Genomic DNA, 72,089 nt, shown 5'->3' on the forward strand with positions numbered 1-72,089 from the left:
CAGTCCCAACTCATTGAGGGCTGTCCAGAGAGGTTGTGCCACGGGAGGACGAGGCGTCAATGCTGCGGGAGGCCCTGCACCGGTCACTTGAGGTGCTCCTCAACGCCCGCGACAAAGGAGGAAGCCTCATCAGCCAGCGCAGCCCAACAGGTACTGCCCGCATTGCAGGAGCGAGTCATCGGCAAAGAACTGTATGGCGCGACTGAACGCCTTCCACTCGCCATACCGACCTCTTAGGAGCAACTCTCCGGCAGACTGCCTGCACCTGCCTGGCCACCAGCGGATCTCTGCAGTAAGTGCTGCCACGCCCTCCTCCAGAGGCAACGCAAGAAAAGCGGCCACTGTGCGAGGGTGTGAGCCATCCACTGGCCACAAGTTTACCACACCAATAGCACTGCACCAATCACTACTTTTCCCCGCCAGTGCTCCTAGCTTCAAAAGCATGAAGGGACCTGCCTTACCTTCCCTCGTATGGCTCACACTGTCGGCTGTGTCCCTACACCTGCCTCCACGATGTCCCGAGAAAACTAAGGCCAGCAGCATGTGAGGAGCGCGAGTCTCAAGTCGATGTGGAAACCTGCAGCCCCCCAGAAAAGATTGCTAAACCCCAGACACGGAAGCCTGCACTGACACCCGGCAGCCACAGGTGGTACTGCAGTCACTCCGACCAAGCCACAAGGATTCAATAGATGGCAAGGCGAAAATGAACAGACTAACAAAGTTAGCACAGCAGGAAGGTCCAGGCCCATGCACCCACAAGGCTGCTGCAACCAGTAGACCACAGCCGTGGAACAGGGCTGAACAAGGCTAAGCTGTAAGGAATGCCTCAGACCCCACATGAGGGTAGGGTGAAGATCACTCCACCCTAGCACCAAGTGCATCACTCAGTGTTCTCAGCTCCCGCACCATGCCCGCAGACAGTCACTGCACAAGCTTCCTCAGCACCCACAACCTACAGTGATCAGGGCATACTACTGCGACGACCGCTGCGCCACCTGGTAGCACCCCAGACAACGCGCTGAAGGACAGACGTACTGCATGGCCAGAGCAGTCAGCCAGCGTTGCCCCGCAATCATCAGCCCAAGCAACACCATGGACCGGAGGAGAGACCCTGACACCCCACTACCCTGCCAGAAGTGACAAGATCAGCAAAGGGAGAGTTCAATGTGATCCTAGCAGGAGAATCCACACCAGCGCATTCACAGAGTGGGCGAGCACGCTAACTGCCCACCGCGACCGACGGCTGCAGACCTTCGACCACCGAAGCGGCACTGCACCCCATGGGCCAGCTGCACCAGGGTACTACACAGCATCCCACTAACTGATCGGCAACAGCAGCTAGCAGATCTCAGAGTGTGCACTGCCATTCACCAGGAAGACTGCCTGCTCACGCCCAGTAACAGAGACGGACACAACAAAACGTGCCCTCTGAGAAGAAGGCCCATCGAGTGCCCCCCTTGCACCCTGCAAGTGTGAACAGCCAAGATGCCTGTGGAGATAGCGAAGTCTCCATTGAGGTGAGAGCACCGCCTGCCACCTCTGCAAAGTACGCGGAGAGGCAGACAAACCCACGCATGGAACTGCAAGAAACTCAAGCTGCCACACCCAAGGCAACCCCACTAGCAAGTGTGGAAGACCAGCCAGACAGCAATGTCTCAAGGTACCGGGACCACTACAAGCACAAGAAAGACTGAGGCGGAGCACGCACACACACATGGCTGCCCAAAGCCACCACCAGTGAAGAAGTTGCATCACCCACCCCCACTGGTGAACAGGCACAACTGCCAACCACCCCGCAGGAACCCCAAGTACCAGAAGAAAGCATCCAAGAACGAGACCGAGCGTGCAAAGCCAGAAGCGCACAGAAAGCAACGCCAGTGAACCTGACTGCACAGTCAGCACCCAGGAGACCTCTCCACAAAGAAGCACTGCTGAACGCAGGGAGGAGAGCACCCACGTCTCCACCCCCCCCAGCGAAGCCCTACAGTAGGCCGAAGACCAACCACGTGTAGCGATTGCCTGCAGACAGAGGAAACGCATTGCAGCAGTTCCCTTTTTCTCCCTAAGGAAAGGGTGGAGAAACTACTACTACCAGAAGGCCATGGGGCGCATGGGAGCAAGATGTAGGGTGGTTCCTATATTAGCACCTCCCCCGCATGGGAAAGGTGCTTGACAATCCTCATTCTTAATCAGGAATGGCGGATGGTGTGTCCCCGCCGGATCTCAGCAGGAAGAGGTACAACGCCGATCAAGAGCCTGCGTGATCAGTTCCTTCCCGCTGCAAGCCTCTCCGCCGATCAAGAGCCTGCGTGTTCAGTGTTGCCTTTCAGTCCAGAGAACTGCCTAGATATTTCACAGGTATAGGAAAAGGAGTGCCTTACTTTTCCTTCTTTTTACTGTTTGTTCAGTAGAAACCTCGGAGCGCGATTGCGCTTTTACTTTTGTTTCATGTTCAAACATTTCTGGCACGGAAAACTGTGAGCGCTGGATTCAGGAATGCATTTGCTGTTCTGCGCGGTGATTTCAAGGCTGGATTCCATGAGTCTGACAATGCTGTAATTGTAGGAAAACGCGTGTCTGAAAGGAACACATTTGTTTTGGGGTACAGACTTCCTGAATACGTATCTTATGTGGGTCTTGGGTGCTGTGACATTAACAGTACCAGGATTTCTCGGATCCACTCGGTGAGTGAATACCAGTAACTTTCCGTGGGATATTACCTGAGCCTACCCAGTACTGGTGATATTATTTATTGATCCTTTGAGAAACTACTCCTGGACCAGAATCGTTTCTCGACTGTTGTTTCTGCACTACGCTGTTGAGAACCATGGTGAGTGAGTGGGGGGGTAGGTGGATAAGCGCAAAGAGAGTAGACAGGGATAGAGAGCGGTATCTAATGCTCGTCTCTTTGTCTCCCTGTTCTGCAGTACCCACCTCCTCACGACGACCTTGCTACACCCCAGACCAGACCTTGAAGGGAGTACAGGAATTACAGCCAGTTTATTGCTTTATCCACTTCCCTTTTCCCTTGGGTACAATTTCAAGCAGTGAGTCTTCTTTCACTGCAGGGAGTTGTGTCAGGGGGAGTTGGGGGGATAATCGTCTGCCATCGTCTCCGCTGGTCACCAGAAACAGGTTAGTGGCGTACATACTTTCTTTCGCTGCTGACGATCACGACACCACGGTGTCCTCCCTCACACTGCCTCAAGACGGAGTCGGCCGCGACCCAAGAACGACAAGAGAGGAGCCGCACACCCCACATGGCAGGCCGCCACAGCACCAGGCGCTCCAACAAACGACACAAGACTGGACGTCACGTCGACCAGCAAGCAAGGAGCACGTCACCAAGTGATTAGTCCAGACAAGCATGCCAGAGCAAAGGCAGAAGCCGGCGCCATGACAGCGCAACCTCAAGGTACAAACGCAACGCCCTCGAAGAAAAGAAGAAGAGTGACAGCCCTGTCCCCCCGAAGACCGGATGAGCACAGGTGGGCTGAACAAGACAAAAAAGGGAGAAGACCGACGACTCACAGCCAGCCAAGAGCACACCCTGACACACCAGACAGCCCCCAAGGCGGACGGACGTCCCTGGATACAGCCTCATGGATGAACCGAACGTAAGCCGCAGCCAGCCCCAACCGCGTCTCATCCTAACGCTTCCCCAGGCCCGTCCCCGAGCGTAGGCAGTCTAAATGAAGCGCATCCCTGCTCCTGTCCGCAGATGCCACGGGTGAAGATCAGCACTGAGTGCCCGCCTTCACACCGCCTCAAGATGAAGTCTGCAGTGACCCCACATCAGGCAAGAGAGGATCCCCACACTCTACGTGTCAAGCCGCCACAGACACTCCACATCAGCAAGGCGGAGGCACATGGCTGCCAAGTCCCTCCGGACATCCAACACTCCCAGCAAGTCACCAACACCTGGCATCCCGAGTCTCTACACGGGTGGCAACCACCATCACCTCAGCCATCAGCACCTGCTTCAAACAACACCACTCCCAGAAGATTGGCGGACTGGAGTCCTGCACTGTCGCCACACCAGCCGACAACAGAAACCAGAGGCCACCTGTGAACCTGGTCTACACCGAAACCGGGGCAGCGAAGGCAAGTCTTGGCCAAGACTCATCCATCCGTGAGAATTATGCGTAAGACTCAGTAACGGCTCCTCAGAGTTCCTGCAGCTGCCCCAAGACGGCACACAAGCAGCTCTCAGCGCAGCCCTCCTACAGTCCCGCAGCAACCCCGACAACGGGCTTCCCCAGGCGGGAGAGCGAGGAGAGACTTTGCCCCACCGACAGGTTACCGGTCACAGCCAAGCAGTTCAACAAAGAAAGTCGGCCCAGCAACACCTCTGTGAACTCTCACTTGGGACTCCATCCATGTTCACGACGCAACCCACTACAAGAAACTATTAGAACCCACCACAGACCATCACCGACGTCAGCAAAGTGGAATCCAGGCAAGGCAGCAAGACATGTCATCATCAGCGAACTGATGGTATGCAGCGGACGTCTCCAAGCCAGCAGTCGTGACCTGAGCCTCTCAGGTTAAACTACAGGTGCCCGCGGAGAAGTTTTGCAGTAAGCCAAGTCACCAGCCCAGGTCTGCTGTCGTCCGGCCACCTGACTCTAGAGACTGATGGACCCTGTGGTAACTAGTTAACTGTTTGTTTTATCCCCACAGGTTGGACTAGCATTTTGTTTGTTCCTCAATAAAGTTGGGGAGGAATGTAGTATCCTGCGAGACACGTTCTAGTGTCCCGCAGGAAGTTGGTATTCCAGCCACTCCCTCAGGGGCTGGGCACACTGCACCCCCACACCCATCCATCACGGGTACCACGAGTGACGTGGCCCCGTCAATAAAAAGGGCCCGGGTGCACGTGCTCGGGCCAGGTATCTCACTGTACTGCGAGGTGTACGTGTCTATTATTCCACGCCATGCGGGCCGTAGGCCCAACACTACACTTGGCTCTTACATCACCACCTCCCCCCAAAATCCTTTGACATCTTGCAAGTTAAGCTGAGTGGGGTGAATGAAGTCTCACGTGAAGTAATTACAAAACAAACAAACGTTGGCTTTTCCACTTGAAAAGGGTTTATTTAGGTGGGCCAGAGGTTTCTCTTGGGGGTAACTGGTCCACCCTTTAGAACCGGGCCTGTATCCAATTGGGGGCGAGTGAATCTATTTATAAGACGCCTTCAACAAGTCGTGCAAATTATTCATGCTTTCATTAATACTGCTAAATTGCTTGTCAATGTGCACGCACTATTTACCATGAAGACACCCAGAAATCCATCGAGGGAAACCTGCCAATTTGGTATTTTCAGCTCTACATTTTTTTTTATTCAGCCCAGTTCTGTGTTGGTAAAGTATTCTGTGCACACACTACTATTTTATGATTTCCATCAACGCCCGGAATCTCCTGTGAAGGGGGTTCGAATCCAGTGAGAATATGACTATTTTTTTAATATAAAAAGTATACAGGTCTTAGTATTGCCATCTTTTTCACAAAAAAATACCGGCCCATTTATACAGATTGGTTAGGTCCGATATCGATATTGTAATAGCAGTTTGTGTACAATTCTGCTCCACATCGTGATTGATCAAGGGGCGGGAATAGCAAGCTACACACCAATCGCCGCACGGTCACGGTGAGAATAGCTTCAGCCTATGACGCAAGGATCTCTTTCAATCACGTGACATTCACGTCTAATGAAGCTGCTTCGGCCATTTTGGTGACTGGAGAAGGGCGTCTGTTTCCCTTAACTCAATAAATAAAGACGCAATCAGATGGTAGCGAAAAACTAGTTATTAGTTAAAACAAAAAGGCACATATCGATGTTGTTCGTCCGCTCTTAAAAAGGCGCAGCAGTCGTAGTGCTCGGCGTGAAGATGGTGCAGTCCTGCTCAGCTTACGGTTGCAGGAACAGGTACGACAAGGAGAAGCCCATCTCTTTCCACAAGTAAGAAAAGTTTCTTGCTCTCGCGCTTTGACCGGGGCACGTTCGTGCGTGTAAAACCGTTACAGATAGGGGTAACAATGTTCGGCAGAGTCAAGATTTTGCCAGACATGGTTCTGAGTTGAGCAAAGCGTTTACAGTGATGCTTCTCGCGCATGCTTAGGAGGGAAAGGGGGCGGGTACAGCATAGAGACGAAGACATTTATTTAAATATTTTCCAACGCGGCCTAAGAGCTTGGCACTGTCTTCGATTTGTTGTTAAGGGTCGAACCTGCGTGAGCAGCATGGCGCTAGTATGACACTATTGCTTACAATAAGGCGCTTGCAGCCCGCCCATTGTTTACCATTAGTTGGTTTAAGTCGCACACTTCTTTGTAGTCTCCTAGTTGTGCTTTGGGGTCATTTCCAGTTCTGTGGAGCATGCACGAAACTCAGATTTATTGACCTTAATTAGTAGTTCTCTGCTGGTCGCGCTGTAATTCAGGCACTCATTTAATTCTCCGTTATACTTTATTCCCGCCATCATAACACCTTTCCCATAACTTTTAGGCTTGTTACATGTGTAAAAACACTGGGCTAGTGGTGCATTATATCGTCTGACGATACGTCTCCCAAGAGAGTTACCTCGACATGTATATCCAATTTCGTTTCACACTGGAAATGCTCACAGTTACTTCCTTCGAAATATTGTCATAAGTAACGTATTGTCTCTAAAGCTCACAACAGTGACATGCCCATAAGAATTATAATTCCCGATCAAATGTGCTGTAGAATGTCTCCCGTTTGTAGCCAACTAAGGCTCGCTAAGAAGATTTGTCATCTACTTAAATTCTACTGAAAACACTCAAATAAAATGTCAAGACTCTGGCGCCCCAAAACATGGGCGGTGAAACAACAAAAAAGAAGAGCGAGTTTTGGGAAAGCAAGGCCTAGCTAGGCTCGCCACATATCACGGAAAATTATCGGATTGGGCTGTGACATTAATGGTGAGCTCAACGTTTTTATGTGTTTTTCCACAACATAACTAGTTTTTGGCACCGTGATAATGCATGCTACTGACATCCATAATGAGTTGATTGGACTTTACCATCAAACTCATCCATCCACTCTTTTCACTCCACCTTAATAGTGCTTCACTCGTAACCTTTAGCTCTGTTGCATGGATGAAAGTTATGAAAAATAGTGCTGTGCTGCATTATTGCAAAGTGAAAAGAAAGCTGTGTCACGCCCTGCACTCGCCTCATTATACCACTTTTTAGGTCTCGGCTAAAAGACGCGCGTAAGCGCGTCTCCGCCGAGATCTTATGTCAGGGACGATGCTTCCCAGGAGACAGGGTCTGTCGCGCGCTTTGCCTCTCTGGAGGCGATTTCCGCTGGCCACGCGCTCGCGAACGCGCTCAGCTGCTGTCTCCTGGGAAGCAGATACACCACACGCGCATGCGCAGAAACAGCGACAGACACACACGAGCGCTCATGCACGCACGCACCCACACATACAGCGAACCCAGCGTCGCATGCATACACACACACACGTGCACCGAGCATCCCCCCCCACCCCTCCGTCGTCGCACCCCTCCCCTCCGCCGTCGCACCCCGCCCCCCACCCCTCCGCCGTCGCGCACACACACACGCAGACATACAGGCATTCTCTCCCCCCCCCCCCCGCTCCGCTCACCGGTCAAAGGCCCTCCGGACACGCAGACATACAGGCATTCTCTCCCCCCCCCCCCCCCCGCCGCTCCGCTCACCGGTCAAAGGCCCTCCGACCGCGGGGCTCTCCCTCGGTGCTCCTCCAGGCACTCCGTGGGCGCGGGCTTCACAAAACGGAAGTCCCGCCCCACGATAGGTTTCGTTTTCTCAGTCCCGCCCCACGTTAGGCAAATGAAACAAGTGCATGCTCTCTCCCTGCAAATCAAAGAAGTGCAGGCTCGCTCACTGCGAATGAAAGAAGTGCACATACTCAGTGCCTGACAGTGCCTCAGAGTTTAAAGCGCTGATTGTACACCACTGAGCACGTGCACAGGAAAGCTGTCTTCTTCCACAACAAGGAGTACATGCATCACACCTCGTCCTTTATCAATAATAAATTCACCGCCGTGCAGCTGCGCACTGCATGTTTCCAGGATCGGCTTGCAGTGTAGTGCAGTGCGGCCTCGTGTGCACCAGTATGAGCTCAGGCCACTATTAAGCCAATAATTCAACACCTCGCGTTCCACATTGCCATAACCCACGCGCCACTGCAGTTAACCAGCGCCAGCACAGAGACCAGTGCAGCGGGCGATGTGAAACCACACAGCTGGACCGCCAGGCCGCACACTCAGTACTCACTGCCAGCACCCTCCTCACTTCCGCCCGTGCCCCCTCCGCCGCCCTGCTCCAGGGCACCCCAGTACTTCTCAGCGCGGAATACCCTGGTGAATGCACGCCACTGCCGCCAGTATTGCGCGGCTCAGTGACGTAGCGAGGATTCCACGGACCCCGGTGCTACCGCGCCTGCTGCGCCATTCCCAGCAGCGCCCCTGCTCTCACATAGAACTCAGTGTCTGGAAGCGATCACGAGCAGTGGGATGGACAGGCTCGCCCAGGCTGGCAGTGTCCATACCCGTGGTGCCCAGCTCCAGAATGCAGTGTCTGGAAGCCCTCACACGCCGTGACAGGCGGGCACTCTCTGCCAGTATCCCCTTGCCAACTGTCTGCTGAGCCCGATTAGCACTCTTTAATTAATCTGCGAGGCTGCAGGGAGGCGCTGACCTGTTCACACTCACAGTGACCCTGCCCCACCCGCGTCCTGCCCTCCCTCTCCAGGAATGGGGACTCCCTCTGGGGAAGCCCGCTCTGTGCCAGGCCCAGCCGCCAGACACACGGAGGTGGAGAACGGCTGCTGCCCAGACACGCAGGGAGTGACCACGGACACGGCTGCCAGCACCACACTGCGCACAGCGCGCCCTCCAATCACGCGGCGGCCGGTCAGGATGCGACCCTGCGGGCACCGGAGGGCACCCCGCGGCGCAGTCTGTGGGAGTCCCGCTCGGGCACTCCCTGCTACCAGCGCCCCCTGCCAGCTTCGAGCGGATCTTTAATGGTATTTAGAACTACATGCATACACCATCTTCAATAAAGTCATTGCACATTTTCAGTAACACCTAAAAATGCATTTAACATAGTGAAAAGAGGCACTGGGCGTCCACACAGAAAGCCAACACTCCCCACAGGGCTTTCATGAACTGCTGCCCCCTCCCGCCAGCAGCCCAACTCAGATTGAATCATTCCCGCCGGCAGGTTTACTCCGTCGGAGGCTCACGCTGTGTGCTCACTCACTGCCATGCTCACTCACCACTGGGCTCACTCCATATCAAGCTCTCTGATTGGACTCGCTCACCAACAGCCTCACTCCGCGCTGTCTTCAGTCACTGCAGAGTAGTGAGTGCAGAGTAGTGAGTGCAGAGTGCAGAGTAGTGAGTGCAGAGTGCAGAGTAGTGAGTGCAGAGTAGTGAGTGCAGAGTAGTGAGTGCAGAGTAGTGAGTGCAGAGTAGTGAGTGCAGAGTAGTGAGTGCAGAGTAGTGAGTGCAGAGTAGTGAGTGCAGAGTAGTGAGTGCAGAGTAGTGAGTGCAGAGTAGTGAGTGCAGAGTGCAGAGTAGTGAGTGCAGAGTAGTGAGTAGTGAGTGCAGAGTAGTGAGTAGTGAGTGCAGAGTGCAGAGTAGTGAGTGCAGAGTAGTGAGTGCAGAGTAGTGAGTGTGCAGAGTAGTGTGTGCAGAGTAGTGAGTGTGCAGAGTAGTGAGTGTGCAGAGTAGTGAGTGTGCAGAGCAGTGAGTGCAGGTGCAGAGTGGTGTGTATTGGCAATGTAAATGACAATGCCATTTATTTATGATTTAAAAAAAAAAAAGAAATGTCATGAGCAATGCCAATTGCTCTACCTTTAATGATGCCGAGACCATTGCATTGCAAATGCTTGTTTTTTCTTATAGCCACGCTACTGTACTGCATGGACATTTGCAAAGCTTATAGCTCTCACATCAGCGAGACCCATTGCCTTTGCTAATACTTGTTTCTTCTGCTGATACAGACTGAAGTATAACTGCTCTCAAGGTGTTAACTAAAATGTGAACTGTTGCCATCTACATCCAATTGGCTTTTTCCAAATGCTATTTAAGAGAACAAATTCCCACACCAAATCTGCTTGTGGTAAATATAAAACCAGACCTTTTCAATAAGGATTGCAAAGTTCAAATTTGAAATTCTGTCCCTTTCTCTCTGTCACACTGGGCTATAGGGCAATCATGTAGTACCCAAAGAGCTTGTCTGACAGATCGACGACTGGACTGTTTTTGTTGTTGTTGTTGTTGTTTGTGAGCTGATTAATAGTCTGATGACCATTTTTTTTTACTATTGATGTCAATGATATTACAACAAACATTGCTGGCAGTAAGCACAAATCCATACAGTCTCCCAAACTTTGCTGAACACCTAAACTGCTTCTCTTTGCAACTTTAAATGAAAACTACTTTAATCACTCGCCACGTTCTCACCATTTTTGACAGTCGTTCTGCCTCTATCACTACCTATTAATCAGGTCACTCAACACAGTCTCACCATCCCTACCCATCTCACCTGTATATCTCTTGCAGTCTCATCTTTGCTACCATCTCTCTCACCATTACTTGAAGGTTTGTGAGCCTACAAATTAACAGGGACAGCCTAGCTAGAGCCAAGACCAGGATCTTGCTCTTTGGAGCCTGTGAATGAGCCAAGCCCTCAAAAGGTTTGCTATGTAAATCATACAACAAACTTTCTTTAGAATATGACAGTCTTTTTAAAATTCAAAAAAGTGTATAGACATGCAGAAGCTTTACCAATAATAAGTGTGTCCCATTGGCTAGAGTGGACGACCTGGATGCAGGGGAACTGGTTTTGAGTCTCGGCAGGGACTCTCAACATCCTGTGATTCTGGGCAAATCACTTAATCTCCCCGTGCCTAACAAAAAAATTATTGGGTCCACCTGTAATTCAACTAGTGCTCATGTAAAGTGCCCTACCTTATCACTGAAACCTTCAGGTCTAGTTCACGCTATATAAAACTAAAAAAGAAAGTCACATTATAGCACTGCACTGAGAAGACATATTAAGGGATAGTTTTTAAACATGCAGCATTAGTAAATGAGGGGGAAAACAGTTCTCCTGTAAACCATGTATGTGGCCCAGATTATTATACAGCAACATTATAGTCTATTAAATAAAACATAATAGGTTTCTTACAACTGGGATCCTTTCTTAAACGATGATGGAGAAAAAGGAGTTCTGGTGAAATAAAATATTTGCCTAAGATCACGCAATTTGAGCAGGTGAGCCGTGCTTTATCCAGGTGTTTTGGTTTCACTTTTATCAAGTCATCCACTAAATGGGTAGCCATTGGTCTTTCCTTTTTTATGTTAAAGCCTTGTTTTTACCTTTGTGCATTTTCTGCAGTTTTTTTGTAGAGTGATCTCGACCTAAAGGAATTGGACTGCTTTACATGAGTATCAGTTACATTACAAAAGGTCACATTCATTTTTTTAGGCACAAATAGATTGAGTGATTTGCCCAGAATCTCAGGATGTTAAGCTGACACCGAGACTCGAACCTGGTTTCTCAGTTCCAAAGTCAGCAGCTGGAGCATAACATTCTGGGTAGAGGAAGGGTAGCAGTCTGAATTCTATGTCAGGACAGGAGGCTCTGATTATGCTTTTCTCATTTCTTTAATGAAATGCTCAGCAGCCAATAAATGAACAAAAAACTACATCTCTCATGAACCCCAGGGAGTAACCATAGAGTACAGCGTATAAAAGGTCCACACACTAGTCTGTCTTCCTCTTTCTTTGCTGCTCCGCAGCCAGTTAAGTGCATTATCTTTCTTACTCTACTGTTTATGTGACATTGCTTGGCATTCTACTGTTTATGTAATATTGTGCCTTGTTGCTTACTGTCGCTTTGTGCTTTGCCATTGCGCAGTGTGTCGCGCGTCTGGGGCTTGGGCTCCGTTGTTGTTTCTTCGCGCTTATTCGCCGCTTCAGCGTGCAGTTTGTATTGTTACCGGAGCGTGTGTCTCACCTCCGTTTTGGTCGCCGAGCGCTTCCTAGCTGCTCGCGCGCTTCTTGTGGAGCGGGAGCAGGGGTTCCGTTTGTTTTGGGAGCGCGAGCGCTCTTCGGCGGTTCTCACTGGCAGGCGACAGTCGTGCATGCGCGCTGTCCCATTTCCGGTTGTTTTCTCTTCAGCTGGTTCAGTGACGGCGTTTGTTGACGTCTTGCCCACGGCCTGTCAGTGCAGTTAACCCCGTCCGACGCCGAGGTCTTTTAGGACTTTGGTAGTGTATTTCTTGGCATAGGCTCTGCCTAGAGTGTTGTTTGGTGCAGGCTTTGGCTCCCTCCACGTTCTAATTGCTAACAAGTCAGGTTTCTTCCTGCTTTTAAGCCTGCTTTGGGGTTATACACTCCCCCTTGACTGGTGTTTCCAACACTCCATATTTCTAGTCGTCTTGTGGGCTTTTTACCTCTACCTTGGTGTAGAATGGCTGAATATTTTGATGACGTAGAAGACGACTACTACTATGCTGATGAGGAGGAAGGCTCCTTGGAACAGGACTTAGTTGAACAATTAGACAAGGGTGTTCAACAGTCCGTTAACAAAGCACTAGTACGTGCTATTAACCCTTTGAAGCGTCATCTCAATCTCTATGCTCAACAGCAGGGCTGGTTGCCTGCTTCCAAGAAGACGGCGAAGTCGCCTGTTAACCCTCACAAGACTGACTTTCAGCGTCTGGCCAAAAGTTTAGCAGCTGCGCCATCCTCAACTGCTGGTCTTCACGAGGCTGATTCAGACAATGTGCTATCTTCAGCATCTTCAGACCATGTTTCTCCTCCACCTAAAAAACGGGTCTGTAAAGAACATTTTGTAGACGCTCCCGAGCGTCCTTCGGTGCTCAATTTCGAGCCTGCAGACATAATCCATCCAAACTCTTCCTAATGGGTGCCTTCTCCAGCTGTAGCAGCCTACATTGAGGCGCATATCCGCCAACCTTTTGAGGCTTCAGTTCGTGCCCGGTTGCGCTCAGAGTGCCCGAGGCCTGATTTGTCTGCCCACTTGGCTGAGACACCAGACGTTGACCCCATGATGGTCACGTATTTGAAAAAATATGCCAAGGACCCGAAGAAGGGCCTTGATAGATCTTGGCGGTCTTGTCAAGATAAAATGTTAGACCTGCTTGGGCCTCTCACTAAGATTTTGGACCTTGGTTTCAGAGCACAAGAAGCTTCTGCCCTTGTGAACCCAAAGGAGATGATCGAATGGGCGCAACGGGCGATTTGCCAATTGGGTAATGCAAATTGTGCAATGTCTGCGGAACGTCGCAGGTCCATCTTGTTAAAGCTTGACCCTAGACTCTCTGAATTGGCCACTTCTGAGTCGGGCCCTGAGGCGGACGGCCTCCTGTTTGGTCAGCCATTCCTTAAGGAACTTACGCGCTTTGTATCCACCTTCAGTGGCATCAACAAGGCGCAGGCCTCCTTGCGGCGAGCCATGCGTCCGGTTTTTGGAAAGGCCGGACGAGGTAGGGGACGCTCGTTCGGCCGTGGCTCTGCCAATCAGTCCCAGAGAGGCAATTCCTCTCAACACAGAGTCTCCTACGACGCAGGTTATTCATCGAGAGCCAACTTTTATCCTTCCAGAAAAGGAAAAGGCCAGTACGGCAAAGGACGTTCCGGTGGTCATCAGGGACAATACCAAGATTCCCACTCTACAGGTGAGCCTGATTCATGCATGCGATGTGATGTTGGGGGGTCGCATTCAGTTTTTCCTGCAGAATTGGCGCATGCTCTCCGGCGATGCTTGGGTGCTACAAACTGTTCAGGGGTTCAGAATAGAATTCTATCACCCGATGCATCAGACTTGTCCCCCTCCTTGTCTGCGTTTTTCTCTTCAGGATCAGGTTTGTCTCTCCGAGGAGATAGACTCTCTTCTCAAAAAGGGGGCGGTGATTCCAACCACCCGTCATCCAAAGGGGTTTGCCAGTTCTGTCTTTCTGGTCGAGAAAAAAGGGGGCGGTGCTCGTCTTGTTCTCAACCTGAAAGACTTCAACGGCGGAGTCGTCTATCGACATTTCAAGATGGAGGGCATCCATCTGTTGAGGGATCTCCTTCGAGAAGGGGATTGGATGGTCAGGCTGGACCTCAAAGATGCATATCTCTCGGTTCCGATTTACAAACCTCATCGCCGTTTTCTCCAGTTTCTCTGGCAGGGAGTCTGGTACGAGTATCAGGTTCTCCCGTTCGGTCTTTCGTCAGCACCATGGTGCTTCACGAAGCTGTTGAGACCAGTTGTGGAACATCTTCGGTCGCTGGGTGTCAGGTTGATTATTTATCTGGACGATATTCTCCTTATGGCGGATTGTCCTCTCAAACTTCTTCAACATCTGGAATTGTCCATCACTCTTTTACAGTCTCTGGGGTTTCTAATCAATGTCCAGAAATCGGTTTTGGTTCCAGCCCAGCGTATCGATTTCCTGGGCTTCCAGATCGACTCGGTTACTTGTCAACTTCTCTTGCCCAACCAAAAGATGCGTTATATCAAGAGAGAGTTGACGTCTGTTATTTCCAGACCGACTGTGTCGTTGAGGTCGTTGGCACGTGTAGTCGGTCTGCTGGCGTCATCCATTCAGGCGATTTTCCGGGTCCCCTGCATTACAGGGCAATGCAGCGCCTGAAAATTCTTCATCTCCGGAAAGGCCTCGGATATTCCGATCAGATTCCTCTTACGGAGGAGGTCCGGTGGGAGATGCAGTGGTGGTTGGACCACATGGAGGCCTGGAACGGCCGAGCCCTCTTCGGTGTGTCTCCGGATCTGGTGATAGAATCCGATGCCAGTCGGTGGGGCTGGGGAGCCCGTTGCGGCTCGGTCTCGACCAGGGGTCGTTGGTCCCCTCACGAATTGAAGCTTCATATCAACTGTCTGGAACTCCTAGCGGGTTCCTTTGCGATCAAATGTTTTTCCCCCCTGCAGACCAGTTGTTGTGTCCTTCTCCGGATGGACAATATCTCGGCAGTCCGCTATGTAAACAAACTGGGCGGGACCAGGTCCAGAATCCTGGCGGAGATCGCCAAAGATTTTTGGCACTTCTGTCTGCAGAAGAAGATCACTGTTATTGCGGAGTACCTTCCGGGATGCCACAATCAGATAGCGGACTGGCACTCCAGGCATCTCCGGGATTACAGCGATTGGAGGCTGCATCCCCGGGTCTTCCGTGCTCTCCATCGGCGTTGGGGTCCTTGCCAACTAGATCTCTTTGCCTCACGCCTCAATGCGCAACTTCCGCATTTTTACAGTTGGAGGCCGGACCCTCAGGCTCTGGCCACGGATGCCTTTCTCCAGCAGTGGCCATCGACCCTCTGCTATGCCTTCCCTCCATTTCTAATGATTCCCAGGGTATTGGCCTACTCCAAACGATTTCAGACGGATCTGATTCTGATTGCCCCTCTCTGGAGGGCTCAAGCGTGGTTTCCGGTCCTTCTAGAAATGTGTTCGGCCTCACCGTTTCTCCTTCCCCCATTGTGGAATCTCCTGTTGGACCCTCTCGGAGGTCCTCATCCCCTGATCCTCTCAGGCTCCCTCCCTCTTCTCGCGTGGAGGATCTCGGGGATCGCTGGTCGCTCCCAGGCCTTTCAAGCGACGCTTCCAAGCTCCTTAGTGAAGCATGGGCTCCCAATACTCACAAACGGTATAAGGGGTCTTGGAAGCGTTGGTGTGATTGGTGTTCACAACAACAAGTTGATCCCGTTTCAGCAGATATCAGCATGATTGTTAATTTCTTGGCCTCCTTAGCCACCTCTGGTCTGGCTTATTCGACTATCAACGGTTTCCGGTCTGCTATCTCGGCGGGTCATGCCCACATAGATGGGAAACCCGCGGGTGAACATCCTTTTGTTTCCAGGTTGCTTAAAGGAGTTCGTTTTGCAAAACCTCCCACCCCTAAGTATGTTACCTTGTGGGATGTTTCAGTTGTCCTCAGATTTTTGGAGGCCTGGCCTTCCAATACTTCCTTATCTCGCAAGCAGCTATCTGCAAAACTGACTATGTTGCTATGTTTGGTCTCATGTAAGCGCGTGTCGGATGTACACGCTTTGGATCTGGCGGGTCGCAGCTTCACTCCTGAAGGGGTTTCCTTTCGTCTCTCCAGACGTACCAAATCTAATACGCCTTCTATTTCTTATCCTTCTTTTCCTTCTCACCCCAACCTATGTGTGGTTCAATGCCTGAAGGATTATGAGGTGAGTACCGCTTCTTTGCGCTCAGACATGCAGGGTCAGCTTCTGATTGCGTTACAAAAGCCTTTTCGCCCTGTCTCTCCAGCCACCTTGGCGCGCTGGGTGCGGGGGCTTATGTCTGAAGCTGGAATTGATGTTTCTGTGTTTGGCGCACACTCTGCACGTGGAGCGATGGCGTCCAAAGCCTATTTCATGGGTGTTACTCTGTTTGATATCATGAAGGCTGCAGATTGGTCATCTGCTTCTGTGTTTAAGACTTTTTATTTCAAGCCTATCGATAGTGTTGCTTCTGTGGTGGTGGATCAGCTTTAAAAAAGCATAATCAGAGCCTCCTGTCCTGACATAGAATTAAAAATTTGCAAACATTCGTGACAAGAATTTTCAATTCTATTAAGGACTAGGAGGCGAGGATTATCCCACCCGTGTTTCATATTTGTATGCTAATGTATTATGACTGTATATACGCAGTTACAAATACTTCATTCCTTGTTCTCCCTCCCTGATTTGTTGTTCAGTAATATTACTTTGGATATTATGGCTTCGTATCTTCTTTCCAGGTTCAGACCAGAAGTGATGATGTTTGTTCCTCGGCGGAATCAGTTGCTCCTCCTGGTTTCTGGACCCATGGTTCTTCGGCTGCCTTTTTCAGGATCCTCTGGATGACAGCGGCCTGTTTGGAATTGTTGTTCCTGTTGTATTTAGGATTTTACTTTAACTTGGACATTTTCCCACAAAGAAAGAGGAAGACAGACTAGTGTGTGGACCTTTTATACGCTGTACTCTATGGTTACTCCCTGGGGTTCATGGGAGATGTAGTTTTTTGTTCATTTATTGGCTGCTGAGCATTTCATTAAAGAAATGAGAAAAGCATAATCCTCGCCTCCTAGTCCTTAATAGAATTGAAAATTCTTGTCACGAATGTTTGCAAATTTTTAAGTCACTTGAAAGATCTGCTCAATATGGGCTCGAGGTTCCAACAGGTCCTTGAGCCAAACATTAGGGTCATGAGCTTTCAGTGGCTCTCCCACATTCTACCATCACTGCCCATCAAACTCCAACAGTTTCATTCTCACATCAGTCATCATAGTCTCATCATCACTACTATCACACTTTCCCCTGCAGCCTGTCGCATCACTCTCCAGAGTCGCACCGCTGCTATCAATCAGTCTTAAGTGACTCGTCAACTGCTTATCGCTGCCCATTACACCTTCACCCATCATGTTCTCACCAACGCTACCAAACACACTGTGTCACTTGCCTCAAGCTCACCACTGCCCATCACACTCACATCAGTCACGCACTAATATCACCATTGTGTCTTAACACAATCTCATCATTGCTAGAATCACATTAACATTATTATTATTATGTTTCTTATATAGCGCCAGAATCGACCCCCGAAGGGGTATCTCCGCGCTTGCCTTGGGAACCCGTCCTGGCTTTTCCCTGTGAGATAGCCCCTACAGGGCATCCCCAAGGTGAAAGCCAGGCATCCCGCCGCGGGGGGCCGTTGTGGAGATTAAGCAAGCTTAATGCCCAGAGTTGCAGAGTGTGAACCCATGATTAGGTCAGGCACCGAAGCGAGAATTATCGAGTCCATGGACATTTGAGCTCAAGACCCTGCCGCGTCGGGAATTGAACCCTGGTCCTGGGTCTGACCTCTGCTTCAGGGTCTGCCTGCTCTAACCAGTGAGCAGTGCTTCATATTCCTGACAAGGCACCAGTGCAAATGGGTAGTATGCTATTTCGTTGGAGCGCTGTGGGTGGAAGAGTGTCTGTCATGGGGTCTGTATTCATAAAGTTTTGAGACTGTGCATGAGACCAAAGTTGAGCGCTTATCGTAGTTTGACTCTGTTCTTGTGCAGGAATTTGAATAAAAATGGAGCGAGTAATAGGACACTTTATCAGTAGATGCCAGTATTGTATTGTAACATTTATATAGTGCGTACAACCCCTATGTGGGGCACTGAAGCACTTGCCTACATGGCTGGCATTCTACTTTATGTAGGGTGTGTAGGGTCCTGCCAGCCTAGGCCCTCTCCAATAAGTATGTCACACATAGAGAATAATTTTACATGTCTTCATTCCGCTGCGTGTAAGTCAGAACTCAACATTCTAAGACTACCTTTAACTCATCCCTCTAACGCTTGCGTCACACGCCTATGGTATACAGCAGGAACCAAAAGAGTTCCAGTGTTCTTTATCACAAGACACTACATCTCCCAATGTATTAAATAAAAAGTCACAACTTAAAAAAATGATAAATAAATATACGAATAGATACACAAGGAATAACAATTCTTCAATTGAGCTTTGTGGTGCCTGAATCACACTGCCTGATCGGGTCACTGGAAACTTGCAACTGGCAATCGAAATGTCAGTGATCTGCACTTTTGCTGCATCAGGTTTAATAACCCCGTCCGAAAAGATGTGGGCAAAAAAATTCAAGCTAGTTTTGTGGAATCAGTGGCGGCTCCTCCGCTAAGGTGGTGGAGTGTCGCCCCACTGCTATGCCAGCATGAAAAAGAAAATGGTAATAACAGGACGTTATTATCATTTTCTTTTTCTATGCAGGAGTTGTGGCGGGGGTTGGCTCCGACGCCAGAGCAGGGAAGGAGTGCTTTGCACTCCTCTAAGTGCACATGGCAGTTGGGGGCGGCCAAACCGATCATACGCACTTGGCATGCCCGCCATTGGGCTATGTTGCACAGCCCTGTAAAGAATATGCCCAGCCTCCCCAGGCACTGCCTGAGCGTCCAAACAGGATGCTCAGACCAATCACGACTCTGCTCCTGCAGCATCGTGAGTGCTTCCGGCGCTGTAGCAGACCTGAAAAGGACAAAGGGAGGCGGCTGCATGGCGTAGAAGGTATGTTTATTAATTTTTTATTTGTTTAATCCACCCCCCACCCCCATTACCCCACCACCCCCATTCCAAACGAGCTGCCACTGTGTGAAATTCGCATTTGTTGGAAATTAGAGTTAAGCCTGCATTAGCCAACAAACGACATACCTACATGAGAGCTTTGTCATGTTCTTTCTTTGTGGCTCTGAAAACTAATACGTACTCACTATAGTTAAATACATTTACTAAAGACTGTTGGATACATCGAATGACGTCTTGGAAAATTTCTGCAATAGAGTATACGCCAAAACTCAATCTCTTATAGCGAAACGGACCAATATGCGTAGAAAATGTTGTAATGTACCTGTACCTGGATTTATCTTCAAGCTCCAATTGGTGATATCCTTTATTTAAGCTGAGTCGAGACAAGAACTTTGCACCGTTCAGTTGAGCTGTCATATTAACAATGTGTGGACAAGGATCTCTTTCTCTCTCTTTCTCTCTCTTTCTCTCTCTTTCCTCTCTCTTTCCTCTCTCTCTCTCTCTCTCTTTCCTCTCTCTCTCCTTTTCTCTCCCCCCCCTTGTTGGCCTGACGCATGTCACCACAAATACCTACAGCTCCTTCATTGTCTCTTTTGGGCACTTCTACAATGGGAGAAACCCATGACGTTGGGCCAGTAGAGCGTTCAATTGTGTCCTGTTTAATTAACAAATTAAGTTCCTTTTCAACAGCGTCCTATTAGTGAAACCCAATTCATCTGTATCTTTGAGCAACAGGACGAACATCCTTATTTATCGTCAACTTTTACTTTTTTGTTTTGAGTTTTCCTAGCCCAAGAAATAATAAAGGAAATGGACTTACAATTTTATGATGAGCATTCATATTGTAGTTCTTTGATATCAGCCAGAGTATTAAAACTCCGCAAACAGGCACTTGAATCTGTTCCTTGAAGTACATGAATAGGTGCTGGTACCACATTTTTCTTCTAGTTCATCGTAGCTACAAAGGGTCCTTTACGCTTTAAGGGCGTCGAAGCAGCTCGTGTGTATACTTTTGTTTTTGATTTAGTAAGTTGTGGTAACAGACAGTTCTTGGTACTTCCCCTTAGGCATGATATTTATCGACACACCAGTGTCGAATGGTATTGAACACCCATTTATTTGTAGTTATCTTCAGACAATGGTTGAATGTGTTTGGTGCTTTTTCATGTCTATCTTTGTTCACTTTTAATTTTTTCTCTCACTTGACCAGACACATGTGCATGCCTTTTGAGGTAAACATCAACATTGCTCAATTGTCATTGTACCTTTCACTGGAAACTGATGCTGAGGATCTCTTTGTCAATGATTTATATGACGGTCAACTTCGTTTGGTGTTGATTTGCCTCAGTTGATGTGATCACTTGGCTTTGTGGGAGCGCGTAGAACACTGCCTAGGTAGCTTTTGGTCAGCCATTTTATTTTCACGCTGTGACGCACATACTTTTCTCCTTACTCATCAAGTTGTCACAAAATGGTTCACTTGACCACAGCCAAATCATGTCTGTCTAACGGTGAGACATTTACCTTTGTGTGCAAATGACAATCCACAGCCTTAACCCATTCTCTTTTTCTGTGGAGACATCGCCTTGTGTTCAACAGCCTTGTACTGCTGCTTACTTTTCAAGATCATGACTGACACACTTTGGAAGCCTCCGACCTCAATGTCAGTTGCTTGACGATTAGCACGCTTTTCAGGGCACTCAGCCTTGAGGACTAGTTCTAAGATCAGTTTCCTTCAACATTCTTCTTCGAAAATAATCTGACAGATATCCGTCAATTACTGTGAGCTGGGTAGCTTCCTCCTCATTAACTTCATTGAATTTACAGTACAACACCAGAATATCCATTCTCTCCACAAACTAATCACTGGTCTCACCTGATCTCTGGCGCTCCTGACTGAACATGTATCAATTGGAATCCACAATTAGCACTGGATTAGACTTGACATTCAAGGCTGTTTGATTTGTTTGTACGTCACAACATCTTCTTGTGGTATCTTTTTCATCGCTTCTTTCACTCCTTCACCAGCCATGTTCCTGAGATAATTTTTATCATCTTTTTCATCTATTGCATCTATGAAGTCTTCTTCAAAAGTCTCTATCCATGCCATCTATCTATTGCCAATATGGTGTTCTGCAGTTACTTAATATGCAGTTTCAAAAAGACAGCGTAAAAGACTCAGGAAAACTCACAACAAAAAGGTTTCAATCTATGTCCAGAGGATCCATACCTCGGACAACTCGGGCATGTCTTCCCTATTTTTTTTTTTTTTTAGCAAAGGCAACAAAGTCAGTTGCCATTCTAGACAAAAAAACAAGAAAAGCTGTCGAGGAGCCAAGCATTGACGATAAGGGGGTTAACTTGGTTATCACTCAAGCCAAAGCATATACCATGAGGAAGGTAAAAAATCCCCTGCAACTATCGACCAGAATCTGCAGCAGCCAGCCCTCCCCCGGCTGGTTAAGAAGGGGCCAGCTACAGAGGAGTAAGTCAGGGATGTGTTCTAGCTCCAACCCTCTTTTCCCTATATGTGAACGGAGTAGTGGACTTCCTTTTGGAGGAGCCGGCTGACTCACCTGTTCGGGGGGGGGGGAGATACCAACCTTGCTGTTCGCAGACGACACATTGTTAATATCCAAGACCCCAGCTGGGCTACAGCGTCTTACTGACAGATTCCATCTTTTCTGTGAGAATCGGGGTTTGATTATAAATGCCAACAAAACAAAATTTATGGCTTTCAATCCCCATAGGACATGCAGGAATGGCCCTCTCCTAGATGGAACTCCCCTTGAAAAGGTCGTCACCTTTGATTACCTGGGTGTAAGATACTCTGAAAAAATTTAATGGAAACCCCACCTAGGCAAGATGTTGATGGCCCATAAGCGTACAGCAGGTGCAATAGCAAAAGAACATCGCCTTTATCATACCAGGACCGTAGCTCCAGCCCTCGAGATATGACACCAAGGCTGTTAGCGCTTCCCTCTATGGAGCAGAAGTCTGGGGATTCGATAATCTTGACGAGCTCCAGAGATCAGAATATAAATTCCTAAGAGATCTAATAAAAATACCAAAATACACCCCCTCACGCCACTACTTATGGATATGGGCAGGCGATCAATAGTGATGTAGCCTGGTTGTGTCCCCTGATCTTTTGGGCCCGTATTTGGAGGACCCCTGAGCTTTCTCCCTGCGCAAAGGACCTCACTGAGGTTATAAGCCTCGACACTGGGGGGGAAACAGTCTGGATACGTGACATTTAGAAAATGTTAACTACAATCTGGCTTTGCGGCTGTGGACTAGTCAAGAGCTCCCAAGGAGAGAAGTTCTTAAACGCCTGTACTGGGAATGGGTGGGCCAGCGAGAGATCAGTAGACCCAATATGGGCAAGATGACAACTGAGTTCTATTCCCATAAACTAAGCAGATACTACGAGCCTTACCTCGATTTAATCAAAGTACATAGAGACAGAATGCTCTACATGCATTTCAGGTATGGCTCCATTCCAGTGGGTGAAGTGATAGCAAAATGGTCCGTAAGTAACGGAAAACACTGCCCCAGTTGCAAAACCCCAGTGGAAAGTATTGCCCACTTACTGTTCGACTGCCCGGCGTACGAAACATCACGGAAAAAATGACTGAGCCTGATTTGTAGGCAACTTGGTACTCGAGAGCACCATGTTGCACTCTGTATTCTCAAGTCAGATTCTAGACCTTTTTTATCCTGCTGTGTAGCAAAGTACCTGGGGCAAGCTTGACTGATGTGGTGGAAAGCACTTGCGAGAAAGATATAGCTTCCACTGCTCAGGCAAAGCTAAGACCTCTAAGCTTCAACAGCATTCCTGCTAATATCACCATGCACAAGCACTTAACTTTTAATTCTTGATAACTAGCGCAAGTAAATGAAATGAAAAGTCTCCCCATGTATTGCACTGTGTTTAAACAAAATGATGAAATACTGTCTACTTTTTAACTATATTTTAGGATAATCAAGTTTATATTATTGGATCTATTTTTACCTATACTTATTTTTTTGACTATGTTATCTTTGCTCTATGTTGCTTTTATGACTTTTTATGTCGAAATAAAGCTTGTGATGAGGATGATGATAAAACGGCGCATACTGGGCTTCTTTAACTCCTTTTCTTCCCTAACTACTCACTTCTGTCTACAAAAGGCTTCAATGATCCAAACCAGGTCCTTGTTGTTTCTCGATTCTGGATTAAATTAAAGATCTGCTCTCCACATTCTCACAAACCAATTCTTATGTATTCGAGCCATGGGATATGGAAGGCATGGTCAAGGGCCATATAATCCTTTAAGATCACTTTGTTTAATGAGGTATCCTCGCCAAGCCACATTTTTTACCATAATAGGAGAGGGCGGAAGGCCAACAGATCAGTGAGATAGGGCATACCAAGCTCTTCATGGACAATAAAGGTGGTGGAACCCTGAGAATCCCCTGAAAGATGTCTGAAAAAGATGTTTTTAGAGATTTGAAGATCATCAAGAACAGCATGGCCCCAGATTTCACTGCCGTATATTACACTTTACCAAGACACTTGGCAAATAGATCTGTAATATTCCCTCAACCGGTCTTTTACCTAATCTAGAGGTGAACTTAAAAATAGCCATGTTTGCCCGAAAAAAATCACTTTTGTTGCGAGTTTTTAAAGGCCCCCAATTCATCTTGGCATTCAGCAGAAACCCCAGATAGGAAAAGATACTGGTCCTAGGAACCAGAGAAGACCTGACCTTAAAAATATAGGACTTGCTCGCCTGGGACCCCACTTGCATCACATAGGATTTAGTTATTAACCATCAAGTCCTGCTCTTCCATAAATTGGACAAAGTGGGAGTTGAGCAACGTTTTGGAGCCCCTTCTCAGTTCTGGCCATCAAGACAGCGTAATTTACATACACAAGGACAGGAAGGCTGCGCCGTCCCACCTGAAGATAATCCACCTTAGCTTCAAAGGTGGATTATCAAAAAAGTCCAAAAGATCCTCAAAGAGGTGACATATAGCCAATCTTTGCTGGCCTTGTGCAGAGGAGCTTAGTGCGTCACAGTTTGAAAAGTGTTCCAAGGGCCATGGTTGCATAGACTAGTTGTGCAACACAGCATTGGGAGACACTGCACGAAGGATGAAATCACCATGCACAAACTGCATTATATACTCAAAATGTCACAAAAAGGCAGACAGCCTTGTCGCAGTTAATCTCCGCAATCACGTTTGTGTTGCTGCCTCTCTGGCTCTATCTGAGCCCTAAAATGCAAGTTTCACACTCATCTGTGTGTTTCCCCAGACATAGCTTATGTTTCTGCTTCCCTTCCATATTGTTCGGTCCGGTGAACCTGCGTTTGAAATGCTCCACTCGGGAGGGACTGGGAGAGCTCACATGAGAAGGGCTGGACTGCTAAAGTGGTGGGGGACAGTATTGAGTGGTTTCTGAGAAAGGAGCCAATTAGACAGCTGAGCTGTCCTAGTGGAGACAGGCGCACCTCTCCTCAGACTCTCCATTACTACATGTCTTTTTCATCACTCACCTCAGTCTCACCATTGCTACCCAGTGCATTCTCAGAGCACTCACTTATCACACTTACCATCGCTGCTCATCGTACTCAGCTGGCATAAGCAATGCTAGGCTTTTCGTTCATAGGTATTGCTTCATGCCTGTCTGGGTAAGAAGGAACATGGTTTGGTCTCTGATCTTGTTCATGAAGAGGGAATATGCAACTCCTCCACACCTTAGCCTATGCATGGACAAGAACACCAGGCGTCAAGCCATTTCTCTGAGGACTGTGGTATCAGGTGTGCTCAAAGTATTTTACATGGTTTGGAAATGAGGTCATGTATTAAGAAAACATGAGAGGAGCGATTATTGCGCCTGTGGGACAACTGGTTGAGAAGTGAATGGCTATGAGCAAATCGGTTGACTGGACCATTGGGATATTGTTAAGTTAGGATTTCGCAATTATATCTACATCTTTATATCAGCTGTGGGTGGTCTGCTCTCGAATACTAATGATACCTTGGCTGCGTGCTGCTTGGTCACGTCCTTGGCTATGGGTTTGAAGTAAAATACTTTGTAGTCGCACAGGAACTTTTGAATTGATCTGGATGAATTGATCAGCACTTGGGCTCGCATGGCATCAAAGTTTTCTTGAAGAATGTTTTCATATTAATTGAGAATGCAAGGTTCTGTGATGAACCCTTTTAAGTTTATTGGTTTGCTTAGGTCGTTGGTTTGTTTTATAGTTGGCAGTTTAAAGGAGTGAAGTTGTGGAGGTAGTATGATTTTGCGAGGTTTCCAGTTTGGGAATGGTACTGCCTGCTTTTAAGAGGAAGGAGGATTTAAGATAAGCCTCTTTTTGTATCAAAGGGAGCTGCCAAGGAGCTATAGAGCGCGTCAGTAGCTATGCAATGATTTTGGAATGCAGAGAATATTTTGAAGAGCTATTTAGCATGTGCAAGTAGCCTCTGAATTGTGATTAGAGTAGTGGTATCTCTTGGCTTGGCACGTGAATGAGTGGGTATTGACAAACACCGCTCCAAACGTAAATGCCATGGGAATGCACAGAGATGTGCAACTGTCAATTGCAGAAGTAATCTCTTGTAGGGGGGTGCATAGTGGAATAGAACACCCCCAGAGTTCATGGTTATGTATGGAAAATGGTTTCTCTGTGGAATAACAGCCCCCCCCCTCCAGATCAGTGTTATGTTTTACAAAATTGCTGCCAGTTCAGTTGGCCTAACTGTACACCAAGTATAACTATGAAAGTGTAAATGCTGCAGTTGGTTATTCAGAATTTCACAACACCTTTCCTGGAGCACAACTTGAAATCTACCACAGACGCAGCTTTCCAAGTTCAACCTTGAACATGTTTGTGAACACCAGCAAGTTTTGAATCTGTACCAAGGCAAATCATAACACTTCTTTATGGATCAAGATTACGTCCCAGCAATGTTTATTATTGTAGTAAAAATAAGACTTTAATTACAATAAAGGAAATAAGCCTAGCCTCTTTGCAGCTATGGAACGTCCAGCTCCAGTGCTGAACGTTCCATTGCGCAGGTGAGGTTCGAACGTCCAACGGCCGATGGCAGCACTCCTGAGGTGGTGGTGCCGTCGGCCGTTGGAATAGGCGCAGCACCTAAGAGGCTAGGCATGTCAGAAAGTCTTCTCACTGAGCATCTCCTGCCTCGACACGAACACATTTGTCATGGTTGGGGGATTTATTTTATTAATCCCCTGACTGGTCTGAGTTATAGAAACTGCTGGTAGTTTATTGGGCTAAAGGTCGAGGCCCAGTACTAAGGTCAGTCAGTAAATAACATCCCTGGTCCTCCGTATCTAATATTAATTTGAAGCCTTTTTTGGGTGCTGTGTGGTAATGGGAAGAGAAGATCAGAGAATGGGAAACGAAACAGAAAGAGTTTTGTGCATGCATTGTGCAGGGTTCATTGGTTCTGTGGCTCGGGTAGTGCAGACAACCACACTTAGTTATGCATGGTACACGCCCCTCCACAAAATGATGCATTGTTGTTCAGAATGCCCAACTAAGCCATGCAGGTCAAAAATATTACTAAGCCACACACAACAGATACGTCTCCAATCGGCAACGTATGGGCAAATTAACCACTCCGGCATTCTCGCTAGATACTACTTTTATAGTCCCCACCCAGTACAGCACAGCTTTCCAAACTTTTCATGTTGGTGACACACCTTTTGTGAAATTTTTTTCAGGGACACGGTAACGCGAGCGAGCACAGCGAGCTAGCCCAACCCACACACAACCCCCCACACACACACAACCCCCCCCCACACACACAACCCCCCCCACACACACACACAACCCCACACACACACAACCCCACACACACACCACACACACACACAACCCCCCCCACACACACACACACACAACCCCACACACACACATACAACCCCACACACACACACATGCAACCCCACACACACATACAACCCCCCACACACACACACATACAACCCCACACACACACATACAACCCCCCACACACACATACAACCCCACACACACAACTCCACCTCCACATCCCCCCACACACACACATGAGATCGCCTTTGGCTACATTCAATTGACAGCAAGTCTCACTGTCACCACGACGCAGGGCAGCTTCACGTGACGGGCTGGAACAGATTGGCAGGGCGGCACTGAACAACCTACATGAGTTCTTATTAAGTTATAAGAAATCACCCCGGAGTAGTAGGCCTGCACTTAATGAATAATCTGGAGGCAGTGCAGTGGTTGATGTGCGTGACTGGCCCCCCTGCAGTTTATCATGCCTAGCCCCAGGAAGGCATCCGGGCTGCTTAAGGCGGGCCCGCGTGGCGCCAGGAAACAACTTTAGGCAGGGTCTTTGAATGACTGAATACTACCGCGGTATAGCTGCCAAGGTTTTGGATTGCTCATGTGTGACATTTTCATAATTTCAGTGCAATTATGAATGACATTCAACGATTATGAGTGACACTTTCGTGCAAGCAAAATCAAGCTCTGAAGACGAGGGAAATATAAATATCAGAAATTACACCCATTGAAGCAATGAGAAACTCTAAGAAGATCTTAAAACTGCTATAAAGCACCAGAAATGGAAGGGTGCTAACCTAGTGCCTTTACAAAGGGATGCTGCATGGAGGCAGTGCGTTGCTGCAGCCAGGCTCCAGAGTCGGTGTTTGTGGAAAGCAGGAGGTGTGCAATAGCTCCCTACATGGGGTTGCTACCTGGAGACTGTGTGTCACTGCAGCCAGGTCTCAGTTTCAGGGGATTTGAGAGAAGTAGAGGGGTGTGAGAGAGCCTCGCACACATAGCTGCCAAGTTTGCAGATTGTGTGACATTACCATGGTTTCAGTGCACTTGTGAGTGGCACTCAACTGCCAAATGTGTGACATTGTCCTGCGAGTAAAACGAAGCAATGAAGTGCATGTAAATAATTAAATATTACAAATTACACCCTTTTGTCACTGAAAAGCCTTCTAAAATATCTTTGAACTGCTTCGAAACCCTGAAATGGAAGGTTAAAATACTTGTACAAAACTTTGTGTGTACCAAGAAGATAAATCTCCTACACCCCAATGTCATTACACCTAATTGCATCCTAATAAATAATACGGTTAAGTATGTGCTGCAGAGATCAAATAAATGTTAATGTTCAAGCCAGTACAAGAATAAGCAAAAGGACAGCTGGTACATATTTTTACCGTTTATCTGTATACTTCACACATATAAATAGAAGGCAGTTAGTTTAAATGTGTTCTATCCATGACTAATACAAACAAACACAGAAATTGCATGTTACGAATGACTACATTTATTTTAAAATACGATATTGTCTCCAGTTAATATGTCATGGACAAGATCCAGGCCTTTGCAGACTCTTGAAATAACAAGGAATGGCCTGTAATTTTCTCGTGGAAAGCCAAAGGTGTGAACTCGAAGCAGCATGCATGAATCACCCGAGTGCTGCCAGGTCTGCAGTTAGAGTGGTGTCCGAGCACATGGCCAGCCACAGTCAGGCAGCTCTCCTCAAGAGTTTCAAGCCGCAGTGTCCCCTTCAGCCTGAGATGAGGATTAGAACATTTTCCCCCAAATGGGTTTTTTAAGCTTCTTCTGTTTGTCCTGTCCAGGGCTCAAACAAGATAGATCGCCAGTGTTGCCGCAGACAGCGCCCCCACCCTCTCGGCCAAGTGAAATGCTTGTTCCCGAGATTACAGTAATTACAACCGCAGTCTGAGCTCCAAACACGCGCTAAATGAAACATCAGCACGTCAATGGGCAGATAAACAGCGCATTCTTAAACCCCTTGGGCAGCCCTAACAAGCGCGACACACCTACGCATGGGGCGCGACACAGTAACTTGTCGCGCCACACAGTTTGGAAAGCTGTGCAGTACAGAGTGGCTTTGTTGTTCATGCAACAGATTGCAGTCCTTGTACATGGGGCAGATAAACCAGGACAGGCAATTTGCAGTGCAAATTTTCGCTTTTTAAATAGGCTGTAAGCGTACTGCAGTGAAGCATGATCACCCTACTTGGGCTAAGAAATGGATGAAATGTTTAGCCCTCTTTTATTTCCTTGACTAGTAAGCATAGCGTCCTCTCTTGGGAGTGTGCAAATGAACACTGTGCAAACACACAGAGCTATGGATTGTACATCTTTATTCCACAGCATACATACGCGCTCTGCTCTCTGACTACGTCCTAACCATTAATAACCATCCCTACACTCCTCCCAGCAAGTTACGTACTACCTCTATTTAGTCCGCCCAGAACCGCAAGGGTCCTAGCACAGATAGTCTCACGACACTATAGTAAGTACTACGAGTGCTCCTAATCCTCTTCTGGTTATACCCAGCAGTTCAGAGGAGAGACATGTTCGGGCCATTCATGGTGTTCTGTATCTTTTTAGAATGATATCCAATCTTATTTGCATACACTTGCTTTATGTCTTTAATAGCATGGTCAATCCACATATAACGATTGGAATGCTTATTGTGGTTAAACTCTAGGTTTAACGAATGAGAAAATCATATCAGTGGTTCGGATAGATTGAAACATTTCCCCGTCAGTCTGGATGGGTGGAAAAGTCTCAGGTGTATTTACATAAGTGGTAAACTGTTCATATTACAGTGCTGGTCTCCTCTAAAGTGTAGTACAATATTGTCCTTCTGATTACACAGGGACAATGCTACAGGTCAAATTGTGCATAGACTCTATTACAATATTTTGTAGGCATATAATAACCCTTTCTAGCATGTGTCCTTGGTTTAGCGAGTTAGACCTGTGCTAGCTTTGATCCATTTCGGATAGCTATGCTCCTGCATTTGGCTGACAATATGTCAACCTGCACACCTTGTGTTTGATCATTTGAATCACCAACTTATAAATTGTAATAGTCTTTGACCTATGCATGCTAATGTGATTAAGGGTTTAGCCTAATACCCGGTGTACTATGCAACAATGATTCAAGGACACGGAGAATCTCCGCACCCCTTCACAGAGCACTGCTGGTTGTCTCGAAGGTTTCAATCCAAGTGTTATTGTAATCTCCAACAAATTTCCAGAATTTAACTTGAGTACAATTGTCCTTTTTACAGGCTTGACCTTCTAAGATAATCCTCTGGTAAGATCAATATCTTTGGGTTCACAAGGGGGGATACTCTGGTAAGCGTGCCTTATCGTGCTCTTGAGCGGACCCGCCGCCATTTACATTTGCTTTTCAGTTGTGGGACATCGCAGGTATTTACCTTCGGTAATGTCCATTTAAAAAAAACCTGACAGGCACGTTTTGTTTATCTTTCACATATCCCTTGCTTTTTAGACAGTACGTTATTTTCAGTTTTACTCGTACACATCTTTTCTTGCCGTTTCACAAACGCCTGATGTTCAGGGAAGACTCACGCGTCACTCATGAAACAGTGGCACTTTCCTATCTATTTTTAATCACTGAGTTATGTTTTCGTTCGTACACTCTGCGTGGGTGACACATGTGGAAGTGGCACCCTGAATTTCACAGTGGATGCAAAAGCAGATTTCTTGATCTTGTAACAATGTAGTTATTACATATTTTTGATACCCATTTAATGTTTGTTCCGGCTGGAGGCAAATGAAGACCGTGTGATTGAATGCTATTGAATGTTAAATATTTTCCCTGACAAAGGGTTTCTTTACCCGAAATGCATAGGGTTTTGTTGCGATATTGTATTCAAACCATTTGGGCAACATGTGACTTTATGTTTTAAATGTACAATGATTGTCCCATCAGACCTAACGGAGGTCTCATTTACTTTGTGCACATTTAATTTGTTTCTCGTGTAATTCATAATTCTTGTAAATACCAAATCAGCAAGAAACTTTCTGAAAAAGCATTGGTTGTAAATGTGTAATTTTTTATTGAAATTTGTTGGAGATTACCATAACACTTTGATTGAAACCTTCGGGATAACCAGCAGTGCTCTGTAAACGGGTGCGGAGATTCCCAGTGTCCTTGAATCATTGTTGACCTATAACAGTGCCATTGCGATGTGCTATATATTGTGTAGATAACGAGTATACAGATGACCACACTAGTAGGGGGATTCTAATACCTTCCAAAAAGTCTTTACTGATCCAAAATTTGTAGCTTCTCCACCTTCAGCATCCTTGGAAGTTTCTTCATTGAGCAAGAACAAGATGTGAAGTAGTGTGGCTCACTGGTTAGAGGCGGCAGACCCGAGAGCAGAGGACGGCCCGGGACCAGGGTTCGATTCCCGGCGCGGCAGGTTTCTGGACCAGGGTCAGCGGACTCGACAATTCTCTCGCCTCGGTGCCCACTCTGATCAGCGATCACACTCGGCAACTCTGGGCATTAGCTTGCCTCATCTTCACTAACGGCCCCACCAGACCGCCGGGGATGCCTGGTCTCACCCTGGAGATACCCATTAAGGGACCATCTCTCAGGGAAGCCAGGAAGGGTTTCGCAGCGGTCGAAGCGCCTTGGGACCCTACGGGTAAGTAGTGCGCTATATAAATGCCAATACATTTACATTTGCATTAACAAGATGCTCACTCTTCTCCTCTGACCTTAAGGACAAGTGTTCGACTTCGAGCAAGATGATGTCGGCCTTTCTCCTTCTGAAGCTGCTTCACTAATTAGCATTAAATTAGGTAATTGTGAGACCTATTATTTGTAGCATTTGGACATGGCAAGAGCTGCAGCATGACGTGCTACTTAAAAACCGGCCTTTAATATATTATGATACACAGTAAAACAGTAAGCAGGACTTTTCTAATAAAAACACTCTAACAGGGAACTAATGAGAGGGTAAAGGATGCAAACGTTTTCTGAACAAGTTCAGCGTCTCCACAGTATATCTTAACCAAAAACCGGAGCATTCAGGAATCCTTTAAAGTGCAAGAAAAAGTGTCTCTTGCGTTCCTACTGGGAAAAATGTTGTTCCTAATGCCAATGAAAGTAGCTATGATGTAGGCCATGATGATTGTGAAGGATTACAAAGTTTTTCTTAATTCCTAATGGTGCCACTGATACCAGTGACAGCTCAAAAGAGCATACAAACCTAGTCGTTATTGTCAAATCATCTTAACAGATATTCAGCATGTGATGAATGTTGTAAATCAATGTCTTTTTCACAAAACTAAAGCTGTTTTTTTGCACAGGTTCCCTCTTACCCGACCAGAGATTTGCGAGAAATGGGAAGCTGCAGTAAGGAGAAACAACTTTAAACCAACCAAGTACAGTAGCATTTGTTCAGAGCATTTCACACCCGACTGTTTTAAAAGAGAGTGTAACAACAAGCTGCTGAATGACAATGCTGTCCCTACAATATTCTCTTTTTCTGCGAACAAAAACAAGGTAATAGTTACCATTTTAATATATTTATCGTTCTGTTTGGAAACAACTAGAGAATCATTTTCTACAATAAGAAATCGCCTCTTTGTCAGACGATATGCAAGCGGATACTTTTTATGTTGTTATAGAGTTTGGGGTCATTAATCTTAACGGTCCTAATACCCTTATGAAGGTTTTTGTTGCATCTTTTTTTAAATGGTTGCGATGAAGAAAGTGGAAAACTGTGAACAGCGCAGTCCTATATTGCTTAAACAGTCATGGGCTTCAGATATGTAAACCTCCAAGACTGAATTGCAGCAGTTAAGTAACTTCTAGTCTGTGGCCAATGCATCCCTCAATCATATTGTTGTAACTGGTTCGAAACCACATGAAGTTGGGCTACTAGGTTCCAATTTTGACAATTGGAATAGTTTGCCTCTGCTGCCTTTGGGCCTGGCCTACTATAAGATTGATAACTGATTACCAAGTCCTCCAGTTAAGCACTTAACTCTCAGGATAGAGAAGCCGAGTAGCCCAAGGTTTATTCAGGGAGGTGGAGTGGGGCTACAGAATCAGAATGCAGCAGAATATAAAAAAAACTTATACTATGCCAATGTCCAGCTAATACGTCGTCTTCTAAAAAAGAAAAGTTCTCTAGTCTGCTGCACAGTGCAATACTAACCATATAATCACACAGATTTATGTATGGACAATCGCTTGGCAGTCATCTAGGAGTCGTAGTAATAGGAGCTATCTTCTGTTTCTGCAAGCAAACTTTTCCCCAGTAATTTTATGTTTAATTATAAACTGCTGTACGGCACCTTTGGGCTGGTAGTCCTCTAACACTCCCTTTGAGATGGGGTCCTCATCCACCATGGTTAACTATTCTGCAGAGTTCACTGCTCATCTTCCTTTCCACTTACGCATTCTTAATCTGCTTTAGTGTTTATGCAGTTTGTTTTTAAGATCTCACTCTCCCTTGGTGGGCATCTCACTTCGACAGGTGCAAACACAGATGTTCAGGTACATCTGGAGTGTTGTGCAGTGAGAGACCAGAGCTGTATTGCGGGTTATGGCAGAATGCTAGTGCAGGTTCTCTTGCTACCCACGGCCCATTTGGGGAAGTCCTCTGTGCGCAGCCTCCATAAGAGGTTGTGCTTTTCCAACATAACCGGTCACCTAAAATGGACTGAAGAGCTCACCCAAAAGTCTGGTCTACACAGTCAAGATGACATAGAGAGCGTTGAAAGACTATATTTGGCACCTGATACCAGCACCAAGATCCCCATGTCACAGTGATGTTCACCCCCCCCCCCCCCCCAGGGGGCAGGGGAGAGGTTAACTCTCATTATGTAAACCTTCTAGACCAGCTGACTCCATTGGACAAAACTACCTAGGTATCATCAATAATGTATGAAAATGAGAAACTATCTATTTCAATTGAACTGTGTTGCCCAGAGCCATTAATACACTGTACAGAAATATACAACCCTATAACAAATTAGGCTAGCATCTCTGTAAGAAAGTGAATTATTAATAGGGGTGGATGGTAGTACACCATGAGCAATTAAGCCACTAACGTATTGGGTCCAGGCAAAGGTCACAATAATTTAAACTTGAGCTCAACCCATGAGAGCTACAGCACATAGACAGGTTTAACTGAGAAAAAATGTGTAAAGCATTTAGAAGTTAAGAATAGTTAAAGTCAAAAACACATCACAATACATTTCTCCAATTTATAAAAAATAGGATAAAATGTAATAAACAAAATGACACCAAAAAGACAAAAATCAATTAGGGTAACCATACACAAGAAGTTTTAAAGATTAAAAGGAACAAGCATTGGCATAGCCAATAGGTCTCGCTTTTGGGACCTTATAAGTATTTAGTAATGCACCACAATATCCTTGGTGTAACAACATCAAATGTTGCATGGCTTAGCACTCATAAGGACCCAAAGGCGAGACCTATTGGCTATGTCAATGCTTGTTTGTTAGGCATTTAAAAAAATGTAACCAAGTGTCCATAAGTTAATATTTAGAAGCAACGAAAAACACATTGTTTTAAAGCTACATTAGGTAACTGAGGAGATGAAAATACGTGGAAAATCTGGCCTATTCCCAGACCACTGAAATTAGTTCCTTACGCTGCGATACTTTGATGTTCGAGTAAAATCTACTGGATATATTTCCTCAATTAAAGCTATGCTATGTTGGAAGAAATTCCAGGCACTGGTTTTGGCTTTAATTGAGCTTATTTTCAATAATACACTGGATGTTATATGCCAGCATAACTCGAATGTGTTGCTGCTCAAAGCTGTAGGCCACACTACTCCTGTGCCATGAGGCATAAAAGGAGAAAATGCATTCTATTTTTTTTGTGAAAAACTTTATTGTGCAAAAAATATCATTACACGTATGGGCCTACAACCACAAGGGCCGGGCTGGCTCAGGCAAGACCTAAAAAGCGCCAAGAAAAAGTAAAGCGCTAATAGGAGATACTGATGGCATGTGACCAGGATCTAGGTGCTATTTCAGACCGATCACAATGGAGCACACAGCAAGCATGTTCATCCTTGTAACCTTATGACTTAGTTCCTAAAATTGAAGTCGAGATCTTCCAGCAAGGGCAATGTTGCAGGCTATATCCAAGAAAGTCCTTTCAAAGCCGGATTGCCATTGGACGAGGACACCTGCAGCTGTTGGTTACAGCAGGAAAAGCTCGGCACAGCAAAAGTTCATATTTTACATCCAGAGAAATCCTCGTGTCAGTCGGATACTTCTGCTCCTTTGCCCGGTCAAGATTTCTACTATTGGACTTAGTCTGTTTTTTGGAGCTTGGATTCCTATCGTCCGGCAAGGCAGCAGGCTGTATCTGGAACAATGGCACCGAAGTCTGATAGTCTTGCAGTGAGGGTCAGCTGAACTGTAAATTCAGGCAGCAAAAACCTTCATGCAGGACCAACTTGGTTGTCTTGCCCAGTGAGGTTGCACATTGGGCAGATTGGCATGGGTGGTTGGTCCCAGTCCTCCGGAGGTCTGGAAGTCCAAAATGTTTTAAAGTCCCACCTTTCCAGAGGGTGCTGGAGAAGGCCTTCTGGACACTGCCAAGGGTCCCAGAATCTCAGGGACAGTACTTAAGGGTCAGAACTAACTCTCAGCGAGGGCACTAGCAGGGTCCAACCAAGGTCAAGTAACCACAGCTCAGGTGGGCACTTAAAGACAAAGGACTCTTGCAGCTTGTTGTGTCCCTGTAGCCATGCAGGAGTTGAGCCACTTGACCCCTGGTAACCTTCTTTGTCCTGGTTACAAGGGGAGCAGGTCCAGCCCTTCAGGTCTCATCACAAGTCTCAACTATCAGGTGTAGTCCTTCTCGTCTGCTATAGGTCCAGAGAGTGTTCTCAGGGTCTGGTGATGATGCGCATTTTAGTACAGTTCAATGGCTGGTCAGTGGGGGTCACTCCTGAACACTCTCTAACAAATTTGGAAAAAGTTCCTAAGGGCAACCCTACCCACTTTTGCATCACATCCTGTGTGTTTTCCTGCGAACTGGCATGAATGCACTATTATAGGTGGAATCCAAGATGGCACAGGCTTTCTACCCTTGGAGGTAGCTGTGTGCCAGCGATGGGTATGCTTAGGGAAATGAGGAAACGAGTAGTCCCCTCCTTCTAAGCTATGCAAAACTGTTCTGGAACGAGCTCCCCATCCCATGTCTGGAACAGGAACGATGAGCTGTTTGAAAAAGGGCAGTCATTGAGAAAATCTGTTATCAGGAACTTAGGGTTAGCAATAAAGTTTCAATGAGATTCTTATTTTGAGAGGAGCTGTCACTTTAGGTTGTGTTTAAATGGGCTACCGCTAACCACTTTTCCCATCACAGCCCTTCTTGAAACAGTTAATTATTCCTGTTCCGGACATATGACAATGTGGAGTCACATCCTAAGTTACTTTTTTTTTTTTTTAAAAGCAACTTATTTTCTATTGCATTTAGCCTGAAGTGGATCGACAACTCTAAATAATCAACCAGAATTTCAGAACTGGTAGGCTGACAAAGAACCTTTTCACTGTGAAATAAATAGTCTAGGTTTGCCCTATGAATTGTAAACATGCATATTGTTGCATACCAGTCGGGTCTTCACATCGTAAAGTTCTCTGTTTAGCAGACCGTCGTGGGAAGACAATCTGCTCTAGTGAGTCTCCCAGATGTTACCAATTTTTCTTTGAATTTTTTAGCACAAAGGTTCTCAGCTTTTTTGAAGATAGAGCAAATACTATATAGAACACAATAGGCTACTATATGTTTAACTTCCTTGTCCAGCCGGGCAAGGAATTTATTTATCAACAAATAAAAGGTAAATGATTATAATACATTTCTACAGCAGTAACAAGACACAATCCTGTGCTGTACTGGGAAGGAAGGAGGAAATAGGAAAGGGTGAAAGGGGTGTTTTCAGGCAAAAGAAAAGAGCAGGCAGGGTACTGTTATAGGTAAGGAATATTGACAGTATCGCCTGGAGTCGTACATACAACAACAAATATAAATTATTTTCATGTATGACCACTCATGGGTGTCGACGTTTCGATCCCTCGCTCAGTTAATAAAGGGCATCATCTTCAGGACTTATGTAATTAGATTTGCCTGAATTAGGAGCGCCTCTTAACACGAGGTAACGGATGGTGAGCTTGGCTTAGGCAAAGTGGTCCTAACGATTCCTTAAGCAGAGTACTGATGGCGACGCCGGGGCTTGTGGCAGTGGGGCAACCAGGTACTTATTCCTTAGATCGCAAGGCTGAATCCCTGATTATTTATTGAGAAGTAAAAGAGATTTGCGGCTTCCTTGTTGTGCCGATTACGGCATGGAGCCGAGCGTTCAATGTTGCTGCAATTTCCAATTAAGGAAGAATATGGACGGGATGCTCAATGGCCGTCGCCGCCGTTCGAACAATGTCGGTGATGGGCCGCGGGTCAGAGTCGAGCTCGCGGGGCACCGTCGGAGTGCTTGGTCCTACTGCCGGTTTTCTTTGAGCCTGAGTCACACGATATGTCACTTCATTTTGCTAAATTTGCAGACCCCAAAGGCTTGACTCCTCATTTTGTAATCTGTGAGTTTCCTCACACCTTTCTCATAAAACAAGTATATATTTTTTTAGGTTTGTTTTGATTTAGTCCAATCGTTTATAGTATATATGTGATTGCAGTGCCACCTGTTATTTTCCTTCATGAATACCGATCTGGTTTCAGAGCACACTGCAGCTCAGAGACCACCACCTTACACGTCATAGATAATACCCTCTTGACCACAGACGATGACCCCTGTCTCCTGAAATTGCTGGGTGTCACAGCTGCATTGGAAACACTCAACTAACCACTCACATATGCACCATTGAGGCGCCAATGGGATTCACCAGCAGTGTTCTGTACTGTTTTTCCTCCTACCTTTACAACTGACACCAGTTTGTTCACATGGGTACCTCTAGGTCACAAAATATCTTTAGTGTGTAGTATCTCCCAGGGTTTCATGCTGTCTCCCGTCATCTTCAACCTTTACAAGGAATCGCTTGGTACTCTACTCGCAGACGAAAGCTTCATCATGCACCAATATGCATTATATTGTGGATAATCCAAGGACAATGGCCCTGTGCATTCACCTACAATGCCAGTTATCCTACTGACCCACAAGTTACAAAATAAACCGATGGGAATGTGGGAGTATAGATAATTTATAGTAATTCGAAAATCATCACTGAACAAAGTCATCACCATAATTGTTTAGAAACCATCAAAATTTGCATGTAGATCCAGAGAATAATATTTCAAATTACATTCATATTTTTTAGACAGGAGATCTGCCAATTGCTAGTAGTAATATGGGAAACATCGTTTACACCGCTGGTAATACCACGAGGATAGGTTCCAACGCGGACGTTACATCGTCCGCGTTGTTGCCACCCATGGCATTTCAACGACTTGCGATAGATGGTGCGCAACACCAGGCAATGTGTTGGATTTTGAATCCAACACATTCCCTGCTGTTGCGCTAACTGGAGTAGGAATAGTAATTTATACTATTGCTAAGTCCAGCGCGCAATCTAGTGCAAGTAGTAGAAACGACTTGCGTGGTAACAACGCAGACGATGTAACGTCCGCGTTGTAACCTACCGCGTGGTAATAGCACTCGTAGAAATGTCATACATTCTAGTAATATACATGGGAAGTCAATCCTGCAATGGTCAAAACGTGTTTCGCAGTCGTACTGCTGCTTCTTCAGGGCATCAGGAAATATAATCATGTGTTTTTCTTTTATCACTTGATAATACTGTATCACTGCAACATTAATGTATGTTTTAAAACATTTTGGTGATGCCTTTGTTCAGTAATGATTTTTGAATTAATATAATGATGTATACCACAACAAGTTTCAAGTGTAGAATGATTCTTTAAGACTGTTGAGAATACAAGATAATGCAACAGAACATATTTGATGGTGTTTGTGTTTTTTTGTTCTGATTGTGGTTCTTTATACCCCCATTTCCCATTGGTTTATATGATTCACTACTGTTTTGATGATACACAACTCTAATTGAAAGTCTCCATTGAGTCAGACCTCCAATGCCTCAAATACTGCTAGCATATAAACCAACCTTGGATGTCCAGTGCCTACCTGAAGCTCAACCGAACCAAGATCAAATTCAGATTATTTACCAAGAACAACAAACAAGATACAGTACAAACCTGGCGCAATGACATAACCATTGAGGGCATCAAACCTCAACTTTTGTTAAATCTAAATCGCCCTGGACATCATCCTCTCAAAGAACACTTTGCCAACACAAAACATTGAAGCAGCTTTCGCTTCTAAAGAAATTCAAACTGTTTCTTCAAAAAATTGACTTCAGAACGGCTGTTCAAGCCCTTGTACTTTTGCATCTGGGTGATGGTAATGGCCCTATTACCTATGAAAGCAAGTAGGCTTCTTAATATTAGTTAAGGCTCTATATATTCCTGTTAGAAATCAGCCATTGTATTGTACCTATGCGCTCTACCCCTTTATAGTCTTGTCTACTTAATTATGATGAAGTATTATCAAACACTGCACTTTGTATTGTGACTCTGAGTCCAAGTTTATATAACTATTGCTTTTTAAGGTAGAGATGTATTTCATACTCTTTTAGCCTGAGTATTATTATGCATTGAAATGTTTTAATAGGTGTACATTATCATTTTCTATATATTACTGTGACTAATAATGGATTAGTAATAAGTACAGAAAACCATAAATGGAATATTATTATGTATTGAATTGTTTTGAAAATTACAGTGACTAATAATGAAGCTTTTTTATTATTAGAATGCTTTTATGGTTGTATATTATATACCAAATAAAGCTTGATTGAATGTAATTGCCCTATTCCATGGCCTGCCAGACTCCACATTGGTACTCCTTAGGATTATCCGACACGCTGGAGCACTTTTCATCTAGGGCCTGATGAAATATGATCGCAATTCCCCCTTCCTGATGGAAATCCATTGGCTCCCCTTGCAAATCTGCACCCTCCTCACAAGCTGCTACATCATTTATGAAGCCATCATGACCAGCACCCATGCCTATCTTGCAGACAAGCTTACCATCTCTGGTGGTTCAGGGCACACAGCAGCTAGGACACCATCAGACTGCAGCCGAAGAAGTGTAAAAAAGAAAAAATGAGACAACAGACCCTTTTCATCAAAGGACCCAAGATCCGGAACAACATCCCTGTATCAATCTGGACCACATCAACGGTGCTCCAGTTTAGGAAAGAGTTGATGACTCAAGTCTTAAAAGAATACTAAAAGATGATGCATTCATCCTCCACAACTCTGCTTCCTGTTTTACTGACTGTTTGCCTTTATCCTTGTACAGTGCTCGGCTGCCTTTTGACTAGGTTCAAGCTATAGAACTAACATAAGCATACGTGCATACATACATACATGCAGTGTTATGTTGTTTCACAGGTTGGCAGAATACATTATAGTGAATTCAGTTACCCAGCTTTTACAATTCTGCTCTTCTGAATAAGCACATTTAGTCCTAATGTGTTAAGCAATTCCTTACCTTCCACAGGGCTTTTTTAATACACCATCTTAATATTGCTTTGTCATCCTACTTAGGCACATTTTAAGGTGTTCCTGTACTGGAGAGTGATGAGCCAATTTTGTCTGACTGGGATTGGTCATTTGATACCAGGATAATTTCGTTTTCAGTAGGAGTTAAGGAAAGCAAGACGCTCTATGTAAGGGTAGTGCATTGAAGTCTGTGCAAATCTTCATATACTGATAAAAACGGCCAACTGCAGGCAAATCCCAAATAATTACTAAGAGATTCAGTTTAAAAAATGTTGTGGGTCTGAAGAAACTGTTAAACCCTACCATATTACAAGGAAGCTGGGCCATAATAGGCCACTGAATAAAATAGCACTACCATATCTGAACTTCTTGCTCTTTCCACACAGCTGGTACATAAAGAAGACATTCACAATAACAAAGACCCAACACCTTTGGCTCTGATAAAATAGCACAATGCTGCAGAGGATCCCTGTTATAGGCCAGAGGATGATGAAGAACCGATTTGGAAAGAGTACCAAACTGATTTGTGATCTGGGGCTGACTCCTGTCTTTTACTCCCACCAACACTTTTTAACAGTGGTTTCTGGAACAACATTATTTTTGACACAGCTTTATGCTGAGCTGCTTAAAGAGAAGCAAGAGGATTCTTGTTTTTAAAGACTTGTTAGACCTGGTATTTTAAGCTGTTTTATCCCCAGGCGTTCTTGCTTTTTGACCTCCAATTTTTGACACATTTTTCGTTGCTTTTAGTGGTGTGGACACTCTACCGCTGCTAATCAGTGCTAAAGTGCAGACGCTGTAATTGTGTCCCTAGTAATGATTACAGGTGTGCCCAGGATCTACAAATCAACTGCTACTAGTAGGCCTGCTGCACTGGTTGTTCCAACCACACAATTGCTTTTCAGAGGTGTCTCAGACCTGCCTCTGCAGTGCCTGCACGCATCTTTAACTGCCATGTTGACCTGGCAAAGGCACCCACTTGCCGGACCCTAATCTTCCCTTGTCCTACAAGTAAGTCACCCCTAACGTAGGCCCAAGTTTGCTCCATGGGCAGGGTGCAGTGGATGTGAAAGGTAGGACATGCAGTAATGTGTTTTACATGTCCTGATAGTGAATTGCTCTGTATTTCGTTCACTATTGAAAGCCTGTCTTTCTCATAGGTGATCATTGGAGCTACCTTGTAACATTTTACAAGTGTAACTTCTAATGGGGAAAAGATAGAGGGATGTACTTTAAGCTCCATGAGCTCAGAATTTAATACCACTTCTTTTAGTAATGGTGATTTTTAAATTGCGTGTTTAAAAATGCCATTTTTAGAAAGTGGGCATTTTCTCGTTTAACCATCCTGTATGCCTCTGCCTGTTTGTTTATTCACTGTCTGATTTTGGAGTGACAGGAGCTGGGGATGTGCATTCACTTTAGACAGCCACAAAGGGGGGTGGGGGGTGATTTGAGGTGTTTCCTGCCTTTCCTGGGTGACTCGTAGCCTGGCTGGATAGAACTTTCTGCATTTAGAGGGCTGGTAGGAGTTTTCACTAGCACCTTGATAGGTTGTGTCTGTGGTCTCTAACTCCTGTATTGCAGCTGGCCCAGGGAGGACAGAACAGCCTTTTTTACTGAGATTAGTGAATTTTGCTGCTTAAAACTAACTTCAAATGGAAAAGTAGTTGAAATATTGGGCCCCCTGACCCCAGAACATTTGAACTATTTTGCACTAAGGACCTGCCAAGAAGAAGAGCTGGAAGAGTTGCCAGGAGGAGTACTGCCCCTTTGCTGTGTTTTGCTTTGTTCGGTTCGCCTGCAGTTGCTGCTTCTGTCTTGGGCAGTGAAAGGACTGAACTGAACTTTCTGCAGCTTTCGCCTGAGTTTCCCCAAGGGCTTGAGGTATAGCTTGACCCCTGTTCAAGAAGTCTCAGAAACTCAAAGAATTCTGGTTCATCTACCAACAGCACTGAGAACTGTGTGTTTTGTGCTGCAACAGAATAAAAAAACACCATGATGCTGTCAAGGACACCGCTGCCAGCTTTGTGACGTAAAGGCAACACCAAAAGCCACACTCCGTATCTGAAAGAGACACGTAAGTGATAGATTCCTTACCTTAGAATATCCCCAGGCGTCATACTGGATCCGGAAAGTTTTTCGTCAGCAGTACCCCTACTCGTTGGTAGGTGGTGTTGTGCGGCTCCGCGTCCGTCGCTGGCATCGTAAGTGCTGAGATGACGTCACAGAGACTACTTAGGCGCCACCTATGCACGCTGAAGTCAGTTCTTTCTTTTTCCGTGCCAGCAAGCACAGATCTGGTTAGAGCACGTACCCTAGACACTTTTTGACTAACTTTTTTGAGACTTTTGTCTCTACTTCTTTTGAATCCTTGACTTCTGGTGCCACGTAGGGGTGCCTGGGTTTAAATCCTGTGGGGCCTGTTGCCGTACGATATAGGCGGCCGACCCCCATGGCGTCTGTCTCTACTGTTGGGAGCACGGCCATGACTCCCGGTCATGCTCCGACTGTCTGGCAATGGCTCTGAAGGCTTTGCGGGAGCGGTCCCGAAAGCTACTGGAAGCCAGGCAGTCATCTCCGCGCCGTTCGAGGTCCATGGGTCGCTCGAGGGACCGTCCACGGACCTATCAACATCGCTCCTCGGGTCTAAGTCTTCACCCTTGGAATCGGGTAAGGGACGTCACAAGAAAAAGTCGAAGAAGCGTGTTCACTCTCCGACATCCCCCCGTCGGTTTTCGGATGAGGGGGCCAGGGGTTTACCCCCGCGGCTCAGTTAGACCCTAGGAGTCCCGCGGCCTACCCACCTTATCCGGGTCAGTCTGCGACTCCGGCCCAGGTGCAAGAGTTTCTTGCCTCCATGGACCGCCTTTTCAGGCCTAGGGCTCCCGACGGCGCACCTTCGAGCCACGTTGTACCTTATGAGGGCCCTTGCTTGCCACCGGCTACGGCGCTGCTTTCGCCGCCAGCCCCGGCGTCGCAAGGTCCACTGCCAGTGGCTGCGGCCTCAGGGTCCTCAACTGGTGGCTCCGTTCCCGATGCAGTCATGGGTTCCGTTCGTTCCACCTCCGCCCTTGCCCGAATTTCCAGGCAATTTTGCTCCGGCTTTGGGCCCTAATTACTACATGGAGGCGGACCGCGCCGTTCCCGGTGCCGTTGGAGCACTTCTTTTCCCCTGGGCCTCCCCCGCCGCCTGTACCACAGGCTGTGGGGGAGAGGGATGACTGGGAGGTGTCGGAAGACCCTCTTGCACGGCAGTGCAAGTTTGAAAATGAGTGGGTGCCACATATACTATGGTGCTCCGTAGAGCAGCTGAGGCCCTTGACCTTGATCTGCTTACTGTCACTCACAAGACCAACCTCCTTACTGAGGTGCTTCAGCCGGCAGCAAGTTCTATGGAACCTTAGCTCCCGTTTAATGGGGTCTTGACAGATGTTTTGATGGGTACCTCGTCTAGGCCAGCCACAGGGGTTCCTGTGGATAAGATCTTGGCCAGGCTTCATCGCCCGGCACCTCGTGACCCGGCCTTTCTGACAAATCATCCGACTTCGGAGAGCCTGGTCATTTAGGCTTCCACTTCCCAAAGTGCATTCCCTACCGCCCCTCCGGATAAGGAATCGAAAAAGCTGGAGCAGTTTGGCAAGAGGTTATTTTCCTCTGCCAGCTTGGGACTGCGGTGAGCCAACACCCCATGCCTTTTAGGCCTCTACTCTCATGCTGTGTGGGGCACTGTGGCGCAGACCCTGCCCCAGTGTCCGGAAGAGGTTTGGGCTGTATTTTCCCAGGCTGTTGCGAAGGGAAAGGATGCCGCGAAGTTCGCCATTCGGTGTGGCCTGGACTCTGCGGACTCTTTAGGGAGAGCGATCTCCACAACAGTGGCCCTGCGTCGCCATGCCTGGCTACGGTCCACTGGGTTTTTGGGGGATGTCCAGAGTTCCCTCATGCACATGCCTTTTGATGGTACTCACCTGTTTGGCGATAAGGCAGACAGTGCACTGGAATGTTTCAAGGACTCTCGGGCTACGGCCAAGTCCTTGGGTCTCTCCACCACAACCCCGGCCACGTCTTCCTGCCCGCTCGTTCAGTCAGAAGCCTGCGCAGAACCGAACTCAGCGCAGCCGTGGGCGTGGTGCCACTGTGGCGGCACAGGGGGCCAGCGTGCGGGTCATTCCACCTCCGCTCCTGCAGCAACCGTCTCAAAGCCTTCCTAGTCCGAGCTTTGGGGTGCACCCCACACCAGTGGGCGGCAGGATTCAACATCACCTCCCCCACTGGTAGCTATCACCTCTGCCAGAAGATTGGGTGAGCTCCAGGCTCTTTCTTCCAAACCTCCTTTCCTTTCTGTTCATCCGGACTAGGTGGTTTTAAGGACCCGTCCTTCTTTATTGCCAAAGGTTGTCACGCACTTCCACATCAGGCAGACCATCAATTTGCCCGCCTTCTTTCCGCCTCAGCATCCTTCAAAAGAGGAAGAGCGGCTCCACCATCTGGACCCAAAACGTGCACTCTCGTTCTATCTGAAGCGCACACAACAGTTCCGGATGGATGACCAACTCTTTGTTGGCTACGTGAGCGCCAAAAAAGGTCGGGCCGTGCACAAACGAACCATCTCTCGGTGGGTCGTCCTGTGCATAAAGGCATGTTACTCGTTGGCCAAGAAGGAGCCTCCTGTGGGGCTGCATGCCCATTCTACCCGGGTAACAGCAGCTACTACTGCCTTGGGACACGGCGTTCCCTTGCAGGACATTTGTCAGGCAGCTGCATGGGCTTCGCTGCACATTACTGCCTTGACAGTCAAGTCCGGAGAGACGGCTTCTTTGGCTGTTCTGTTCTCCATGACTTTCTGATGTAATCCTATTCGCAGACCCACCACCGGGGGTCGGTATTGCTAGGATGTCTATTCTAAGGTAAGGAATCTATCACTAACGTGTCTCTTTCAGATGCGCAAGTTACTACTTGTGTAACGATATATCTGTACGAGACATTACTTAGTGATAGATTCCTTACCGCCTCACCCATCCTCCCCGTTCTGTGAACTGATTTCTAGGGTTAAGGTCATTCCTTTCAGGGCCCTAGTTTCATGGCACCATTGGTCCATTTCTTGCATGGCTCTGCGTTCCTGGCGCGGAAAGTTGTGCACAGAACTGACGTCAGCGTGCATGGGAGGCTCCTAAGTAGTCTCCGTGACGTCATCTCCGCGCTTACGATGCCAGCGACGGACGCGGATCCGCACAACGCCACCTTCCAACGTGCAGGGGTACTGCTGACGAAAAACTTTCCGTACCCAGTCTAACGCCCGGGGATATTCTAAGGTAAGGAATCTATCACTAACTAATGTCTCTTACAGAAATATCGTTACACAAGTAGTTACTTGTGCTTCACACTACAACCCCGCTCTCACTCCATCTAATGACTCCACGGAGGAGCTGCTTACACAGTCACCTGAGGGCACTGCAATTCGCACCACTTCACTTCACATCTCTGCCCTGGTATCCCTGCCTATGTCACTCCACGCAAAAATCGATGCCCCTGCCTGCACTGTGTCCTGAGGACACCACTTGAAAGTTACACAATGCACTGCCCTGTCCCACATCACAGCCTTAGCCCACTGATGCCGGCGCCATTGACTCCAGATCATCTACCGACTACAGCGCTTCAGCAACGATGATGCCACTGCTTGCACCGTGAGCTGCTATCACCACAACGAGCACCGTCCCACTTTGCACCACAGCCCTGGTCTCAATGACTTGGCTGTATGCTGTCACAGAGCCACTGCTGCCCCGCAACCTGAGGGCACCAAACACCTCACTGCTGCACACCACAGGCCGATGCCTGCTAACACCAGTGCTCCTAACTTTAACCTCACGGAGGTGGATCTGCAATGCATGTGACTTCAAGGACCTAACAACTCCTGCACTGACCTCCAGGACTGACTCAGACGATAACGCCATGACACTTTGCATTTCCAAGGTACTGGTTGCGGGTTGTCCCCACACCATAGCTTGTCCGTGGCAGGCCTGAACTGTTGGATTGGTTGTTCACAACAATGTAATAGCTCCGTACGGAGCTGTCAACATTAATTAACACTATTTTTGGTTTTTCCTCACAAAATTCAGATTTTGATTACAGTAGGTTGGATGTTTATCATTTTGGTCTGGTTTTACACTGATCAATATTTAAAAAATTTCTAAAACTGGTGAGGTGTCCTTTTTGTAGTGTTTTCACTCTACTGCTATGTGTTATGTGCAAATGCTTTACACATTCTCTGAGATAAGCCAGAAGGCTTGTGCCAAGCAGAGGTTATTTTAGAAGTGTAATCCCCCTTACCCTGACTAGGGGGAATGGCCCCTATTTGGATACAGTTATTAATGCACACACCTTCTTTTCTCAGCTTAACAAATCTGTAAGACTGTGGTACCATTGGTAGCACCTTATAAAATACACATCGGCAAAGCCAACAGGTCTGCCATATTTTAGGTTCTGCACTTAACCAGTGTAATGCAGGTATTTAAGCAAATAGACCTATTACCATCTGTCTGTTTACCCCCGTGGTGCATGGACTTAAAAATTTCCACGACCGCACATAGCGTGCAATTATGGGTTTAGTAGTAAACATCAGTGGCCCCACTGAGCGCGTAAATCATAGAGCTAGTAACACAAGTTTTGTGGTACTAGAATATTTTTGGTTTGTTTTCCTTGTGATATGTTTCGAAAATCTTCCTCTGACACATCTTCATCTTACACACGTACCTTTACCACCCTGCCTAAATTTCACCATTTATTCCCTTTTATCCTGACGGCATTACCCTTAGCAGCCTAAATCATGGCCGGTTTTCGGAATGTAGGTGATCCCTTTTGGACTTTACTTGGCTCTTGAATGCGCACCCAATTACACACCTGAATTTGACGTTAAGCTGTTTTGACACCTTGTTTATCATCAAAATACGGTTTCATTTTCTGTTGTGAAACCTTCACCTTTGGACGGATTTCTCTATCCATAAGAATTTCATGTACTGAACAAGCTTTGCACTCCTTCAACCAAAGTGGACACAGCTTTCATGCTGGTTACCAAACTCAACACTTTAAATGGGGTCTTGTCCGTTACACTGTTAGGACTAGTGAGATATGAGAACACTGTATGCACTCCACCAATGTATGGTTCATTTTTTCAACTAACCGTTGGCTTGTGGATGATATAAAGCGACCTTTTTGCACAATGCAACATTTTGTAGGAAAATCTGTTATTTCCTTTGAAATAAACGAACCCAATTATCTGATACTAACTCTTTTGGTAAACCTTCTCTGAGAGAATTTTCTGGAGAAAAGGTAAATTAAATTACACCTCCTACCGCTTGCTGTAATCATCCACAGCAACTAATGCCTATCTTTAATAATGCAGTAGTGCTCTAAATGAACCAGTAACATTTATGGCCAAATTTGACCACAGTTCATCTGGCAATGCTACACACAGCAATGGTGGTTTCAGTTTTGAGCGACTTATTGCTAGTCTAACATATAATGCACTCCCTAACCGCCTGAGTTATTTCTGAATCCTTGCCAGGCCACCAAAATGTTGATCGTATTTTCCTTCTTGTAATTTTTTCCCCTAGATGTCCTTCATGTCCAGCTCTAATACATTTTCTTACACATTTAGCTCCCCTCATCACAATGCTTCCCTTCTCTAGAGTCAACTCAGCTGCCACTTTCACATAACACTGCTATACAGGAGGAAGAGAGTTCTCTTTGGACCAGCCTTCCCTGATGTATTTCTGAACCAAGTTCAACTCTTCATCTTCTTCTGTGCATTAAACCGTTAATTTTCATCAAAGCCATTCTCCTCACACACCTCAATTGCAGCTATAAGTCATTCCTCATCCTCTTTGTTCACACCACATGCACTCACGTTGTCAACTGATTGCGATGAACGTGACCGATAATCCATTCTTATGTTTTTTTCCTCCTGGAATATGCTTGATTTCACAATAGTATTGTAACAGTTTTGAACTTGATCTTGCCCTTCTGAATATGTGATCTTTAATAACAACACCACATGCAATGTTCACTAGAGGTTTATGGTCAGTCAACATGGTAAACTTTCTTCCCAATATCAAACACCTAAAACATTTCAACTGCCCAGCAACGTGCCAACAGTTCCTTTTCTATCACAGAATTTGTTTTGTCATTGTCACGTAACACTCTGGATGCGAAACTAATTGTCCTTTCCCTCTGCTTGGTGTACTGCAAAAGGCTTCCAGCTATTTCTAGCATCCAGAGTAATTAAATACTGACAGTCTGGGTTAAAAGGAGTCAGCACCCTTGAAGAAGCTATCTCTGCCATAGGTGTTTCAAAATCTGCTTTACACCTCTCATTCTATTCAACATTTTGTTTTACTTTGATATATGTATTACATTTTCCATCTACCTCAAAATCTTTTATAAACGTAGCGTGAAATTCACGTACACCAAGAAAAGAGGACACTTGTTCTTTACTGTCAGGAATGGGTCAAGCCCCTCTGATATGACATACCCTAAATATTCGATGCTTGTTTGATGTTTGCCACTATTCCTGCCTGGACAAGTCTCTTTAAAACCCTTTGTAATGTTTCTTCATGTTCTTGTTCATTTTTCCCTGCAACCAAAATATCGTCCTAAAACGTAACACCTCTGACACCTTCCAAAACTGATTCCATTATGCACTGAAAAACTGATGTAGCTGAAGCCAGCCCAAATGGCATTCTTTTGAACTGGAATGTACCCACAGCTGATACAAAAGCAGTCAAATATCTGTATGATGGTTCTAATACTGCCTGGTGGTACGCAGATGATAAATCCATTTTACTGAAGACCTTTGAACCTGTGCATGGCCATGTATGCAAATCCACCAAAATGACCCTATTTCTCAAATCGACGCTCGTAATCCCCACCCTTTTTTTATTTTTTTTTATTTTTTTAGCAATAACCAGTGGAGACAGACACAACGAAGACTACTGGTTCTATTACACCCTCCATATTTTCTTCAGTATCTCAGCCAGCTCTTCCCTAATGTGGAAAGGGACATTTCACATCTTGTTTGTTACAGGAATCACTCTATTATGTGCCCAGATTTTGTATTTGAAACCCCTGGTTTTTCCTAATCCTCTATTGAAACCCCCTTAATTTTATCACATCACTTGCTATTTACTGTTTGATCATCATACTGTAAATGCTACTGGTCATCTCTCTGATTTTCCTCACTTACTAATGATACTTGTACTTTTCACCCATGTATGAGTGTCATCCTGAACAACCTTTGATGGTATTTTCCTAATATATTCAATCCTTTCTTAGTTATGCATACCTTTCCAGTGATGGCTTTCCCTTGAATTGTAAGGTAGTCTCAAAATACTCCTTCATAGCTACCATTTAACCTTCATAGGATACTGGACATCTATCTGGGAGACAAAGTTCCTTCTTACCCCAGGTTTTTACATAAAGCTCTTTAGTAAGTATTGTCATTTTAGCCCCAGAGTCCACCAGCAAATTCAGATTTTACCATCAACCCATTATACAGTGTATAGACCCACACTTATTGTTCTTTGTCCTCGGCTACCACAAGAACTAAATCTCCTGTTTTTTCCACCACTTTAACCCACTCGTTGTCATCCTTATTTTGCCTTCCATCAGTAATAACGTTGACTGTATTTTTTTTTGCTGTAACATACTTTCATAAAATGTGCATGTAACATTTCTTGCAGGACGCGATCGGCCACTGGGCATTTGACTAGGGTAGTCACATCTAAAGCAAATATTTTTTGTTTGAAAAACTACTTGTCTCTTGTTTCCTGCTTCCTTTTCTGGAAATCAATTTGGAAATGCATTCTGAATTTTGTTCAAGCTCTCTGCAACCACATGTACACCTGCATTTTCTGTAGTGAGTAACTCTTGACTCTTTGTATGATATGTTTATGCTTTTCACAATGTTAATGGTCTCCATCAGCTATGGGTTCTTTAGTTTCAATAATTTTTCCTGTACCTTTTTGTCCTAACACCTGACCACAATCTGATCTTTGATAAGTTGTTAAGGAATTCATTGAATTCACAGTCGTCAGCTAATATACATTACTCTGCAACGTAAGTATCACTTAACTCCTCCTGGCGCTGCTTGCCTCTGAAATAATGTCTATTTACTATTAGACTTGGTTGAGTATTGAACTGCTTATCCACAATTACTACCTGTTGATATTCATCCAATTCTTCTTCATCAACGTCTGTTTCTTGTATATCAGGTAAGTGTTCAAAAATAGCCTGGCCTTCAAAGCCAAACTTGTTCTCTACCACAAACCTTCTCCATCCAGGATACCACCTGTTGCGCCCAATAGCACCTAAATACTTAGTAAATGCTCTGTACCAAGTTTTCCATTTGAATGGGGATTCACCAGGCATTTGTAGAAATGGTGGGGGTGCATTTAGGTTTTACATGCTGTCTGTCAGTTTCCCTACAAAATATGTGCAGCCAAAAAAATGGCAAAATAATAAAAAAAAATATCTGAGCACTAAATGTACGCGTCGATGAGCTCACTCTAAATTTAACAGGCAACTTTTTTCATATTTTGTCATCTGGAATACCTTTCAACACTGTGTGTCACAGGGGCGACCCCCACATCCCCCGCAGTGTGGGGGGGACCCAAAGCTGCAGGAGCCCCCTCAGCAGAGTACTCGGGTCTGAGCGCTCCGGATAAAATCCGGAGCGGGGGACCCTCCATGTACATTGTCCCTTAAACTTTTGTTACGCCAATGGTGTGTCACTATGTGTAGTACCCCTTTGGCACTGTATTTGACACACTTGAATGTCACCCACTGAAAATCAAAACCTGTATTTGCAATACAATTCTCTGCTTAGGTTGCTTTCTAAAGTGTGCGTATCACTGTGAGCCTTTGCTCTACATTCGACAGTGTTGATGGCCCACTTGTTACATCAAGTGGGCTTGTCACTGATGGTTTAAAAAAATGAATTGCTATATGTGACACACTTGACCCCTAATAGTGAGCGCGTCACTGTTATTTCTCCTTTCCGAATTGGGTTCGGTTTTGGCTTCCAATAACGTCATTACTCTGCTCCAGCTCCCTTTGTTGTTTAATGCCAACGCGCTGATGTAGCTGGATGTGGCACGCAGACCATAATGCGGTAGAACTCATCAGCACACTGAGCAGTTCACACTGCTTTCTTGCTTGCTGTGACTCTTCAAGATTCTTTCTGCCTTGAGTTAATGCACAAGTCCTCTGAACATACAAGGTATTGTTGTGCACATACAAAAAGCTGGTTTTAAACTGTCACCCATATGCATTAAAACCCTTTTTTTAAAAAAAAAGAAGATTGCTTTAATCCTACGTATGTATTTGCACATACACTTGTTGCCTGTTTTACTGTTGGTAGAATATGTGGGGTCTGTGGATACTTAAGGTGTGACAAGCCCATCATGTACTCGCTGTGCCTTTGCAAGTTAAGCAATCTCGCCTTTTAGCCCTTTACCAGTCACATACCTTTGTGTTTCTTGTTCGCTCCCCTATAACCTCACACGTGCCACTTCTGTTTGTTCAACGCGCTAGTAAAACTGCTGCTTTGCCACATTGTTGATTTCCCAGCAACTACGTCCAAACAGGATCGAGGATTGGTGGCTGTAATGTCTGCTTCAATCATTGTCAAATTGTTGTGTGGGTCTCCCCAATAATCACAGGTATACAATTTGTTTACGCGACAGCGTGATGTTGTTCCAGTTTCTTACAACAGCACCAGGCAGCAACTGCCACGTAGCGCCAACCCCACATTCCATACAGAATGTAGAACAATCTTACGCCAACACTCTATCTAGTCCATTACATCACTACAAAGTGTCAGTGGCCTGATACAGAACATGCTTCAGTATACCTAGGAAATGAATACTCTCAGTTAATCTGGCTATTTTAGACTTCTTTTGTGTTTGTTGTACTTGATCCAGTTATCCGTGTAAAGCAAGAGTCCATAGATGTAGGAAAGTGCCCTTTTTTCATAGTTACCCCCACTTTTTTTCTGATAGCTGATGCACTTTGACTGAGTGTGCACTTGGTCCCTGCCAATCAGGTTCCTAGTGTCTGTGTTGTTTCCCAAAACTGTACTGTTGTTTCCACAATTAGCACACCTCTGGCTCACGTGTAAGTCCCTTGTAAGTAGTACCACTGACACCAAAGGCCTTGTGACTATAGGGTTCTCTAAGGGCTGCAGCTGGAATTGTGCCCCCTCAGAGACCTCCCTTTGAACTACAGTATTTTGCGGATGACTGCAACGGTATTGATGTTAGCAGTCTACTTAATCCTATTCATCTCCATTTCTCTCTGCTGACCACAAGAGTAAATATTATTGCCGGTATCGTAAGCTGCGGCGTAGATACTGAATACTGCACCTCTGCAGGTGCTCTCAGTCTCCATTGACTAACATTGGACCCAGTGACCTCTGCACCCAGCCACCCCAGCACTACTGGGTGTGCAGCACCTACCTTAAACTGAACCCTGCCCTATGCTGGCCTAAATCTTCAAAGACTGAACGAGTAAGTCGGGTACTTACCCCCTGATGCATAACCCTGTTTTCCTTCCTTAAGATTGCATTGCATTCTATCTATTGCATACAACTGTCTTTTTCAAATGCTAATTGCTACTGTCTCTGATGGACAACACCAACGAATTTCCAAAGTTGTAAAGTATTTCTACTGCCTTGCAAAACAGTTCAGATTGGATTTTGAAAAGTATAACTACTTTGAAAACTGTTATTTACCTGCAACTGAATACTCCTTAGTTCTAGAACAAATAATAATCAAATAATAACTTTTTATACAAAACAATTGGTCTAGGATTCAATCTTTGGGTGTGTGCTATCATTGCTTGTCTGAGTGTGTACAATAAATGCTTAACACAGCCCTCTGATTAGCCTACCTGCTTGACCACAATACCACAAATGGAGCTTTAAGTATTATCTACTTAACCCTTTAGGGATCCATTGGGCTCTGTGCACACTATACCTTACTTTGGTATAGTATATACAGAACCCGCTTCCTAAAACAGACATAGATGGTCCCATGAAGTGCAAGAATGAATGGGCCTATGAAGGAGCGAATGAGTAAATGATCAAAAGGCAAAATCAATGATTTTGTTATATTTTTTATATTTCTTTTATCTCCACTTGAGACATTGCTTAGCTAATGCCCATCAAACTGCCATCTGTAGTTATTATAATTTTTGTTTCTGTACCAACCCCTTATAAAGGGAATGTGAGGCGCAAACAAAGGTCTTCAGAAGCACTTGTCAGTTGGCATCCCAATTCAATGTGTTATTATTTTTCATCAAATTGATCTTGAGAATTATTTTTCTGTAAATTAAATGACATACTTGTCCTGAGATTCTGCGAGGCTGGCAAATGGTCTAATATCATCCTTAATCCATAAACAGGAGTCTTATTTAATTGCTTAAACAAGTTTATCCTTCGATTATAAGCTTCCTTTGCCCTAAGTGTGATACGTTGGAGCTAGACTACAGATTTACAGTTGGCAACTTCTACTGTCAATTCATCTTTTTTTGCAATATTTCTAATACTATCTTTAGTCTTGCATCAATTTTTTTTCATTCTTCCAAAACTAAAATGTCCTCCTTGAATTACATTATACTTTTGCCACCCTTAAGTGTGTTGTTCAACAACTGAGAGCGCATGTGTTTTCTTGCTCTCTCCCTTGTGTAATTCTCCCTGCACTACTCTGTTTTGTGCTGCTGCTTCTCATGTGTTTCTTCCTCACTCCTCATATTGCTCTCTCTTTTGTGTTACTCCTCTGTTGTGTGCTACTTCTCCACCCATGTGGTTTGTTTCTCCTCTCCTTTGTAGGCTGCTGTTTCTCTTCTCCCCCAACCTCATCTTTTTTTGTACCCCTCATCAGTCCCTGTTGCACCCTACCATCCACTCCTACCTTACTCCCCTTCCCCTGCAGGGTTTTAAAAAAATGTTTGGGAGGGCCAGCAGTTATCAATTGCTGCCAGGTGCTCCACTGCAACAATTCTTTTTGAAATTCAATAAAACATAGTCCATTAAGTCAATAAAAACAAAAGAAAATTGTTTCTGTACATTGAGTAGGTCCGTGCATGTGTGCCGCCAACAGCCACCATGTAATTTTGCCTTTTTAAATTTATTTTTGCTGATTTAGCATTATCAAAAAGCGCTAAGTTAATAAGTCTCAAAGGTGAAACCTATTGACTTTGCCAGTCTATGGAACCTACTTAACCACGGTTAAATCAACTTATCACCGCTTTCTTTTAACTCGTTTTAAATTGATTCTTTTGCACCGGCTTTTAGCAGAATTCACCGGGCAGCTTAAGGTTGAAGACCAAGGGCCGTGGTAATGTGATATCTTCTCGGTCCAAGATACAGTCCACCTTATAATTTTTTGTGATCATTACCAGACCCTAAGACAATGTTATTTTTTACTGTTGCTCAGACGGAAGGGTTATTGGCAGGTAATCCTAGCCCCGATTCACCTTCAAAGGTTACAGTCCCCCAATATTTGCTTTAATGTGGAAAGTGTTTGGGTGAGTGCTCAGAAGTAGAAGAAAACATGCGACCAGCAAAGGCCTTTTTAAATTAAATCCTTTTATAGTATTTCAATATTGAAGATGTGTATTTATGGTGAAATGCACTTTTTAACTTTGTTTTTTTTTCATATGATGTACTTATGTGGTCTTTATTTAACTGAATATTGATGGTGTTGGATTTTGCCAGTGCTTGTTTTTATTGTTACTAACTTTTGCCAGTTTTTATTTTTTTTACTTTTTGTTTGTGACAGTGTTTAGATCTTTTGCACACCACAAGACAATCCTGCCATGTTTACAGTTGCCATGATATCCTATAAGGATGCTTCTCTTTTTAATTGTCTTAACTTGTTTGAAAAATCTTCCCAAAAGTTTGCTGTCTTATTGCATCTGTTACATTAGTAAAGGATTGAAAGTGTGGTGGCTTTGGTCTAGGGCTTGCAAACAGAAAATGGGGGTCCCACAACACACTTGCACTCCAATGCATTTTACATACACTTTGGTATTTCACATAGAGGCAAATGGCTGAACGGATTGTAATGAATTTCACATCAATGTACCTTAGACTATATAGATTATTCCTTTTGCTATTGTAAGCGATGTTATGAAGTGGTTATGAAGTTATAAGGGTTAACAACATAGAGATATCTGCGTAGCAGAACACTACTAAAAGTAGAAAGGAAGCCCAGAAAATAAACTAGACTGCATATGTAAAGTTTCTTATTTATTCCATGAACATCTGAAAGACCCATTGTAGGTCACTTGCTGATGAAAACCTTTAAACAGATACATAATAAATATACTACATCTTTATCTTTTTTTTTATTTATTTAAAAAAAAAAAAAAATACATCTTTATCTACATACTTTTTCTTTGCAAACTCTCTGGCTCCCAAAATAAAACTGTGCAGAACAAGCCAAACAAAGCTAATCTTTCTTATGTACCCCTGTACAGCAAATGAAAAAGTGACATAGCAATGAGCTAGACAGAATACTATTTGGAGGACATGATTATTGGGCGCTTGGGTAAAAAAATAAAAATGTCTGCTTTCAAAACAGTAATGATTCTCTTTGGGCTTCATAGATAGCACAATCCTACTAAATGTAGCAAGGAATCCCTAAAAATAAACAAGACTGCATATGTAAAATTTAAGAATTACTACATGAACAACTAAAAGACACCTATATGATCAAATGATTATGTAGCCTAATAAGCAAATTCAGAACAAATGCAATAAATAAAAAGAAAGAAATCGGAATGCCATTCTGCAGTTATAGTTATTATTTTCATGGATGGGAATTCCTTGGATTTTCGCTCCCTCATAACTTTCCACCTATTTGACGAATGATCACAAAACTTTCCAGATTTTCTGCATTTTGAGATTATAGAATTTTTTTGAGGCGAAGCTCTAAGGGGATCCCAAAACACATTTTCCACCAATGTATTTCCCATAGACAATTGTATTTGATGTAGCATGAAAACATATTTACATGAACTTTAACAGGATTAAACATTATAGTGCACAGATAATGCTTTTTGTGTTCTATAGTTAAGTAGAGTAAGTATTTTGTTAAGTTATACAGCATTTTAGCGTAGTCATATCTGTCACTGAGGTACTTTCGCAGAATGTTTCAAAATGTTGGTACACAGCGTTAAACATACATAAAAAATAAATGTATTTCCCTACCTATTAGCATTTTATTAAAGCGATAATAGATAGAGACCTACTGCTTACCTATATCTATGTCCATAATACTGAACACAATCAAAGTGTAGGAAAAAGAATATGGCTGCTTTTTTCATTTTCTTAAATACTGCTATTGCACAATGATATACTGGCTTGTTATAGCCATGTACCCGGGTACACTGCAAAGTTACCACGATATACCATGTTCCAACATATATCTAAGGTCTAGCTGTTTTATTGGATTGTGGTACCCTTGCATCACTTATGGTGTTGCATGGCCAATGCAATACTTAAGTCAGATTTACAAAACAACTCAAGGCCACAATGCATGGCCCTGCACTGATCGGTAAATCTGGAGAAATGCAAGGCAGTGCATTTTCTGTTTTGCCTTACTCTGCACACCATAATCTACATTGCTGCTAAATTTCACATACATCCATACACCATGCCAGTTTACTCCACTGTACTCTATTCCACTCTACGCCATTCCATTCTTTGCCTCCCCATTTTACAAGCTTCCACTGTACGCAACTCCACTGTGCACGTTACCATCTACGTACCTCAAACTCTATGGCACTCCACTTTACTATTCCCTCATATTCGAGCTTTGATCAGAAGAGATGCTCAAAATTCAGAAAAAGCTCTGGTCAAACACCAATCCAGTATGTTAAACCTGAGCATGACTCTAACATTTGTCATATGAATACGAATTTCAAATGCTTGTAAACGCCGGTTGACCCGAAGTTAAGTGATAGTACAAATTTGTTGGTCTCTTCCAGAATGAAGACCATATAGAGCAAAAAGAACTACATCCTCCACCGCCTCCACCATTGCCCCCTGATCCCATGGTGAATGCTTCTATAACGTTATTGATGTCTCCAACAAATGCTCCTGACCACCTTGCAATTTCCTGTGACCACAACTACACTGTAGAGGATACAGTGCATCAGAGGAAAAGAATTCAGCAGCTAGAAGAGCAAGTGGACAAACTCAAGAAAAAGCTCAAGCTCGCTCAGCAGAAATGCAGACGTCAGGAACGGCAATTAGAAAAACTGCGAGATATTAAGACTCACACGGAAAAGGGCCCGTACCCAATGGGAAGTTTTCTAATTCTGCCTAACTGCTATGACGTGGAAGAACCTGCATAAGAAGACATACAAGACTGAGAAAAAAATGATTGTGTGAGTGGCTTCTTTAGACTCTTTGGGTGTCTAATTTGAATAAGTACATGGTTGTACTCCATGCCTAGAAAACTATTGTTGAAGCTATGTAGAAATATTGCCTAAAACTCTACTGTAGTCTTGTTTTGAGTGAGGATGTCCATAATTGTTGTTGTTTTAAATGAGAACAATACGACAAGTCACTGTCCCACAAATGGTAAACAAGTTTTATCCTTGCAACAGCGTTCTTTGTGATTGGACAAGGAAATATGTTTCTTAGCAGTATTGTTTCTTATGTGACTAGCAAGTGGCTGGAGGACATCTTACCTAGGGCACGTTTACAAGTGATTCATAAGACCTGTAGAACATGATGAGAAGGTGGAGTGGTCAGCGTCTGATGTACTGGGTCTCGACCAAAAATCTCCCACTGTGTGGATGTCCAATCAAATTTCTTACCCACATGTGTCTGTGTGTCAGCAGGATTTGGTTATTTTTTTTAAGTAAGGAGTCACCTGTAAAGTACATTAAATATTAAAAGAACACACTAACCTGCTGTCTAATCGGTGTTTAAAAAAGAAGTCCATGCTATTAAAGATTTGAAGAATCATTCTACTTAGATCCTCTTTTTATCTATATATATTTGCTTTTTGTATGAGGACTGTACAATTCAAGATGTCATGAAATTCTATCCTGAACATTAGATGTAGAGTAATTTGCTTACAATTGAGTCTGGTTTAATGGTCCGTACAAAACTGACGGTTTACTGCTCAGATACATGTCAAATGGTAATTTACAATTGTGCCTTTCATAAGAAATGTAATGTTAAAATGAGATACTGTTATCTAATTATATGTAATGATATATGGCTTTTTGAGTGTTCTGTCACCATAAATGGTGCTCTAAGATAAGCATTATAGCAGCAATAAGATTGTAAAGGCAACGTAGGCTGGGAAGATGCCTACCTTTTTAATAGATGTTTCAATATTAAATAACCGGTTTCTGATCTTGGGATTTCTCCAGAGTGCGGGTTTTTGAACACAAAAGCTGTGCCTCTGTGTAACACCTTAAGACTGCAAGAAGGGCGGCTGATCTAAATTGATTTGCGAACACTAGAAGTTGATGTTGTACCTTTTTAAATCCTACAGGCAGACATCAGACATGCTTGTTGTGCTTGCTAAGGTATTCATGTATAAATGAGCTAGAATCAGTCACTGTTTGCAATCACAATTCTTAATCTATAGATATTATGTGGTCATGAGGGAGGTGTTTAGTTTCTTTTATCTACAGTCTGGTAGGACGATGTGCTCTAGCAGTGCTCACCTATTATCGGTCCCCCTTTTTACTAAAACATGTAAAGGGGGCTCCTCCTTCATGGTCCTGGCTGCCAAGTTGTGAATCCAGATGCCTGTACATCTAAGATCCATCACAGATTAAGTAACTTAAAAAATCCTTGAAAACCTAGTTAGTCAAACCTCAATTAAATGTCTTGTACTTAACTGTTCGTCCAACCTATTCTTTAATGCCAAGCACCAGTACACTCACTGCGTAGCTGTGACCTATATAATAGCCAGTCATTCATTCAATCTCCGTCATGGCATTACTTATTACTACACAAGTTAATAGATCAGATGTAAACAGAGTTTTTTTTTAACTCCGCATTGTTTGCACATGCATTTATAGACTGATGCTTGTTTGTCTCATGTTAAGCTAAGCTGGAAAAATAACCTTTACATATGCCTGCTTTATTGTCACACAAGTTTAATACCACCTTGCAAAGAAACATACAAACATGACAAACTGATGATTTTGACTTGTGAGAGTACTAGGTCAGCTGTCTGGTGTTTTGGCTGGCTATCTGCACGAGTTGTGTGTTGGATCCCAAAGTATCTCTTATGTTTTTTCTCTTACAAGTCAGATTTGATGGACCTGTTCATTGTTTTGTTTCCAACTATAATTGATTTCTCTATATATCAAAAATATGTAAATTACCCCTTTGTGAATCTAATCCCATACAAAACTGAACATAAAACAGCATCGTTACACCATCTTAAAGCCCCAGATCCTCCGCTCCCCGATCACACGAGAAGTAGGAAGAGCAGTCGACCAACCCATCGGGCATAATGGCATTATAAAGCCTCCCTAGTTTCACCAGACTCGCTAAGGTCTCAAGGTGGTGTTCAGGGCACCCCAGGTTCTAATAACCGTTATCCGTCCGAGGAAAGATCTTGTAGTTCATGCAGCTCTTGCAAACTATTCTCCCAATACTCCGCAACAGGGACACTGGAAAGGCCTCTAGCCTCTTCCCTCGACCCAGTGCATCGCTATGGCATAACCAGTGATCAGCATTGCCAAATCTATGAATCAGCTGGTCACATTTTGGGTCGTTTTATGCCTATATAACACCAGTAATGCACATTCCAGAGTGTGAAGGTCTGTATGATCTGTCAGTGTAGTTAGTGTATTTCTTACTTCAGTCCGCAGAGCCGCAATGGCTGGGCACGACCAGAACATATGCATCATATCTGTGTTGCACGCATGACACCTAGGGCAAAGAAGGGAGGAGCCAAATATTTTATGTACGGCAGCAGGGGTTTGTTATGGCCTAAACAGTTATATTAGATTGTATGTACCGAAATGTTGCATTTCTGGGCACCTTACGTTGATGGTGAATGATTCGCTCCCATTCCTTAAGTGTCAGGTCAGTCCTATATCAGTCTGCTAGAGTTCACGCGTGGAAAACAAAGGGTCGCTACTCATGTGAGCCAAGAATTTCACAAACCAGGTGATGAGTTTGTGGCCTTTCCCCATAAGGTGTAAGGTGTAGGGTGTGAATCAGTGGGTGTTGTTTCGGTTCAGTGTCTGTTACATTCCACAGACGATCCAACTCTACTACCAGCATGCCATGGGCTAGAAAATGCCCCACCGGCAACTCCTATTCCTCCTGTAATTGCCCATACGGTATTAGTGCCCTGTCTCTAAACAGGTCTTCTACCGAAGTCAACCCAGCCTCTCTCCATAGCGCCAAACCTTCCCAACCTATGTGTGTGTGTGCAAAATGGCGCCATGAGGTTCAGGACAATAGCCATAGAATATGGAGTCATGTCTGGTATAATATGTAAGCCTCTCTTATGCTTTGGCAGGCTATGGTCACCAGACTATTCACCTCACAAGGGGTCTCCACTGCAGAAATCTGTGGTGTTCCCCAGCCCCGCCCCCCATTTTTTTGCTCCATGAGTGTCGGCAGCCCACCCACTTCATCCCGCTGCCTCTCAGCTTATCATCTCTCGCAGGCACTGCTGTGCAGCTAAATATTAATGTTCAAAATTTGGTGCTTCTAGGCCTCCCTTCTCCACTGGCAACTGCAGTCTGCGGAGTGCCAATCATCTGCTGCCCCAGTTCCAAATGAACCCCCCCCCTCAACATGGCATATAGTGCCGTGTTGGCTGGATTGGAGTACCGGCACAGGAAAATTATGGAAAAAGTATAGAAGACTGGGGAGCATTACCATTTTAGAAAGAGATATTTGCCCTTGCACCGTAAGCGGAAGAGTACTCCAGAAGGCCATCTGTAGGCGCAGGGAGAATATGGTCTGAATCAAATCCCCGTCAATAAGATCCTGTGAATTGTGGTAGATGCGGATCCGCAGATAACGGAAAATGCGAGGTTCCCACCTTACCACTTTGTCTCTCACCATAACCTGTGGATGGCAATTCGCACACAGAGGGATTGCGCAGATATTGTCCAGTAGACTTCCAATCCTGACACCTGCCGAAATCCCTCCAGTATCCCTGCAATCTTGGGGATCCCTATGTTAATGTCCAGTTTATAAAGAAGTACATCATCTGCATATATCTTGACACTACGTGATTGTCCAACGAGATACCTCAGGCCCACCCTCCTGACTGAGCTACTGGGCCAGTGGCTCCATTGCCAGATCAGAGAGGAATAGGGAGAGGGGATAGCCCTGTCAAGTGCCCCCGCTCACCATGAAAGAGAGCAACATGTATTGACCTATTTTTACCTGGGCAGTGGGCGTTGTTTAGAAGGGCCATATGAATCTCAGCAATTGCCCCGCAATACCCATTTTAGATAAGGTGGCAACAAGCTAGCCCCAGTCGATGGTGTCGAACACCTTTTTTACATAAAAAAAAAAAAACAGGCGACATGGCCACCGCACTGGGGCCAACTCCATCTCCTGTGCAGCCTCCTGATTTTAAGTATGAGGATCTATCTGGATTGAAACTGTTCTGGTCAGCATGGACCAGCAGCCTGAGCACCACTACCTTGCTTAGGATTTTATAGTCCATTCTCAACATTGACAATGGGCGGTAAGATGTCAGTTTCATCGGGTTTCCGTGAGGCTGAACTAGGGATACCAGTAGGGTTTCCTGCATAGACTACTGCAGGTTCCCTTCGCTCAGGGCGACCTGATATACTTCCAGCAACCTAGGGGCCAAGAATGGCTCATACGCCTTATAACTCTCAGCAGGAAATCCATCTAATCCTGGAGTTTGGAGCATGGGTGTTCCCTTTATCACACCACATATCCCCTGCACTGCCAAAGGGGTACGCAAGAATGGTCTCTTTACCCTTAGGATGCATACTGTACATGTATTTGCAGACTTCTCTCTTTGAAACTGGCACGAAGCGGAAGTCTTCCTGGCTCTCTGCTTACAACTACGTAATTTGGACATTAGGTACTGGATCATGGATCCCCCTACAAGAGTGCTGATCACAATACTATGCAAGTCCTCAGCCTTCTAAGAAATTTGACTTAAATATTTCTGGACACTGGATTTCACTTGTATGGAGATATCCCCATTGCAAGCTCTAGCCTGCCAGGAACCTCCATCAATTAACCACAAGATGTGACATTGCTGTACCCATAACAATAAACCACCACAATAAACTCTGATATGGAAGATCTGAACTGGGATGTCCAGTTTTAGTGAGGAGCAGGGACAAATCCAAGCCACTGCTCAAAATGCGGAGGAGCAACCACTTGGCTCCTTCACATGGCTTCTTAAGCCATAATGCTTTATTAGGGTGCCTGTATACTGCCAAGTTGTTTCCTATACCTGTAGCAACCCCTGACTCTTTTTTCCCCTCTGGAGTCTGGGCTGGCTGACGCTTTAGTACAACTTGAGCTTGTCATCCGAGCTGAGCCCATATTTGATGCTACCCATTGCTAAACGTTTTCTATCTCTACCACACCCGCTTTGTTCATTATCTCCGGTACTGCACTCCCACGCTTCTCTGCCTCCTTCATACTCCCATTGACCCCTCAGAAGCAACACATACTTGTACACTGGGCAAAGACACACCCCCTCACTATTGCCATGGCCTCTTAAGCCTCAAGTGAGTAGCTGCCACTGTACCCCTGCCTTCTCTTGTCAAGGTCCTATACTGGCCAACATCTCTTTGGTCCTGTAGCTCGCCCACCATTGAAAGTTACAATGATAGTTCAATATCTTTTTTTCTCATTCCGCTTTCCCCTTCTCCACACGCACACAGTCCTAACCTCATTATGACACCAACAGGCACTAACGTGTGCCTCTCTGTATCCTCTCTGTTGATGTCAGTGGCAATGTTTTCTATACAAAAAGAACATCCTTTTACACCTCTCTCCTAACCAATTCAAACTTTGTATTGTTACAGGGCACCCACCTCCCCCAAATGGAGTCCGATGAACAGTGACAACTGGGTAAGTAAAGTGGTATATAGTTGTCACAGGGTGCTGCCAGTGACTCTGGTGGGATTGGGCTAACAGTTCCAGGAAGTATGGGGTGATTATTTTACTGAGAATTTCCTTGCATTGCAGGCTTACAAAAACATGGACGAACCCAGAGGGTAACTATGTTTCTGTAGTAGGGGATCTCTGTGTATAGTCCTAATCTAGTGAATAGTCCCGCCCATGTGCGTGGACCCCGGCAATCAAAAATAATCTCTTAAATTGTCAAATCATGCAGAAACTGCAAAGACACTTAAGAGAGAATTTAAAGACCAATAATGCAGCCTATATCCACAGGCTACACTGTCCAGTACCTCAACTAGAAATTCCACCAAATAACACCACGCATAATACAGCCTGCCCAGTTTCTACCATAGAGAAACTTGCCTCCACCAGTAAAAGACTCTGGAATGATAGAGAGGAAGGCATGGACAGACAAGCCCCATAGGCTGCCATTATGTGGCTTAAATAAGATACTGTGCCTTTAAGAGAACTTTCCAGAACTTCTCCCAGTATCCCAGAATGCATAGCAGGTCCCTCTACTTTCAGTTCTTTTTTCCGGCTCCTGCTAACAGGACCCTGGCATTGAGCTCTCCCTTGTTTCAAGGGTTTATTGGATATTTTGGCACTTTTGTGTTTTAAAAGTGTTTCAGTTTACTTTCTTGGTGTTCTCCTTCTCTTTTTTGTGTTGGTTCAGGCGTTTTAGGGCTCTAAAATGCCTGGTCTTTTTGATAAGTGTCCAGCATGTGGGAGGAAGAAGGCCAAGAGTGATCCACACGACGTCTGCATCGTCTGTCTCCCTGAGGATCATGTCCCTGAGGACTGTGTCATCTGCCAGCAGTTTACTGCTCGGACTCTGAGGGACAGGATGAAGATTAGGCTTTCAGGCCTGGAGGAGAGACGTCTGCAGGCTGCAGGTGGGTCTGGGCAGGCTGGGAAGGTTCCCTCTGCCTCTGCTGAGGCCTCTGGGGGGCTCCCCAGAGGCAGGAAGTCCAGCAAGCGATCCCGGTCTCCGTCGACGTCTATTGCATCGACGACGACGTCGAGAGGGATGACGGCGGTGTGTTCCCCTTCTCCCCGGGGCTCCGGGTCGAGACAGCGTGACGGCTCGACGTCGAAGGGCCTGGAGAGGTCTCCGTCGAAGCCACCGTCATCGTCGACGTTGGAGTCTTCCTATCGATGTCGGAGACGAAGTGACAAGCATCGGCGCTCGCCATCGAGGCGTCGCCGCCGATCGCCGTCGAAGCGCCGGTCGGCGTCGAGGGGCTCCTCGGCGTCGAGGGCATCGAGAAGAAGGAATCGACGCTCGTCGTCGAGGACGGAACGTTCGACGTCGCGGAGGCGGCGTACGACGTCACGGAGGAAGAGGTCCACGTCGAAGGGACGGTGTTCCACGTCGAGGAAGAGTAGGTCGACGTCGCGGAGGCGGCGTTCGACTCCGGAGTCGCGGAGGCGACGTTCGACGCCGGAAAAGCGACGCTCAGCGTCGGGGAGAAAGAGGTCGGCGTCTAGGAGTCGTTCTGCCTCTCCAAAACGGCGCAAGAGGGATTCTGGTCCCAGAAGTCAGACTGCTTCTAGTGGAGGACGCAAGAGGAAGCGATCACCTGCTGATGGGGCTGGATCTCAGCCCCCTTCGCCTAAGGGGTCACCGGGCTCGGTGTACTCAGAGGTGTACACGCCATCTCGGCCCAGGTCGCCACCTCCACCTGTACCTAAAGAGGATCCTCCCCCCAACCCTCCACTTCCATCAGGCGACCCACCGCCACCAGTTCCTCCGCATGGGCACGCCCCTCCGCCGGTGGTTCCTCCGCCGAGGTCCACTTCACTGCCTTCTTTGCCTGTACCTCCTAAGGGGACCCCAAAACCTAAACCCCAAGAGGAGCCAAGGAAGACCCCACCACGGAAACCGGTGGGGCGGCCACGGGCTGGCAGGTCTCGCTCTCGCTCTGGGAGGAGGGAGAGATCGCGACACAGATCGTCCACGCGGTCGAGACGCCGCCATAGGAGGCGCGAATCTCGCTCTCGCACAAGGTCCTCTGGTACCAGGGACTATTCTCCGACCTTGTCGGGGTCACCAGACACGAGGGTGTCCCCGATTGATGACATGGTGGCGTTCCATGATGTCCTCTTAAGGGGCGCTGCGAAGTTGGGCATATCCCTGACGGTGCCTACTGCTAAAACTTCAGTCATCTTTGAGACATTGCATCAAAAACACCTGTATCGTCCACTCCTGCCTCTGGTGCCGGGCCTGAAGGAACCGGCTATGGCCCTTTTTCTCACCCCTGCAGTGACGAAGGCGGCTCCATCGAGGTTGCTTAAGAAGTACCGGGCTCCTGATTCAGACCCGGCCTTTTTGAGGGCGGAACCCCCTCCGGACTCTGTCATTGTGACGGCGGCCCGCAAACAACATGCCACCACCCCGTCATCCACGGTTCCCCCGGATAATGAGTCCAGATGGATGGATTCGGCAGGGAGGAAAGTGTGTGGAACATCGGCTACCTCCATGAAGGCTGCGAGTGCCACGGCGCTGTTGGGACGCTACGACCGCGCCCTCTGGGACTCCCTCCAGCAGTTTGCGGAACTCTTACCTCGCGAGAAGCGCGAGGACTTCCAGGAAGTGCTGAATGAAGGGATGCTGTTGGCTAACCAGATTATCAGCGCTGCAGCGGACTCTTCCCTGTTGGCGGCTCATGGGTTTTGCCATGGGGTGAACCAACGACGTCACGCCTGGCTTCGTCTTACGTCCCTGAAACCAGACGCACAGCAGAGGGTAGCCAACCTACTATTCTCCGGCGAGACCCTCTTCGGGAAGCATGCGAACGATGAGATGGCCCGCATGAAGGCGGAGGCCGAAACGCTCACGGCTGTGGGCCTGGAGAAGCCTAAAGACACGAAGAAGTCGTACCGCCTGTTCCAACGGCGGTTCGGTGGGCAAGGCAGAGGACGTGGCCAGGCTTCGGGACAGTGGCAACAACAACAACAACAGTTCCGTAAGCCATTCCAGAAGCGCCAGAAGGGCAGAGGAGGCCAGCAGTCGGCTCCGGCACCCAAGGGCCAGGCTGGGTCTAGGCCCTAGGAACCTACTTCCCCCGGATCTGTTACCCACTCCGGTAGGGGGAAGCATTCAATTTTTTCTGGCAGAGTGGAGAAAAATTACTCAGGACAAGTGGGTGCTGAATATTGTTTGCAATGGATACAGTCTTCGGTTCACGAGCCCTCCTCCGGCGATTCCTCCGGTCAGCTCACAGTTTCAGCTGCGCGAGCTCCAGGCGGAGGCCGATATCCTGTTGAGGAAAAGGGCGATAGAAGACGTGCCTCTGTCCCAGAGAGGAAGAGGCCTGTACTCCCGGTTCTTCCTGGTTCGCAAGAAGGACGAGAACGAGTTCAGGCCCATTCTGGACTTGCGACAGGCAAACAAATGGATTCGCAGGGAAAAGTTTTGCCTGCTGTCGTTGCACCAGATTTACCCTCAGTTGCAACAAGGAGACTGGCTATGTGCCATAGACCTACAGGATGCTTACTTCCATGTGCCCATTGCACACAAACACAGGAAGTTCCTGCGGTTCCAAGTCGGCGCCAATCACTATCAATACACAGTACTCCCATTCGGACTGAAGTCTGCGCCGAGAACATTCTCGAAGTGCATGGCGGTGGTAGCAGCACACCTAAGGAAGAACAAGGTGTTTGTCTACACGTGCCTGGACGATTGGTTGATCAAGGCATCCTCTTTCTCGGAAGCGCGAGCACACTTCCAGAAGACGTGCGTTCTCTTGAACAAGCTGGGGTTGCACATCAACATGGCCAAGTCTGTCCCGACTCCGGTCCAATGCATACAGTACTTGGGAGCCTCCATCAATACGCTGTCAGCAAGCGTGTCTCCTTCGGAAGAGCGACGATTATCTCTCCTTCGGAAGGCTCCGGCTCCTATGACAACTCCATCTACAACAGTGAGGACGGTGTCTTCTCTACTGGGATCGATGGCCTCTTGTATCTTCCTGACGCCACACGCACGGCTGCACATGAGACCGCTGCAGTAGTGCTTGGAAGACCAGTGGGATCAGAGGACAGGGTCTTGGGACGACAAGATACGACTGTCTCTGCATGCTCTTCAGTCTCTGAAGTGGTGGTGTTCGGCGGAGAATCTCCTGAGAGGGGTTCCCTTCCACAAGGACATTCCCTCGCAGACTGTCGTGACGGATGCTTCTCTCCTGGGATGGGAGCGCATTCCGGGAACCTACAGATTCAAGGAACGTGGTCACCGATGGAGGCCACGTATCACATCAATTTCCTGGAACTCAGAGCTGTTCACTTGGCACTGAAGGCCTTTCTTCCGTCCTTCCAGACCACCTCTCTGCTTGTACAGACGGACAATACCACCACGATGTACTACCTCAACAAGCAGGGGGGCTCGAGATCACGCACTCAGGAGGCGCAGGCGATCTGGCACTGGCTCCTAGCCAGAGGACTGTCGATAACGGCTACCCATCTGCCAGGTGTGCAGAATGTTCAGGCAGACGCACTGAGCAGGCTGGTTCAGGAAAACCACGAATGGGTCATAAACGACGAAGTACTAGGAGAAGTCTTCGCAAGGTGGGGAACTCCAGACGTAGATTTGTTCGCCACCGCCGAAAACAGCAAGTGCAGAGACTTCGCCTCCAGGTACTATCAGCAAGGGACGCTGGGGAATGCGTTATGGATCGACTGGACGAACAGCTTTCTGTACGCCTTTCCTCCCATTCCCCTGATTCCGGCGGTGCTCATCAAGCTGGCCCGGTCCAGGGCTCGGATGATACTCATTGCCCCGGAGTGGCCCAGGCAGTGGTGATTCACGGACCTACTTCACCGGTCTCTCCTTCCTCACATTCGGTTGCCGTGCAGGCCGGACCTTCTCACGAAGTTCGGGGGGCGGATGTTACACCCCAACCTCTCGTCTTTGAGTTTGGCGGCATGGCTCCTGAGATAGTGCAATATGGCCATCTGAATCTGCCTGAGGATTGCATGGACATACTGAAGGAGTCTAAGAGGCCTTCCACTCGAACTTCATATGCTTACAAGTGGAAGAGGTTTTGTATCTGGTGCCAGTCTAAGAACCATGACCCTACGACCTGTAAGGAAGATGCCATCCTTCCTTACCTTTTCGTTTTGGCGCAGTCTGGCCTTAATGTTCATTCCATTAAGGTTCATCTTGCTGTGTTGACTGCCTACAGGAAATGCCCTTCACAGACTTCCTTTTTCCAGATCCCTGTGATCAAAGATTTTCTGGAAGGATTGAAGAAAGTATTCCCTCCTGTCAGGCTTCCTTCGCCTTCATGGGAATTGAATGTGGTGCTGTCCAGATTGATGAAGGAACCTTTTGAACCTTTTCATAAGACTTCGTTGCAGCACCTGTCCTGGAAGGTGGCGTTCCTCGTGGCCATTACATCGGCCCCCCAGGGTGAGTGAAATTCAGGCGTTGTGTTGTACTGAACCTTATACTGTGGTTCATGCTGCTAAGGTTGTTATGCGTACTCACCCTAAATTTCTTCCCAAGGTTATTTCTGATTTTCATGTCAACCAGACCATAACTTTGCCTACGTTTTTTCAGAACCCTTCGTCTCCAGCAGAAAGGTCTCTACATTCCCTGGATGTTAGGAGGGTGTTGAAATTTTATCTGGATAAAACCAAAGATATTCGTAGGTCTGACCAGTTGTTTATTAATTATGGATCAGTCAGGACGGGGCTTGCTACCTCTAAGCAGTCCATCTCTAGGTGGATTGTGTCCTGCATGTTACCAAAAGGCTAATAAGACCTTAGGAGGTAAGCCTAAGGCTCATTCCACCAGGGGCAAAGCTGCCACAACGGCTCTGCTCCGTAACGTGCCGATTGCTGAAATCTTCAAGGCAGCCACTTGGAAGTCGGTTCATACCTTTGCTAAGCATTACTGCCTGGACACTGACGCCAGGGCAGACGCTCAGGTTGGGCAGGCTTCGCTGCGGAATTTGTTCGCACAGTAGTGGCGTTATTTTCTTTCTCCACCGCCGCTTTGGTGTGGGGATGGGCTTGCCATTCTATTAACTAGATTATGACTATACACAGAGATCCCCTACTACAGAAGGAGTAGTTTCTGTCCTGTAACTCCAGTTCTGTAGTAGGGGTATCTCTGTTATAGTCATAAGCGCCCGCCCTCCTCCCCGGTGGAGATATTTCGTCATGTAAGGAATGCGACAGGTCTGGCATGCTTCGCCTTCAAAAAGAACTGAAAGTAGAGGGACCTGCTATGCATTCTGGGATACTGGGAGAAGTTCTGGAAAGTTCTCTTAAAGGCACAGTATCCTATTTAAGCCACATAATGGCAGCCTATGGGGCTTGTCTGTCCATGCCTTCCTCTCTATCATTCCAGAGTCTTTTGCTGGTGGAGGCAAGTTTCTCTATGGTAGAAACTGGGCAGGCTGTATTATGTGTGGTGTTATTTGGTGGAATTTATAGTTGAAGTACTTGACAGTGTAGCCTGTGGATATAGGCTGCATTATTTGTCTTTAAATTCTCTCTTAAGTGTCTTTGCAGTTTCTGCATGATTTGACAACTTAAGAGATTATTTTTGATTGCTGGGGTCCACGCACATGGGCGGGACTATTCACTAGATTATGACTATAACAGAGATACCCCTACTACAGAACTGGAGTTACAGGACAGAAACTACTCCGCTTACCAAAGTCTCTATTACAATAAGGTCCATTTATGCCCCCAAATTACCCTGAACATGTTTCCTATCCACAATTTCTAAGATACAGAATTTATATTCACATGCAGTCTCATCGGAGTGACTGGAAGTTGCCACCTCAATCCTACACAGAAAAGACCTTGCTGCTCTATCAAATATGATGTAATAAGAAACCATTGTCTGGTAGACGTCTGAGTATCCCTGCAACCGCTTGACAAAGATATTACCTACCGTAGTACTAACTCACAAACAGGCTATTTTCTTGTTACTGGCAGCCTTCAATTGAATATCTCTGATGCAGAATCCTGGAGAGGGTGCTTTCAGATCCACAGCAGTGCCTCCCACCCTTGGCCTTGTCATTTAGATGCACAAGAGGTCTTTAATTTAGAAAAGAAAGAGTGCCGCTGTTCAAAGCTCTGCCCAGAAGCTTGTGGCAGTGCAATTAAATATCCACCCCAGAATACCAAGGCTGGTAGTCTTAAATCCACCTCATGCTTTACTGTTCTTGATCGTGGCTGAGTGCGCTACACTGGCCTACTGCTGAGTAATCGCTTTCACCTTCCTTCTTCAGGTTGCTATTTTGTATCTTTTACACAGGTTAATCACTTGTGCAGGGTCTCTGGGGCTTGCAATTCAAGCCTTCCGAAGTACTCGGTTAGCAGCTGAGTGCTCTTGGTCAAACCATCTTGGAGTGGAGCAATCATCAGATTTTTTTTCTCACCACATTTGAGAGCTGGGTTTTAATATTTGAGTAGAGAGCTACAAATGAACTTAACATTTGTGTTCCCACTAAAATTCTTGTCAGAAAAACAGCTCAAAATTAATGCAAGTCTCCTCTGGATGATTTCTGTTAGTGTACGTGAGTGGTCAGAAAGTTTCCAGGATGATTTCTGTTAGTGTACGTGAGTGGTCAGAAAGTTTCCGGGTAACCCTTGTGTTGATAGTGGATGCCTGTAAATTGCAGAATTCTGGTCGACATTTGGGAACCACTCCGTACGGTATAAGTAAATAAATTACAATGGGATTGTGATCTCCAAACTCTGCTTGTACCTTAGCCTCTGACATCTCCCAGCCAGATAGGGTGTTTGAAACAAAAGTATAATTGATGATCGAGTGTCAATTCTTGCCTCAGAAAGTTGACATGTCAGCTTCACCCCAGCCTGCCACCTCGAGTGTGTTGCATAGATCCAGGGATACCAAGAAAGACTCCAGTTCTTTACCCCTCTGATCGGGTCCCTCAGAGAACGGTATATGGTTGCCCAGCATATGCTGCTTTAATTTGGCATTGAAACCTCCTGCTAGGCACAAATAACCATGATGCCCTTCACTCGTTGCTGACTCCACAAGCGACTCAATAACACCGAATACATCAGAATTATCTTTGATTAGGGTTGGTTTTAAAGTCATGGTTATAAAAGTTGACAAAATAAATTGTAGGATTTCCCTTATAGAGTGTAGATTGGTTCCACTGGTATGTATTAATTCAGTGTTACCTCCTAGAGAGAGTATAATTTCTTCCAGTGGCACGGGTTCTATCATGTCAGACACAGGTGATCCCACTTCTGACACCATTTGTGGTAAGTTAAAGTATCCAGGGACAAGGCTATATGTGTACCCAGTTTTCTT

At 45.9% G+C, this 72,089-nt stretch overlaps 1 protein-coding gene across 2 annotated transcripts; it reads left to right on the forward strand.

Annotated features, from left to right (window-relative positions):
* Nucleotides 1-5,698: 5,698 nt before the first annotated feature.
* Nucleotides 5,699-58,580, forward strand: THAP1 (THAP domain containing 1). 2 transcript variants are annotated; one of them, XM_086961837.1, is made up of 3 exons: nt 5,699-5,930; nt 32,331-32,526; nt 57,652-58,580. In XM_086961837.1, exons 1-3 carry the CDS (start codon nt 5,893-5,895, stop codon nt 58,018-58,020), a joined length of 603 nt encoding a protein of 200 aa, XP_086817963.1. In that variant the 5' UTR covers nt 5,699-5,892; the 3' UTR covers nt 58,021-58,580. The 2 variants fall into 2 exon arrangements, with proteins under 2 accessions (XP_086817963.1, XP_086817962.1); XM_086961836.1 differs by having other exon boundaries at nt 5,715-5,963.
* The last annotated feature ends 13,509 nt before the right edge of the window (nt 58,581-72,089 follow it).

The sequence above is a fragment of the Lissotriton vulgaris genome, chromosome 3_1 (assembly GCF_964263255.1).
Source record: "Lissotriton vulgaris chromosome 3_1, aLisVul1.2, whole genome shotgun sequence".
Classification (NCBI taxonomy): domain Eukaryota; kingdom Metazoa; phylum Chordata; class Amphibia; order Caudata; family Salamandridae; genus Lissotriton; species Lissotriton vulgaris.

Coding starts and splice junctions, on each gene's coding strand:
- THAP1 (XM_086961836.1), top strand. CDS start 5,893: ATGGTGCAGTCCTGCTCAGCTTACGGTTGCAGGAACAGGTACGACAAG. Junction 5,964..32,330: donor AAGCCCATCTCTTTCCACAA/GTAAGAAAAGTT, acceptor TTTTTTGCACAG/GTTCCCTCTTACCCGACCAG. Junction 32,527..57,651: donor TTTCTGCGAACAAAAACAAG/GTAATAGTTACC, acceptor GGTCTCTTCCAG/AATGAAGACCATATAGAGCA.